General features: G+C 43.4%; 1 protein-coding gene across 1 annotated transcript; it reads right to left on the reverse strand.

Annotated features, from left to right (window-relative positions):
* Window positions 1-3,438: 3,438 nt before the first annotated feature.
* EVA1A (eva-1 homolog A, regulator of programmed cell death) lies at window positions 3,439-49,934 on the reverse strand. Its single transcript, XM_023251793.2, has 4 exons — window positions 49,918-49,934; window positions 26,111-26,233; window positions 19,879-20,049; window positions 3,439-4,733 (listed from the first exon to the last, which is right to left on the reverse strand). The coding sequence occupies exons 3-4, from the start codon at window positions 19,922-19,924 to the stop codon at window positions 4,360-4,362; spliced, it is 420 nt and encodes a 139-aa protein (XP_023107561.1). The 5' UTR covers window positions 19,925-20,049; window positions 26,111-26,233; window positions 49,918-49,934; the 3' UTR covers window positions 3,439-4,359.
* Between the last annotated feature and the right edge of the window lie 22,155 nt (window positions 49,935-72,089).

A 72,089-nucleotide genomic window follows, 5' to 3' on the forward strand; every position in this document is an offset into this window, starting at 1 on the left:
ACTTTAAAAAAGCCTTATATGACAAGTCCAAAGCTAATATCATACTCAACAGTGAAAAGTTAAAAACTTTTCTTCTAATGGGGCACCTGGGTGGCTCAGTCAGTTAAGCGGCTGACTCTTGATTTCAGCTCAGCTTATGATCTCACTGTTTGTGAGTTTGAGCCCCAAGTAGGGTTCCCCAATGACAGCACAGAGCCTGCTTGGGAATCTCTCTCTCCCTCTCTCTCTGCCCCTCCCCTGTGCTCTCTCTCTCTCTCTGTCTCAAAATAAACAAATAAACTTAAAAATAAACTTTTCCTCTAAGATCAGGAATAAGATAAGGGTGCCCACTTCCAGCTCTCCTATTCAACAAAGTACTAGAAGTCCTAGCCAGAGAAATTAGGAAATAAAAAGGAAAAAAAAAAAGACATCCAAATAAGAACAGAAGAGGTATAATTGTTTCTGTTTGCAGGTCACATATTGAAAACCTAGAAGACTTCACCAAAAAACTCTTAGAACTAATAAACAAATTCAGTAAAGTTGCAAGATATAATATCAAAGTACAAAAATCCCAGCTGTGTTTCTCTACACTAACAATGAACCATCTGAAAAAGAAATAAAGGAAATAATGCCATTTACAATAGCATCAAACACATTAAAAACTTCGGAATAAATTTAACTAAGTAGTGAGATATTTGTACCTGGAAAACTATAAGAGTTTAATGAAAGAGATTAAAGAAGACACAAATAAATGGAATGATATCCCATGTTCGTGGATTGGAAAAATTAATATTATTAAAATGTCTATACTACCCAAAGCCATGTATAGATTCAATGCATCCAATCAAAATTCCAGAGGCACTTTTTACAGAAATAGAAAAAAAAATCCTAAAATTCATATGGAACCACCAAAGACCCCAAATAGCTAAATCAAGCTTGAGCAAGAAATGCAAGCAGGAAGTGTCACACTTCCTGGTTTCGAATCATATTACAAATCTAGATAGTATGATACAGGCACAAAAACAGACACATAGACCAATGGAACAGAATCAAGAGTCTAAAAAAAGCCCACACATAGGTAGCTAAGTAATATTTGTCAAGGGAGCCAAGAATACTCAATAGGAAAAAGATAGCTTCTTCAATAAATTATGCTGGGAAAATTGGATATTTACATGCAAAAGAATGAAATTGGGCCCTATTATATACCACTCACAAAAATTAACTCAAAATGGATTAAAGACTTAAGTGTGTTTTTTAATTATTATATTTATTTTTTTTATTTTGAGAGAGAGCGCGAGCTTACATAAGGGGGGGAAGGGCAGAGGGAGAGAGAGAATCTTAAGCAGACTCCATGATCAGCTCAGAACCTGATGTGGGGCTCAATCTCATGACCATGAGAAAATCACTTTTTTTTTTTTTTTTAAGAGAGAGAGTGTGTGTGAAAACCAGAGAGAGGGGCAGAAAGAGAAAGGAACAAAGAGAATCCTAAGAAGGCTCCACACTCAGTGCGGAGACTGACATGGGGCTTGATCCCATGACCCTGGAATCACAACCTGGGCCAAAATCAAGAGTCAGACACTCAACTGACTGAGCCACCCAGGCATCCCTAACGACTTAAATATAATACCTGTAATGGTAAAACTCCTAGAATGGCACACTACACAAGCCAGGCCAAGTAGTCCTTCCCTGTGATTTTAATCTTGAACCTTGAAGCAAGATGTTTCTGTCCTCTTGTGTCCTTGTATTGGGATGATGTTAAATCCAAAAGCGCCTGGAGTGTACTCCCTGCCATTAGTGAAGGTTCAGCTGAGGGGGCTGAGATGTGCCATGAGTTGATAGTGACTACCTGTGCCTCACAGTGTAGGAAGAGACTCTTAAAGGAAGTTGGTGGGAGTTTCCTAGGGTGACTATGCTTCCTAATATGTCAGATGTTTAACTGTCAGCTGGTGTTTCTCTGAGGAAACATGGAAGACCAGGGAAGCTGCATCAGAAGCATCCTTGCCATGCTGTCTCCTGAGCTTAGTAAACTGTGAAACTGCCTACACACACACACACACACACACACACACACACACCCCACTTGTGGCTGTATGGACGCTTGGTCAGTAGCAATTAATCCAATACACTACGTTGGTCTACATATGTCACAGTTTCTTCTGAAGGAGAAGAAAATGAGACCAGCAACAGAGAGAAACAGAGGTGAGAGCTGAGAAAGAACAAACTTTTGTTTCAGCAGCTGGACCCCATCATCCATGAAGCCGGATCCAACCTCACCTTTCCCAGTTGTATGAACCAATAAATGCTCTTAAGTTGGGTATCATTCTATTGCAAATGAATGTGGCCTCCTGCAGAAACTGGAACCAGGAGTGGCAGACCTAAATGTAGAACTGCTTGGGTCAAGATAAGGAATGTAAGGTCTCCCTATCTTTGACTGAAAGCTGGAATCCTGGGTATATGAAAGTGAAGCAGTGGGTTAAACTGTTATCTAGTATTTTGTGCCTTAGGCAAAGCCCCCACCGCCCTCAAAATGGGAACTTGTATGGACTTGCCAGAAAGGCATCAGGATATTGGACTAAGAAAACCAGATGACCCAGAACCTTCCCAAACACCTTTACCACTGCCCCCTTAGCCCCTGCCTAATGAGGGTCATATCTTTCCCTGTTATCAGCTTTGGATGAATCCTGGGGATGAAGACACCTCAATGTTTCACTTTTCTAAAAGACAGACGGAGATGGATGAGGTTAACCTAAAGCCCAGGCAATTATTGCCTAGGTACTGAAAGCACAAGGGTGGGAACCCAGACTCAAAGACATTGATTTAACAAGATTTTTGGCAGTTGTTACTAGCCAATGAGGCAACCCAAAATGGTATAATCAGACCAGCCACCAAGGTTTCAAGCTAACTATATTGTCCCCTGGGCAAACAGAGCTTTGTGATCATTCACTTCTTAAGACAGCCCACCAAGTCCCTATCATAGACAGTGGGTTGCTAAAGCAATAGAGACCCCAGCAGAGGAAGTCTCAGGACCATTCTTTCAGACGTACTGATGACACGAATGGTTGCCAATGGAGATACTCTCAGTAGGAAGGGTCAGGAGCGCTGGGACAGACTAAGGAACACACTGCATGTCAAGAGAAGGGAGCCAACAGATCTATAACTCACAGTGCAGAGGTGCTTGGGAATCTCTCCCTCTCTCTCTCTCTCTCTCTCTCTCTCTCTCTGCCCCTCCCCTGCTTGTGCATATGCTTTCTCTCTCTCAAAATAAATAAATAAACTTTAAAAAATGTTAAAAAAAAAGTCCCTAGTTAGTCACACACAAAGGCCATTTCTTTATTCTCCAGTTTCTCCATTCCTCCTAATTCCCCAATTATTAAAAGAGCCTGGCAAAAGACCATAGCCACCTATGAAATGACTGCCATTTAAGGTAAATATAACCACAGAGATGGACATGAAACAAAAAAGATTTTATGTAATATTTATTTTTTTTTAATCTCATCCTAATTTTGGCTTTATTCCTCATCTCCCATTCCCATTCTTTTCTTGGAAATTCAAACTTGTTTTTTTTAACAAAATGTTTAAAATCATGAGTATCTAGATTTATAACAAAATTTCTTTCCTCCAAAGGGGCGGGAGGCAGGGGGAGACACATCGTTTATTCGTATGCAGCATCTTCAAATATGCATGTTAATATATATTTTATAAACTATTTAAAATAAAACCCTTCATCCTTTGAGGTTATTGATATTTTCTAGTTCACTGACACATCTCCCATAATACATTAATTCTATCCATCTTCATGAATGAGGTGGGAACTATACTAAAAAATAGGATTTTAATCCCTGAGGTGCCAGTTAAAATGGACAAGGTTGCCATTGCAACACAAGATTTTTAAAAATCAGCCTTAAATAATAAGCATAAATCATGCTATCTGGATGAGAATCACCTCCATAGCATGGGGTCATTTAGAAAATTGCATTTACTGGGTTAAGTTCACCCTGCTATTCCTAGCCTTCGTGCCATGAAAATCTTCCTTTTGTAAAGGAATAACACAAAGCAATGAAGTCTGCAGAAACTTCTGAGATCCTCAGAAATCAAGAGAAACCACAGTCCCGTTTCTCTAATCTCCACCCACATTGTTGGAGAGGGTTTTCAGCACCGTTCCAAGACCTGGAAAGGTTGATGAACTGACTTGGGTTTTCTACTTCTCCATGAATTTAATCGAAAAGGAAAGATGAGTCCTCCTGTCTGGGAAATGGGCGTGTCCTGCTTATCTCTGCCCCCAGGGCTTAAGCAGAACTGCATTCAGCCCTGTGCCCACCCTGCCGGCGGACCCTGGCCCTCCCCGGCGGCTTCCTGAGACGCGGGCATCCGTTCCCGCCCCTAGTAGTAGCGGTTCAGGCTCCTGGTCCCGGGCACCTCGGGCTGGCCGTTCATCCAGATCTCCCTGATGATGCGTTCCCGCTCCTCCAGTCGCTGGGCGCGCTCCAGCTCCTCGGCCGAGGTGAACACGTTCTTGTTCAAAGTCCTCTCGAAGCGGCGGTGTCTCCTGACGGAGATGTCAGACGCTGTGTCCGAGCTGCCGTCGTCGCTGTCGCTGCTGTCGCTGCTGCTGTCTCGGTCCTGCAGGAACTTCTTCCGGGGACGCTGCCGGCAGTCTGTGTGGCAAGAGATCCTCATCACCAAGGCGGCCAGAGTGAGCACCAGCCCGATGCACACGCCGGAGACAAAGTACAGAGCTGCGCGCTCGGGGTTTTCTGCGGCAGGAAACAGAGGCATTAGTGATGACTCCAGATGCGCAGAGGAAACAGAGCTCCCGCCCACCTTGCACACGTCTCAGCACACCTCAAAGTTCCGATGGTTACACATATTGCCTTCCTATGTGACAAACTGCATACTGTATTCAGAACATAATTATCAACAAGTACTGAATCTGGGTATAGGGTGTATGGGATTCTTTTCCTATATCCTTGCAACTTTAAATTTGAAATAATTTTGAAAAAAAGATGAAAGAAAAGTATTATTTAGCACCTATTGTAAGCACAAGTGTACTTAGATGTCATTTGCTTAAGAGATGTATGTGTCTAAGGGCACCTGGGTGGCTCAGTCGGTTAAGCCCATCTGGCTCTTGATTTTCAGCTCAGGTCATGGTCTTACAGTCCTGATATCCAGCAGGCTCTGTGCTAGGCATGGAGCCTGCTTAAGATTCTCTCTCTCTCTCTCTCTCTCTCTCTCTCTGTCCCTCTGACCCTCTCCCCCACTCGTGTGCATGCTCAATTTCTCTGTTTCTTCTCTCTCTCTCTCATAGATGTATTGTGCTTAAAGCCCATTTTTGCCTATATGGGAAAATTCTTGGCTTCTGAATATGCTCCTGCAACCCCTGAATAACCTTTTAATCACAGCTATAAGCAGCAGCAGTTGCTCCTGCTTCTTCCTCTTCTTCTTCTTGACAACAAATTTATAAATAAAACCAAGGATAGCTGCCTCCCTTATTCTAACTATACCATTACAGGTCTAGTCAACAAATGTAGTTAGCTTCCAAGATGCTCCCCACACCCCCCCCCCCACCTCTTAGTATTCAGACTCTTGCACAAGCCCTTCCCTTTGAGGGATGGACCTAATGGGCTGGACCCAGTCAAGGATTTCTAACAAATAGAATATGGCAAAAGTGATGGATGAGTCTAAGATTAGGTTATATAAGACTGACTTCCAATTTGCTTATGCTCTCTCTCTCTCTCTCTCTCTCTCTCTCTCTCTCTCTCTGGCTTTTCTCACTCACTTGTTCTGATGGAGTCAGCTGCGTGTTGTGAGCTGCTCTATAGAGCGGCCCACATGGCAAGGAACTAAGTGTAGCCTCTGGCTAACTGCCTGTAAGGAACTGAATCATGCCGACAGCCATGCGAGTGAACGTGGAAGTGAACCATGCCCTCCTGGTGCAGCCCTGGCCTTGCAGCTAAGCCAGTCTCAGATTCCTGACCCACAGAAATGACAAGATAATAAATGTGTATTGTTTTAAGTTTTAAGTTTTGAGGTATTTTGCTTTGCAGCAATAGATAGCTTATACAATCACAGATTGAAAGGCCAGAGTAGGTAGTTTATAATAACCTCATCAGGTAATTTGTGGGGGAGAAATTTGAACTTTTCCTTGGTGAGAAAAGAAAATAATCATTCTGTTGATGTGCAATATGCTTAGTGAGCCCAATGATGATCCCTGTATGATGTGCTCAACAGGATGAGAGACTTGGGGTGAATAACCTTCCCTTTCTAGGCAAGTATGAGAACATAGGGGCAGGCCTGGCCTTGAGTCACAGGGCATAATCAATGTGATATGACCCAAGATTGCCATCAACAAATTAGCTTTCCATAATCTGTATTCACTTGTAAGTATGAATCAAAATACACATTGTTTTGTAGATTTTTAAAGAATGTAAGTGGTATCATATATATATTTTTTAATTTAAGAATATTTTTTAGAGAACTTTCCAGATATGTCAACAGAATTCTTTCTGACTGCTGCACCGTGTTCTGTAGCATGGACATATCAAAGTTTATTTAACCATTTCCTTAATACTATCAATATAAGTGGTTTACAATTTTTTTACTATTTTGAGCAATGCTAGAGTCAACATGCTTGTGTTCTTGTACACATCTCTTTATACACATGCAGAATTATTTCTACGGGTTAGTTACCTAGAAATAGAATAACTGCATCTAAGGGCATAGGCATTTTGAAGTTTTATGCATCCTAAATTGTACCCCAAAAAAGGGCTCTATCAGTCTAAACACAGCATATTGAACACATGTGTTTATGATACCTCCTTCTCTCCAAAACTCCTGCCAAAAAGACAGTTATGTGAATAAAATAGATATAAATTAGAGGTATGAAGAGGAGTGAAGGAAACAGAGGACACTAATAGTAGATGCAAGAGTAGTCAACAACGTAAATGTGGTGAAAGGGAATTGACATCAATATCATAGCAGTGTAACATATCCCTACTTTTTGTGCCTCTTGTTTTTAACAGCTAATTAAGCATCCATCCACAAACAAAAGTGTCTCTGTGGGAGTCTTGTGATCCAACAACATAGCCCAAGAAACCCGGGAGGAGTCTCGCCCACCTGATCATCCCATAATAGACCACAGACAGACTTCAGTTTGGGCTGTGGAACTAGCAACCCCAACCCAATCCTTCCCAGCTGTGTTTGGGGAAAATTTTGAAAAGTGCTGACTTGGATGAAACAATTCCAGAACATCGCTTAAGGAAACAAACAAACAAACAAACAATAAAGGGGTTTGAAGGAAATTTTCCGGCATTGCCCCTCCCCTCCAAGTTGACAGCACAGAATTGAACTATCTGCTGGCACCACTCTGTGGGGGGGAGTGAGAGCTGTGTGTGAGTGCCTGGTTACCCCAGCTACACTGGATGCAGCAGGGAAAAACCCATTTCCCTCCAGGAACATCCAGAGTCTAAAGTGGGACCCCCATGACTGAGGGGAGGGAAGAAATCGGGAAAGAGACAGATAAGACTATCAAAGGGCATTAAAGAGACATGGTTCATGCTGACTGCACTCAGGATGTCTGGAGAAAGTCCACCCACAATCCACTGGGAGAACCTCAGCCAAGGATCTCTCCACCAGCTGACAGACACCCCTCATGCCCCAAGTGCTAAACCTACACTTTCCCTTGCTCTAAGGTGGCTCCTTACTCAGGCTCCAAGATTGGCAGCAAAAGAAAGCTGGGTAAACTAGAGTGCTATCAGAAAAATAGACTAGGATCTGTGGGCAAGAGAGAAACCACAAACTTGAGCTGTAGCACCACCTTCTGGAAAACAAAAGGGAGGTTTCTAGTAGCCAGCCAGGTGAGCTGTAAGAAGATCCAGAAAAGACATAAAAGCTTTAAAAATTTTGCCACAAGAGGGAGTAAGAAGTGTGGAACAGGTGTATAAATGCAAGTCCAGATAAAACAGGATCAATGAACAATATACTCCATCTGAAGGCAACTAGTGAAGATTTGAGGAAGTGTCTTTTACTTTAAAGACAAAGCAGCAACACAAAGCTATAAGGAACATGAAGAATCAAGAAACTTACCACCACCAAAAGATAATAATCCTTCAATAAAGATTTCAAAGACATGAAATCTTATGATCTAGCAGGTAAAGAATTCAAAATAACAACGAGCTATAAAGAAACACAGATGAAAATTCGATGAAATCAGGGAAAAAATACATGAAAAAAATGAAAAATTTAGCAATGAGATAGAAACCTTAAAAAAGAACCAGACAAAATTCTGGAGCTGAAGAATTCAATGATTGAAATGAAAAATGCAATAGAGAGAATCTGCAGCAGAGTAGATCAGATGGAAGACAAAAATAAGTGACCTAGAAGCCAGTTGTTTTCAAATAACCCAATCAAAGGCAAACAGAGGGAAAAAAAAAATGACAGAGTGAAGAAAGCCTATGTGACCTGACCATTCAGTCAGATGTACAAATATTAGCATAATCAGAGTTCCAGAAGGAGAAGAGAGGAAGAAGAGGCCAGAAAGATTATTTTTAAAATAATAGCTGAGGGCTGCCTGGGTGGCTCAGTCGGTTGGGTGTCCAATTCAAGTTTGGCTCACCTCATGATCCCAGGGTCATGGGATCAAGCCCCACATTAGGCTCCATGCCGAGCATGCAGTCTACTTGGTAGTTCCTCTCTCTTTCCCTCTCTCTCTCTCTCTGTCCCTCCCCCCCTGCTCATGTGTTCTCTCTCTCTCTCTGTATAAATTAAAAAAAAAAATAGCTGAGAACTTCCAAAAACCGAGAAGAGGCTTTGGCATCCAAGTTCATGAAGCTATTAGATCACCCTATTATCTTAAAGCAAAAACACCTCCAAGACACATTATAATGAAATTAAGAAAAAGAATCTTAAGCACATCTAGAGTAAAAAAGAGTGTAACTTATAAAGGAACACCCATTAGGCTATCAGTGGATTTCTCAGCAGAAACTCCACAGGCCAGGGGAGAGTAGAATGACATACCTAAAGTGTTGAAAGAAAAAATTGCCAGCCAAGAATACTCTATATGGCAAAGTTATCCTTCATATATGAAGGAGAAATAAAGACTTTCTTATAGAAACTAAAGCTGAGGCTATCCTACCTTACAAGAAATGCTGAAAGGAGTTCATCAAGTTGAAGTGAAAAAATGCTAATTAGTGACATGAGAACATTTGAAAGTATACCACACACCGGTAAAGGTAAATATGCAGTCTGATTTTAAAAACTCTAATTCTGTAACAGAATCACGTATTAGCCACTAAATGATAGTATAAGGTTAAAGGAAAATAGTATTAAAAATAACTATAACTATTACAATCTATTAATGGACACACAATGTAAAAAGAGGTAAATGGTGACATCAAAACTATAAAGAATAAAATGGTGGATCTTTTGTATGCAGTTGAGAAGCTTTCAATATTTTACTAGTGACCATGATGTTAGCTTTGGGTTTGTCATATATGGCCTTTATCATATTTAATTATGTTCCTTTTATACCCAATTTGTTGAGGATTTTATCATGGAAGAATGTTGTATTTTGCCAATGCATTTTCTACATCGATTGAAATGAACAGGGAAACAGAAGGAAGTGAAATCACTATCTTTAAGAGATGTCTGCATTCCCATGTTTGCAGCAGCATTATTCATAATAACCAAGACGTGGAAACAATCTAAGTGTCCATCAACAGATGAATGGATAAAGAAAATGTGTTGTGACCATAAGTACATTATTGCTAATTGAGATAAGTCAGACAAAGTAAGACAAATACTGTATGTTATCACTAATATATGGAATCTACAGAGGCCCTCCTCACAGAAACAGAGGGTATAGTGATGGAACAAGGGCTAGAGAATGAGAGAATCGTAGCTGTGTTGTTTAAGGCTATAAATTTGTAACCACTAGACGAATAAGTCCTGGGGATTTAATGCACAGCATAGTGAATTACAGGAAACAATACTGTATTACAGGCTTCAAAGTTGCTAAGAGAACTTAATTGTTCTCACCACAAAAAAAAAAAAAGAAAAAGATAATAATTAGGGGACGTGAGACACATGGTAGCTAATGTTATGATGGTAATCACACTGCGATATATGAATATGGCAAGTCAACACCTTGTCACCTTAAATCTATACAATGTTATGTCAATTATATCTAATAAGAATTAATTGCTTGATATAAATAAATACATGTTCAGTGAAGGGGGCTGAAACTTAATTCTGTCTGGTTGATATCCAGCAGAAACTGAGAGAACTGAGGCAGCTCTTGCCTTAAGGAGCAGACCAGCAGGGAAGCAGATCCAATCATTCCAGGACCAAAGGGAAGAGCTATTACGAAGCATAAAGAGGGATCTCTGGAAACATAAAGGTAAGTGGAAAAGCTAAAGTTCAGATATGGGGCTCTGAGGAGGCTTTCTAGAAAAGATACCCAAATCCATGCTTTTACCAAGATGGAAAACCATTGGGCAGAACTGCATCAGTTTGAAGCCTCATCTAAGTCATTTCTGAAACACCAACTTACCTACCCCACTGAATTGTGGTAAGGGTTAAAGGTATTACAGATGACCAGCATAAAGGGATTATCCATGATCTTGACAAAGATAGGCATTCAATAAATAATAACTCACTCTATTTATTTTCTTTCTCCCTCTCTCCCTCTCTTCCTTCCTTCTGAGTTCTCTCCCTCCCTCCCATCCATCCCTCCATCCATCTAATCTATCTGTTTTCCTCCCTCTTTCCCTTTCTCCCTTACCTTCCTTCCTTTTCTCATCCCACCCTTTCTTCCCTGGGAATGTATTTCTCCATGTTTTTCACACCCTGCCCTCACAGCCTCCCATTACATAGGTTAACTTGGAAGATGGTTATTGAACTTTATCTTGGGAACCACTATTCTCCCCTCTCCCCAGCTTAACTAGTCCATCCTGTCCTGCTACTCCAACCAGAAAACATACTTTTTTGCCTAGAGCAGTCTCAGACAAGGATTCCTAGAGAAGCCCAGCAAAAGCAATGAGAGAGAGCAAGGGAGTTTACTGGGCCTCACTGGATTCTGAGGAGGTGACTCAGGGTTGATTTTCACAGCTGATATAATTTGTTTTGGTTTTCTTCATCATGCTTCTGCAAAAATCGAAACTGTAGCTCTGTCGTGGTTGTTTTTTCTCATCTCTGCTCCAGGTCACTTCCTCTTGGCCAATGATCCACCCTGGTCTTGGCCAGATCCAGACAGCTGTTAATTGCCCAGGAAGTAGAGTGGGGAGGGCTATTGCCGGTTGTTTTCTCTCAGTAAATAAAAATAAATGTATTGCTGTATCTTGCTTCCTGCAGGGTCATTGTTTTCATGAGCAGGAAAAGGCTCTATGTGGAGGTCCTGGGACTAATTTCATTTGCACCTTCAGAGGTCAGACCATGCCCAGCAAACTCTGCAAAAGAGCAGAAGCAGCCCAGGCCAGATCAGCTGGTCTCCGTGCAAGTGTAATTGGTTCTCCTGCCTAGACTTTTCTTGTTGGCCTCAAAGCTTGCAATCCCTTGACTGCAAAGAAAAAAAGTTTTACAAATAGGTTTTAAAGAGAGTAACAGGGCTTTTGTAGTATCAGGGAGTATTCAGCATCATTTCTTCTCTGAACTCTTCAGGCATTGCAAGGATTCCTCTTTATGAGATTCTGTCCCTCACCATAAAGAAGCGAAGACTCCTACTAACACTTCTGCCCTTTCTGAAATGCTGGAGAAAGCTTCCCTCCTTCTTCCATCCCTGACTTGTTCTTCCTCAGGAAGAGGGAATATTGGAGAATCCCTGCCCCACTGGGCTGGCTCTGGAGTATACTCCCTTGCTTTCACCTCTTTTGAGGCCATCCTCACCTTTTTGAGGCCATCCAGGCCCTAAGCACTCCCCGAAAGAGGCCTTCTGTTCCCTTACCCATCATCCTAATCCACCCTGCTCACCTTTCTTCACCTGCAGCAGGGAAGACCTGCCATCGTATCACCCCAGGACTAAGGGGAGCTAGGTAGAAGGCCCAGAACATTCTCTGTTGTGGCTTAACCACTGCTATAGTCAGTACCCTCTTCTGATGCGTTTCTGGCTTCTTGAGTCTGGAAGGAAGAGTGTGATTAATTAGCCCCTCCAATCTAGGCAGCACTTTATGTAGTTGTATTACAATTAGTTATATAACTACTATTTTTTCCCATATAACAGAGAAAATTGAGGGCAGAATCCACATGATTCACTTTGAATTTTCAGAGCATCTAGCATATTGCCTTGCTCATTATGTGTATCTCACAAATATTTATTGAATTAAATCATGAATACACAGTTTCTAAAAGTCCACTTAATAAACTTATTGTATGTTGATTAACATGTATATAGATGTACGTAGGTGTATATATGTGTGCATACATATAAATGTACATGTATGTGTGTATATAGCATTAAAAGAGTAGGGAATGACAAAAATTTGTAAAACAACCATAAGCTCACAACCTGAATATAACTACATACTGTGTAGTGTAGTGAATGTTCTTCTGTTCTTTTTTCCTGTCATAAGAATATGTACATATTTATTTATATTTACTTCATTATATTTATATAGTTTATATATTTTTATCTGCATGGGTTTTTTGTTTGTTTGTTTGCTTTTAAGACTTTTTACAGCAGTTTTAGGTTCACAACAAAATTAAGAAGAAAAGACAGAGATTTCCCACATACTCCCCACCCCCACACACCCATAGCCTCTCCCATTATTAACATCCCCTACCAGAGCGGTACCTTTGTTACAGTTGATGAACCAACACTGACACATCATAATCACACAAGGTCCATAGTTTACATTCGGGCTCTAGGTGTTGTACATTCTGTGAGTTTGGACAAATGTATAGTCAGAGTACTTCTGTGTGTAACACTACTTCCTTTTCTGCTTGTTTGTTTCATGTGTTGCCTTAGAATGCATTCTCAGAAAAGGAATCATTCTTTTTAAAGTACGCTTTTTTTTTATGTTTATTTACTTTTGAGAGAGAGAGAGAGAGAGAGACAGAGACAGAGTATGAGCGAGGGAGGGACATAGAGAGAGGGAGACACAGATTCTGAAGTGGCTCCAGGCTCTGAGCTGTCAGCACGGAGCCCAATGCAGGGCTTGAACTCACGAACCCCAAGACCATGACCTGAGCCAAAGTCAGATAGATGCTTAACTGACTGAGCCACCTAGGCGCCCCCTCAGAAAAGAAATCTTTGTGTTAGAAGGGATACATATTTTTATACCTCTTGATACATATCACCAAGTGGCTTTTCAAAAGTAGTACATTAAATTTTCTTGCCATTGGCTGTGAATGAAAGTACTGCTTTTACCAAGCCCTCTCCAGGAGAGTATATTCCAATTGTTAAAATTTGTTCAAATATTATAGGTCAATAAAAGGTTACTTTATTCCACAAAAATTTACTGTTAGTTTACAGTGCCTTCTGGGCTAAAGACACAAAGGTTCTCAACTCCCACAGGATTTCCAGAAGAGGGATTACACAGAGCAGAAACTATGGTACTTTCTCCAAGCTCCAAATTTGTGACTATTAATTGAGTTATGGTGGGTTAGGTCCCCTCACTGTTAAGAGACAATCTTTCTCAAGCCAGTCTCATAGGAAAAATGATTCAAATTCTAGCGAACTACACATAGTCCACACCACTGTACTTATAATTACATATTCAGAGAATATTAGTTAAATGAAAAAATGATCCCCAAAACTTCTGCATTGAAAAAAATTATTGTAAACAAAGTTAAAAGACAAATGCCAAAATTATGAAAAATGTTTGAAATATGTAACAGAGACAAAGAGCTAGTGCATAAAGAGCATTCTAGAAAGAGCATTAAGAAAAAAGACCAACCAATAAAGAAAATGGACAAAAGATACGAACAGTTCACAGAAAAAGAAACACAAATGGCCCTTCAATATATGAAAGGATGCTCACCTAGAGCAGGAATTGGCACACTATGGCTCATAAGCCAAACCTGACCACCATCTGTTTTATCATTGGCACACAGCCAGCCGCTTCATCTATGTTTTATCTATGTCTGCTTTCATGCTATCAACACAGGAGTTGAACAGTTAGAACAGAGAGACTGTTCTCTGTTTATATGACCTTTTACAGAAAAGGTTTCCTGACCTATGACCGAGAGAAACAGAAATTAAATGATATTTATGTATATTTTTCATTTATCAGATTGTCAAAAACCCAACAGTTGGGAAATACTGTTGCAGGACCTTCTTAGGCATCTTAAAAAGAGTAAATTGGTAAAATTCCTTCTTAAGTGGCGCTTTGATAATATTTAACTTAATTACTAATTTATACATACTTTGATCCAACAATTCCACTTTGGGGAACTTATTCTACAAATACACTTGAACATGTGTATATGCCATGGTTTGTTTTATTTATTGCAACTCTGTTGCCCATTTGAAAAGATTTGAATCACTCTCACCGGCCATCAGCAGGGGACTGGTTAAATTATGGTTCATCTGTACATAAGAACAGGATATAGTTGTCTAAAAGAATAAGGAAGCTCTCTATACACTGCTATAACACATCTTTATGATACGTTGGTTGCTCGCTGAAAAAGGCAAAGTACAAAACAGTATGTATGAAATGCTACCTGTGTATAAAAGGGGAGAGAATGAGACTGTATGTTCATATTTCCTTACCTGTGCACAAAGGACCCTGGAAGGATGCAGAGAAGCCTGATGATAGGTCAAACTTGGGGACTGGATGGAGGGGCAGTTAAAACTTCTCACTATGTATCTTTTTATATTGTTTGATCATGGAGCCATGTTGATTCACTGATTTGTTGAGCATCTAATAGGTGCCAGACACTATTCTAGAGGCTGAGGAAAGAAACAAAAACCCCAGTGTTCCTGGGAGCCTGTAGTCTATTCAGAGAGATATTAAATAAAATAAACAAATAAAATAGTTGTATGTTAGATGGTAATAAGGTGATAAGGAGAAGAAAACAGTAAAAATAGGAAGGAGGGTAGGAAGTGTCAGACGTGTGCAGGAGGGGAGCAGGCGGGTGGAGTCACCTGAGGGAATTTAACTGAGAAGGTGACTTTAAGGAAGAAACTAAAGGAAATGGAAGAGTGAGCAGGAGAATGTATTATCAATTCAAAACATTAAATTAAAGAGCAATCATTCCATTTAATCTTTCTAACCCTATTAGAAGTTATTCATGAGGCTATTACTATTAATGAGATTATTATCCTCATCATAAATTATTATATTATGATCCCAAGGGGTTGGCTGCACAGAGTTGAAACAAGAAATGTTAACTCCTCCAATCCAAGTGCTGAGATCAAGGGAAACAAAACATGTGTGAGGAGCACACGGATGAGCACCTAAGCCAGGGTGGGGGAGCAAAGAGAGTAAATAGCAGACCCTGAAGACTGCGAGGGAGCTAGCCAGTCGAGGACTGAAGGGAAGAATTCTTGGGAAAGGAAATGACTGCCAAAGGCAAAGAGGTCAGAAAAGGCCTAGCAAGTGGTTTAGAATAATTGGAGTGAGGTGTTGGTCAGGGAGGTCTACAACTAAATGACAGCACAGAGAAGTCAAGTTCAGGCACTAAAAGCCCTGGTAAGCCACATAAGAAACTGCAGGTTGCAGAACTTACACTATCCCCAAATCCCTTCTCCCTTACTTGCCTCTGGAGCATGTCTTCTCAACCTCAGCACTATTGACCTCTTGGACCAGTTAATTCTTTGTTGTGGGGGTTGTCTTGTGCATCATAGGACGTTTCTCCACTGATAGATGCTAATAGTAGCCCCACCCCACCCCATTTGTGACAACCAAAAGTATTTCCAGACATTTCCTGAAATCCCCTGTAGGGCAAAATCACACCTGGTTATGAGTCACTGGTCTAAAAGTTGAAAAAGCTTTGTCATTTTTTTCAGCTAAATGGTCATGTAACAAAGTTTTGGCCAATGAAATATGAGAAGAGATCTACTGGAACATCCTTCCTTTTCTTAACCATCTTGAATGAGGGCAAGAGTGACAGCAGCCACTGTGCAGCCATAATAGAAAGAACATGAAAATCACAGAGATGCTGGTCCCTACATCTTTGAGCCAATGGACCACCTACCTCCAAACTTCTTATGAAGGTAAGATAACTCTTATATGTTTAGGCCACCAAGTTGAGATTTTCTATTATTTGCAGCTTAAAACAATCCTAATTATTAAAACATACAAAAGTGCTTGAACTTCATCCCAGAGATAATAAGTATTCTAAAGTACTCTAAAAAATAAAAAGAATTACATCATCATCACAGCTACAGTTCAGAAAGATCATTTTGCTATAAAACACAGTCTATGAAGCAAGACTGAAGGCAGGCAGACCATGGAAAATATCATTATGATAAGATAAGCAAAAACTCAGTGGGGCTTGGATCAATTTAATGATGGTGGGAATAAAAAGGAGGGGACCCATATGAGAAACATTCAGAGGCAAAATAGATCAACCCTAACCAATTGTATATGGGCAGTGAATAAGACTAGAAATCGTATTTCTGGTAAAACTGATGCCCTAGATGGTACACCAAAGAAAGAACAATTTAAAAAGAAGGACAATATTCCATTGCAGGCCCGGTTGAATTTGAAATGCTTATGGCACACCCAAGTAGTAATGTTCAGGGCATTTAGATACTTAGGTCTAGAAGTCAGAAAAGAATAAGGGAGTAGTAATTTTTAAAATATATGTATGATATAATTCTAAATCTTAAATTCCAATAAAATAACATTATTTATTACAAAAGTGATATCAATGAAGTATAGAATACTTAAGCATACAGCTAAGCAAAAGAAAATTAAAAATGCACAAATGCACTCATAAAATCCCAACATCCAGATATAATTTGCAGTAAAATGTGGTTACATATACATGTGAATATACAAATATAAATGGGATTATATTGTGTATACTATATAATAACAGGCTTTATTCACGCAACAGCACATCTTTCTGCTTCAATTAATATTCACCCATTTTTCTGATTTTTTACTATTATAAACAATTCTGAGATCAATTGTTCTCATAGTAAAATGTTTGCCCATGTCCCTAGTTAGGTCCTTAGGATAAATTCCTAGATGTGGAACTGCTGGCTAAATGACACACAAGTTTCTAAGGCTTTTGACAGATGTTCCCAAATCATTCTCTAGAGAGGTTGTAGCAATTTACAATTCCATAACACTGTGAGTACTCACTTCCCCACACTGTCTCCAAAATTGAAATTATATACATAATCACTCAAATCTTTGAGAATTTTATAAAAAATATGAACTCATTGCTTTTATTTTGCATTTGTTCAATTGCTAGAACTCAAGCTGTGTGTGTCTTATCAGCAATTTGCATTGTTTCTTTGGCAAACTGCTGATTCTTGTTCTTTGCTACTATTCTTTGAGAGACCGATCTTTTATGGATTTGTAAAAACTCTTTATATATTATAAACTTGAACCTTTCTTCATTAATGCTGCATTTTTTTCTCTTTGTTTGCATTTGCCATTTAATCGTAGGTTACATTTTGATAAATAGGTATTTAAATTACTAGAACTTCCAGGGTTTGAAATGGCTTTGTGATGCATGGGAACAAGATAGTGCTTTAGTCGCAGCTGAGGTTTGATACCATGGACTTCCAATGGCTTCCATCTGCAAAGTTGTAGCAGATTTGGTTACTTCAGCGCAGAGGGAGAAAGGGGAGAAAGTAGGGTTTGCTTAGAGTTAGTGTTTTGCCTGTTGTTTTAATCAGAAGCTGGACAAAGAATAAGGGAGTTGTGTGCATCAGCAAATATGTTGCTGAAATGATGGACCACATGGACAAAATAAGAGTCAAGTGATGCTCTGGAAGAAATTAGAAGGGATCAGGGGCCCCTGTGTAGTTGAAGACCAGATTCAGCTGAATGAGAACATGAGACAGCTACAAGATTAGGACATGTTTTACAATTTTCTTCTAACATACTTTTCATTATTGCCTCCTATCCATTTGTTCTGTTTTCTTCTTTTAAAACAATTATTTTTGTATCTGTTATATTCACCTTCATATTTTAAATTTTCTTAATTCATTTTCTTTACAAGGATTGTTCCCCCATCACACTCAGAATTAATTTTCAGCCATCAAGTCTATTTACTAGATCGAACACATTTTATTTTGGCCACTTTACTTTCCATTTCCTTGCATTCTCTTTTTATTTCAGCCCATATTTACTTAAAAGAAGCATTATCTTCCTGTCTCTCAATCAATATTTAATTCCAGAATATGCGGTTGGAAGGAGGAAGGTGGGAGGGGAGAGAAAAACAGGGCCATGTACTCCTTCAGCTCTAGCAAGATCACAAGACCCACAGTAAACACCAGACCATTCAATGAGTTACCACATTCAATGGTCACAACTCAGGGTCATGCTGGCTGAAATGGAAAACTGCCAGGAACCTCCTGTGCCAACTCCGAAGTCCAGTAGCCTGTATGTTCTCACCCGAGATACTTTCTTGCAACAGCTGATGTGCAAGTGCCTTTGAGGCCTTGGAACCTCCAGGCCCTCCCTGCCACCACCCACTTCATTTTGGGTTTGTCTTCACTACAGAGTTGAGAGGATCATCATTCAATTGCTTATGAAACATGATACCAGAGTTTCAAATATCTCTTTTCCAACTCCAGTGCCCTTGCTCCCCAGTACAGCCTTGAAGAAAGAGCAAAGCTGAGATTCCTCTGGGGTTTGGTGCCTGGGGAAGGAGGCCGCAGGCACCAGACTTCCTTAGGGAGGTGAGGGGCTGACTGATGACCCAGGCCTTTACTGACCCAGGATGGGAGAACCCTGGCTTTGAGGCATGTGCAGGCCATGTGCTGCATCTTGCCACCCTGAGAAGTCCTCCTTTCTAAAATTAGGTTGCATATCATCCAAGATCCTCTCTCAAAGAGAAGCCATGAGCTTCCTCTATCCTCAACCCTGGCTCAGATTTGCCACTGTAAATAGAAATGTCAGGTTTTACCTCTGAACTCTGAGGTCACCACACATCAACCCTGGCTAGAGAAGCAGAAAGCAAAATTGGCCCTCTGATTGGAGGAATTCGAATCAGGGCCTCAGCCCCTTCCTTTTTATACAACGTCCTGAGACAAGAGGCAAAACAAAACAAAGCCAAAGCAAACTACCAAAAAATAAAATTCACTCAAGCAGCAGAAAATTCGTCTGGTCACTCAAACCATTGAGCATTTTCATGTATTTTTTTTTTAATTTCAGCTTGATTGAGGTATATTTTCATGTATTTTTAAATGGCTTCTCTTATATGAACAGCGTCTATTCTCAAGCATCTTGAGGAGACAGTGAGCTATATTCTTAAGAGTACAACTCTGAATCAAGGAAGGGGCAAGTAACAGACTCTCTCAGACTTACATGCTTCATGTCTTCAGGTCTCCCAGGAGATTATCAGATACCTCATACGGCCCCACAAACACATGCGCCCCACACAAACACACTCACACACACACGCCTGGGTGGGGCTGAGAACCACGGCACAGAAATAAGCAGGCTGAGGATACTCCATGAGCCTCTCTCACCTGGAGTCAAGTGCACAATGACAAGTAATAATAGCCTCAGGCTACTTTACTCACTCACTTGAGCCCCAAGGAAACCAAATATTTTTAGCAAGATAAAACTTTGAGAGCCCACCCCCCCCCCCGAAATCATCTGCCGAATTAGAGAATACCAAGCTTAACTGTCAAACCAGAAGATCTTTCATCTCAAAATTCAGCACAGCAGGATTCCTCCACTTTGTGTAGCATTTCTCTTCTGAGTATAAGGCCATTGATAGCCACTCAGGAGATACCCTTAGCCCTCAACCCTGGCCCAGCCGAGACTGGACAACTACCTGAGACAAAGGAATAGGCCGCTAAGATGTTGCTGAGCAAAGCCATGTCCGCACACTCGGCAATCACCAGCTCTGTGCTACGGCAGAAGGGCAGCCTCGACGTGGCATCCAGAGAGAAGCTTCCTGGAAATGCTTCAGCTGGATCAAGGTGGCACCTCCCTCGCTTCTCTTCTGTTTGGAAACACAAAGTAAGTGATGAGAACACATTCTGCTCTTCTGAGGCCATGTTCCAGGTAGCCTGGGCTCAACAACAAAGACCCAGTCCCCTAAATGCCGACCAGCCTTCCCAGCCAGGGATCTGGGGTCTTGTCCTCCTTTGCTCTGCAAGCTTCATGGCTTTCAAGGAAGCAGCAGCTCTGTACATTTCTGTTTTTCCTGGACTTTCCCCTCTCTCTTCCCCACCTCCTCCCCAGTTCCCTTTTTAACACTTCTCCCTCACCTTCCCTGCAACTTTCTATTGCATTCTGTCTGGCTCGCCTTGGAAGCACAGCCCATCATTACTTCAATTGCTCATTGTAACCCCAAGCAGCAGCCCACTCCTTGCCTGGCTCTGCTTTCTCCTGCACTAACAGTCCTTGTGTACTTTGATCCGTTTGCCTCATCCTACAGGTCACCAAATGTGTGTCTTTGGCAATGGGTCAGAGCTGACTATCCCAGAACTGCCAGAGTGGTTCCCGTTCTAAAATGCCCACAAGAACTTGGGAGCTTGAGCCCTCTCCCTGCCCGCAGTTCCATGACTCCACCTGTGACCAGGAATGGGCCAACCAAACGCACATGCTGCCAACCAGCAGAATGGTCCCACCAGGGTTCAGAACAAGGACTTGGGATCTCCGTGTTAAGTGGCTCAGCCTCCGGCTGCTGGAGCACATCGTCTCTGCAGCTGCTGCTGCTGCAGCTCAGACCTGGCATTCTTATCACCCAGTTCACTCAGCAAAACCCTCGCTGAGATAAAGGGAGAAAGAAGTAGCAAAGACCCTGACAACTCCTATTCAATGCTGCTCTAGGCTGAGGGTGGGGAACTGAGTCACAGTGCATGGAGGGATGTCAGGTTGGGGAAAGCTAAAGAAGCAGAGGACTCCAGTCCTTGGAGAAGAAGCAGGTTCTCAGGTGGGTCATGGCCTCAGTAACATGGACCACACAAGGGGGCCCGGGGAGCTGCAGTTCCACAGGTGGATGGAATGGGTCACAACAGAGAAGACAACTCACGTTCTGGCGGATTCCCGTGGGCTCAGGGAAAACCAAAGCAAGGAAAGAAAGACCAGTGCACAGGTAAGACAGAAATAACCACAAGGTCGTTGGAGAAGCCAGAGGCCCAGGAGTGGCAGGATGAGGAGTTGGAGCTTCAGGGGCTGTGAGAGGGGCCGGGTACTGCTGAGGGACCCTGCACCTCTGAGCCAGAGCCCTGGGCCGTAGTCAACAGCCACTGGAGTTCTTAAAAGGTCACAACTATATGATACAAGTGAATAGTTGGAACCACCGCTCTGAGTTCAGAGACTGTTCTGCAGATCTGAGGACTTCAGGACCCAGGAAGAGAGTGAAGTCACTGGCAAATGTCTGAGCATGTAGTGGTGCAAAACTATTTCAGATCCATTCCCTCCTATCTTTCCCCACTAATTCTACCATAGCACAAGTCTCGCCAGTTCATTTCTGGGAGTTTTGCTTCACCTAATCCTTCTGCTAACAAATTCTTCCTGCCCAATCTAATGCACACTCTCACCAACTGGGCCATCTTGATAAAGTACAAACATAATCACTTCACTCCACAGCCCAGCCCTTCAACTAATCCCCATTAAACTTCTTCGCACAATACACAGACACTTCCACAATATCTGACTCCTACCTTAGCTCCTAATTCATCTCCTCGAGTCTACACCCACACGCATATACACAGAAATGTCAACATGCCTAATGCTCCAACATTACCAGCTTACTTTTAGTTCCCCAAACATATCAAGCTATTTTATCTTTTCATGCATTTGATCATGCTTTTCCTGTTGTCTAAAATGCCCCCTGCTCCCCTTATCTGTCTGGCAAATGTTTCCTTTAAAAGAATTCAAAAGTCCTATGGCAGTCTCAGAATCCCAATGACTTTCTTTTCCAGAAATAGAAAAATCCATACTAAAGTTCATATGGAATCTCAAGGAATCTCAAGTAGCCAAAAGAATCTGGAAAAAGAACTGCGTTGGAAGTCTCATACTTTCTGATTTCAAAATTTATTACAAAGCTACAATAATCAAAACAATGTAGTACTGAAATAAAGACAGACATATGGACCAATTGGAATAGAACAGAGAGCTCAGAAATAAACCTTTACATATATGGTCAGATGATTTTCAACAGCAATGCCAAGACCATTCAATGAGGAAAAACAGTCCTTTCAACAAATGGTGTTGAGAAAACTGAGTATCCACATGCAAAAGAATGAGGTTCAACCCTTACCTTATACCATATTAAAAATTTAACTAGAAATGGGTCAAAGACTTAAATGGAAGAACTAAAATTATACAATTTTTAAGAGAATGCATATGAGAAAAGTTTTATGACACTGGATTTGACAACAATTTCTTAGATGCTGAAAGCACAGGAAACAAAAGTTAAAATAGATAAACTGGGCTACATCAGAACTTAAAACTTCTGTGCATCAAAGGGCGCAATCAGCAAAGTGCAAAGGCAACCCACAAAATGGAAGAAAATATTTGCAAGTAATATATCTGATTGGGGGATAATATGCAGATAATATAAAGAACTCCTAGAAAATCAACAACAAAAAATCAAACAACCTGATTAAAAAATAGGCAAATGACCTGAATAGATATTTCTCCAAAGAAGATATACAAATGATCAATAAACTAATGAAAAGATCCCCAACATCACTAATCACTAGGGAAATGCAAATCAAAACTACAATGAGATACCACCTCACACCCATTAGGATGGCTAGTATAGAAGGAAGGAAGGAAGGAAGGAAGGAAGGAAGGAAGGAAGGAAGGAAGGGAGAGAGGAAGGGAGGGAGGAAGGAAGATGAATGGATAAACAAAATATGGTATATACATACAATGGAATATTACAGACTTAAAAGGATGAAAATTCTTTTTTTTAAGGTCTTATTTATTTATTTATTTAATATGAAATTTATTGTCAAATGGTTTCCATACAACACCCAGTGCTCATTCCAACAGGTGCCCTCCTCAATGCCATCACCCACTTTCCCCTCCCTCCCACCCACCATCAACCCTCAGTTTATTCTCAGTTTTTAAGAGTCTCTTATGGTTTGCCTCCTTTCCTCTCTGTAACTTTTTTCCCCCTTAAAAGGAAGGAAATTCTGACCCGTACTACAACATGGATGAACCCCGAGGACATTCTGATAAGTGAAATAAATCAGTCACAAAAGAACTGTAATGAACCAAAATACTATAGGATTCAACATTTATGAAGTAACTAGAGTAGTCATATTCACAGAGACAGAAAGTAGAATGGTGGCTGCCAGTGGTTAGGGTAAGGGAAGAATTGGAAGTTACTGTTTAGTGGGTACAAGGTACAAAGTTTCAGTTTTGCAAGATGAAAAGTATTCTGGAAATGGATGCTTGCACAACAGTGTAAATGCACTTAATGCCATTGAACTGTAAGTTTAAAATGGTTAAGATGGTAAATTTTGTTTTATATATATTTTACCACAATTTCAAAATAATAGTAATAAGGTGTTAATGAGGTACAACGGTGAATTTTGAAGATTAATCCATTTAAAAAATCCTGCAATCAAATTTTGGTTTCAAGTTAACAGGAATGGTAGAATTATTTTATGCTGATATTAAAATTGAAGTCAGTTAAATTCTAATTTATACCACATTATGAATATAGTTTAATTACAAGTAAAAGAAGTAATTTCACTTATTAAAAAATTGGATAGTAAATAATCTATCATATTAAGAGATTCAGAGGAAAACTATATCACATCATTACAGGCAAGAATATGTTTGTGTAAAATTCAATAAATATTCATGATTGAGGGGGCAAAAAAAAACAAGGTCCACTGCAGTAAAGCTCCAAATCACTCAAACCCTTTTTTTGGCTATCAAAGTCTTCAAGTATTCTTCTAATATTGCATCTATGATAGTGTAATTGGAGTGATCAGTTTACAGGTTTTCTTCTAGACTGAAAAGGCATCTGATGTATCCTTGTTACCTAAGCATCTAACACGGTGCCTGATGAAAGGAGACTCACAGTAAATGCTGGCTACCCGAAAGCCAAAAAGAGCACTTAGGCATGAGTTTTGTATGCATAAGTCTCTGAGGGTGTTTCTAAGCCACCTAGAACACCAAATGATACCAGGGCTGTGACTGGCTCTGAGTGGGCTGACTTATCACTAAAATTCTTCTGTATCTCCTACTGTGATGGTTAATTTTATGAGTCAACCTGACTGGCTATGGGGTGCCCAGATTAATCATTATTTCTGGGTGTGTGTGTGAGGGTTTTTCCAGATGAGGTTAACATTTGAACCTGTGGACTCACAAAAGTAGACCTCTGTCCCCAATGTGGGTAGGCATTATTCAGTCTGTTTAGGACCTAATGGAATGAAAGGCGGAGGGAGGACAAATCTGACCCTTTTTTCCTGTCTTACTGTTTGGGTGGAGACATCTCATTTCATCTTCTCCAGCTTCAGATTGGATTTTCACCATTGGTTCTCAGGCCTCCATACTTTAACTGAATGATACCACAGGCTCTCTTGGGTCTCCAACTAGCAGATGGCAGATCCTGGGACTTCTCAGTCTCCATAATCATATATATATATATATATATATATATATATATATATATATATATCCTATATATATCCTATATATATCCTATGAATAGGATATATATACCCTACTGGTTCTGTTTCTCTGGGGAACCCTGATCGATACACCTACCAATATGAAGGTGAGGGGCATGAAGCATTCATCCACCCCCAAGTACAATTTGTGGTCTGTTCCTCAAGGAAGTCCCTTACCACTGGTTAGCTCCTAGAATCAATGATTCTCAACTTTGGGTAGTTTGCCCCCCAAGGGCAAATGCAATATGTGGAATTTTGGCAATATGTGGAAACATTTTTGGTTGTCACAATTGCAGTGGGAGGTTGATATTGGCATCTGGTAGGTAGGAGGGAAGGATATGCTAAACATCCTACAATGCACAGGATAGTTCCCCACGACAAAGAACTAAATGGCTCAAAATGGGAATGTATCGAGTTTGAGAAACCCTGTTCTGAAATAAACATCATTCCTTCATTGACCAGTCTAAGTGACTCTCAGTGTTTGTGAACCTCGTGCTCATCACCAGTACTGTCAGGAAGGTGTCAGAGAGAGGGGTTGCTTGGCAGGCCTTGATCAGGACATGAGTGCAAGGTCTGGGCCAACAACTCAATATTCATAGTGACCAGAAGTGAATGGGTTCTTGAAGAATAGCTCACATTAACCAAGCCCTCAAGAGAACACATCAACCAATAGCAGTTTATTAATTCGTAACTGGAGAGTCAACTGGCACAAGAGCTAAATCAGATCCTCTTCTAGACGTGGATCCTGGTGATTATCATGGCAAGGGCAAAACTGCAACCAAGGAGCTGCATATTTTCAAAGACAAGGCTTTCTCCTGGTGATAACCCATCAGATTAATCCCACACTATTCTGGGGAAAATCATGTGTAGAGAGGACACTCCAGGACCCGTCAACCAGAATCACAGCACATTCTCTTTAGGCAGAATCCACCAGTTCTTACAATTCTTACTCTCTGACAGCTTTCTTTCATCCCTGACCCAAAGCTCCTTCTCCTGATTACCGACTAACTGCAACACAATTGAACAACCACAGCTTCTGTCCATCACTTACATCTCATAATTTTGTCTCCCTAAACACATGCTAGTCTCTTGATGAAGACGACAGCCTGTCTATGAGCACCATCTCGTAGACTGAATGGCTAATTATATGTATCATATGCTATTTTCACTGGCTTCCATTCTAGAGGCAACCTCATTTCCAGTGGTACAAAATCATATTCTCTGGAACCTTGAGTCCACTCATTTATATTGAGTGTAATCACTGAATGTATAAAATGGAATGTGCCAGGTGATGATACGTTTCATCTTATACTTTAGTAGCAGCAATGAGTAGGCTCTGGTGTGTTAGCCCCCATGCAGGTTACTATCTCATTACATAGCGTGCAGAGGGTAGTAAAAACTCGTTATCCCCTTAGCTACCTGGGGAGAGATGTGCTGTCAGGAACAGAGGATTATCTGGCAAAAACAGTTCATCCCTGCTGATGCTGGTGTGAGGCAGTAAAGGTTCTGAAACTTGGTTGGCCTCAGTTGGCTTCTCAAGTTCTGAAAGAAAAGAGAAATGGCACAGAAAACATCAGAAAGCCATCACATGCTCAGGAGACCACATCATGCCTTAGACCTAGTGTCGTCACGCACCTCACAGAGAAGCCCAGATGATGTTTACCTGGACCTCTGAAAAGATGGAATAGCATCTCTGGAGAGGATAAAGCCCACTGCCAGACTTTAATGTGGAATTTGAACCAGACAGCCAAAGAAGCTAAACTCCCAAGTTCATAGAAAGGGAAGCAAGGGGTAAAAGATCAGAGATGCTTGCTTCCTCTTTCCTCCAGTCAGCCAAAGCCCACCAAACAGCCAGAATGGGATGTGTCCACGTGGCCCCTCACCACTGAAATTTTCAGGCCAGCATCTCCCTGGAACAGGAAGGGAAGAAATTCGGTTCCCAGATAGCAGTGCCCATATGGGCATGAAATGAAGCCTCATGCAGCTCTATGTAGGCACAAAAAACCTGGAAATGCTGATGTGTGACTTCGCACAGCCAGAAGTCTCAAGGCCTCAAGCTATGTTCAGCCCAGCTAGGGAGGCCAGCGGGAGTCCCTGAAACAACTGAATCCCACACAGCTTCTTTATGTTGCCAGCTTCACTGAAAAGTGTGCAGAAGGACTGGAGTCCATCCCGGAGTCCCTCTGCTCCACGCCTACACACCGTACCCACGCATTCGGTTGTCCGCACCACTTCCTGCCGACTCCTGCCGCATGTGACTTCTGCTGGTTTATTTATGTCTCACAGATACTTATCCCAGCTGCCTCAGCCTCACAGAGAATTTGTGGCACCTTCCTATCTCCATTTGCCTCGTGAAGAAATTAAGGGCAAGAACAAAAAGGAAACTTGAAGCACAGAACTGATAGCTCTTTAGAGACTCAGGTACCAAAGGGTGGAAGCAGGTCTTTGATGCCCACTCACCCTCCCCTCTACACTAGTGAAAGCCACGCAAGAGCTGACGCCAACTTGGCCACATGGAGTCTGAGATGCAAAGGCTTGAATGGAAAAAGAGCTCCTACACCACAGGATGGGAAGAGGATACACATGGTCCCGGAGAAATTATTGCACAGAGAGAAACCTGCTTTTCTCTGCAGGACTGATAAACACCGTGACACATCCAACATGCTAGCCTACCAGCCACTTGGCTTCCTTTGCTCCATCAAACTTCCCCTCCAACCCACTGCAGCAAACCATTTCCAGGGGCACATCTGGAAAGGCGCCACCTCTGAAATCTGGGCTGCGAGCTCCTTAAGAGCAGGGACCATGTCTTCATTCTGCTCTTTGTTCCTAGGCCCTCCCATAGTGACTATGGGTGACTGACTCACACTCAGAAATCCCACTCTCCAACCAGAACCAGAACCTTATATCTTCCTACTTCTTTCACCACTGGAATCAAGGATGAGGCAGAGAATTCTTAGGCTTGACACCAAAATTACATTCCAAAACAGGGAAAATTGATAACTTGGACACCATCAAAATTAAACACATTTCCTCTGTGTTAAGAGGATGAAAAGACAAACTATAGGGTTGGGGGTGGGGGGGGGGGATTTGCAAATTATTTATCTGCCAAAAGGAATAGTATGTAGAATATATAAAGAATCTTCAAAAATAGTGACAACATCAAATGTTGATAAGGATGTAGAAAAATGGATCACTCATACATTGTTCATGGAAATGTAAAATGAAACAGCCACTACGGAAAACAATTTGGCAGTTTCTTAAAAAAACATACAAACATACAACCAGCAACTGCATTGCTCCTTGGCATTTATCTCAGAGACATGAAGACTTAGGTTCACACAAAATCCACATAGGTATTTATAGCAGCTGTATTTGTAATAGCTCCAAACTGGAAACAACCCAAATTTCCTACAATGAGTGAATATTTAAACAAAATGTGGTACATCCATGACATAGGATACTACTCAGAAAAACAAAACAAAACAAAACAAAACCTTAACTCATGCAACAACCTGGATGAATCTCCAAAAAATTATGCTGAGTGAAAAAATTCAATTTCAGAAGGTTGCGTATTGTATGGTTTCACTTATATAAGATTCTTGTAGTGTCAGATTATAGAAATGGGGAACGAATTAGTGGTTTCAGGGGCTAAGGAGGGGGTGGGGTCAGAAGAGTGGTGAGCACAGCTATAAGAGAGAAACAGGGGGAGGCTTGTGATGATGGGAATGTTCTGCATCTTGACTGTATCAGTGACAACATCCTGGCTGTGGTCATTGTACTACAGTCTTGCAAATTTTTATCATTAGGGAAACCGGTTCAATGGAACATAGGCTCCCTGTATTATTTCTTACAATTGCATGTAAATCTGAAACCGTCTCCAGGGTCATCCTGAATCATAATTTTCACATTAAAGTTTAAAAAGCATGAATCCAAAAGACTCAACCAAGATATCAGGGGAAATTCAAAATTCTTTCTTATAAGCAACAGTTGAAGGGAAGAGAATTTCATCTGGGGAAATCTTGGAGAATGAGGTGGTGAGAGTTTCCTTCTTCTAGAATATGAAGGGATTATGCAGAAGAAATTAGACTTGGTTCATGCAGCACCAATGAACAGAACACAGGCTAATGTAGGGAAAACCTCATAAGCTTCAGGATCAGGCCTGAATTTAAACCTCAGCTCCACCATCCCCTATCTTTAGGACTGAGACAAGTTAGTTGACCTTATCATTAAAATGAGGCTGATTCCTATCTCAACCCATCAGTCAGCATGGAAGCAGAGAAACAGAAACTGTTTCAAGTATTTTCAACAGAAAGAATTTAATGCAGGGAACTGATTACAATGATAAAGATAGAAATGCAGGTGAAAGGTGAGAGAGAGGCTGAAATGTGAAGCCTCACATAAGAAATGACAAATTCGAGGGTTAAAGTACTTCTGAAATTGACATGACTTTTAAATCTTATTTATTTTGAGACAGAGAGCAGTGGAAAGGCAGAGAGAGAAGAAGAGAGAGAATCCTAAGCAGGCTCCTCACTATCAGCAAGGAGCCCGATGTGGGGCTTGAACTCATGAACTGTGAGATCATGACCTAAGCTGAAATCAAGAGTTGGACACTTAATCAACTAAGCCACCCAGGCACCCCTCAAACTGACATGAGTTTTAAAAGATGAAATTAGTTGGAGTAAGGTTGTATGGGGTGGGACCATGAGGCAATCGAGAGAGCAGCAAAATTGGACAGCAGACAGTTGAAGGGACAAAGGGAGGACGCAGTGTTGCCCAAGAGCCGGGTCACCAGGAAGAATCTGGAATCACAGAGATGTGGCCACTACTAGAGGAGATGCTTGAGGAAGAGACGGAGGGAGAAAACACTGGCTTCCTCCTTTCCTCTACCCTCTAATGTCCCAGTGGTGCCTCCATGGGTCAAACCCAGCAGGAAACCGGAGCACCCTTGAGGCTGAGCAAGGCAGCCTGCAGGTTGGCTCCTGCTGTCCAAGATAGAACAGGGATCAGAAGGCAAATAGGCCCAGTCTGGTGCGCTTCTGGGTGTTTGTGAGGATACAGAGTATGTAAATGCCTGGCACATAGTAGGTGCTCAATAAATAGTAATTCCAACTTTTATGTGCCGGTGTTATATGATAAGCATTTAGAAGCACATTTTCTCATCACTTTATATCTAAATATATAGTAACACAAGCTGGGATATCTGGCTCATGCCACATGGACTCTGCCAAGAGTGCTTTTTTTTTTTTTTTTTTCCAAATGGGCTACATATCTGAGAAATGTGAAAAGCAGCCCTGTCCTAGAGTTTCATTGTATAAAGCAAATGTTGAATTTCCACAGCTGCTGGCTTCTGCCTACCCAGAGGAATAGTTTCAGTGAAATATTAATCTCATAGAAAGCCACACTGGGGTAAGACTGCACAGTAATTCAAGCAGCATGTGCAAAATTTATTTAGTGTTGGCCAGGGATGGTTTTAATTATGTGAAGTCTTCAGAATGAGAAGAAAGTGACTGAAGATGCTTGACTAAATCAGTCACAGAGGCTCTGGATGCTCCCAGCACCCTCCCCAGTTTCGGTTTATTTCTGCAGGCCCCAAACCACAAACACAAAGGAAGCTTCCATGGAACAGGATTACAGCACCCCCAGCACCCAGGTGCAACCAGCAGCAGAAATGGCCAAGACAGGAAACATCAGCACCAGCGGCGCAGAGACCTCCATGTAACGTGAAGGTCAGGTGTCCAGGTGTGGGAGGATAACCAGGGCGGGACAGAGGGAGGCAGGATGCAAGACGCTTTCATCAAAGGTCCCAGGTGGATGCAGGGTGCAGAGTGTGCTTGCTGTGCACCTGCTGGACACCTCTCATTTCCTGGAAGTCACTTGGGGAGGTATGGTGTTGCACTTGAAGTAGCACTTGGGAGCTGAGAGAGGGCCTGTACCCATCCCTAAGGACCATATGTGCCCTGAGGACTGGACTTTGCAGAGAGCAAAGTGGAGCCAGTCCTGTGGGCCTTAAAAATAGGCACCGGCCAGAAGCCACAAGGTGTCCCCTAAGCTGGTGGGAAAAAAAAAAAACCCGGGAAGGCAGCCTCCAGGGCCCTGCCACCAGCCTGGAGACAGGGGCTTCTGGCCCAGGAAGGCCTAGATGAGTGAGAAATAAGAAAGAGAACACAAATTTGCAAAGGAGATGGATGAGCAAAGGCTGGTCCTGTGAGGGCTTGGAGATGAACAACAAGGTTCTCATCATCAGCCCTAGGTCAGCCCATCAGGGGGTCAGTATTTAGTGCCTCAAGTCAGATAAGGTGCCAAAGCCAGGCTGGTCGTAGCTGCGAGGAGTGACCTGACAGAGGAGTCCAAAACACTGAGGTTGGACAAGGGGGAATGGGAGTCTCCACTTGGATTTGCCAGATATCTCTCCAGCCCATTGTGTCCTGAATTCATTCCTCGCCCACCCGTTTCCTCTTTTCTCTGCAGTGTTCATAATATCCTGAACCTCCCAATCACTCGGGTTCAAACTTGGGGGTTATCATGAGCCTTTCCTCTCCCTTGCCCTGAAAATTCTACCTCCTATCCCTTCTGACTCTCCGTGCTCTCGGCCACTTGCCTAACTCAAAAAAGCCTCCCACCCAACCCTCCGCACCCCCCCGCCAGCATCATACACAGGAGCCAGGCTGAGCACTAGGAAACTGTTCTAATAATGCCACTCCTCTGTCCTAAAATCATCTCCTACACAGTAAAACTCTTTCCAATAACAGCCCAATGTCAAGCAAATAGAATCACTCTCTTCTTTGTATACTTCCCAACCAGTTCCACCTCTGGGTTTTACTCTGCTAAATGTACTTCTCTACATTATTGCATTTCTGAGTCCTACCCATCCTTCAGGATCCACATCACATCACCTCCTGCAAGAACATTCTTTGATCTTCCCCTGCATACATAATTGTTCTCCCTTTTGGACTTCTATAACCCTGTGTGCCAATCTTCTGCATATAGTAAGAGCGTGTGCTTTTTAAAAATATTTCGCACTAGGCTATAGGCTGTTTGAAAAGAGGGGCCTTCCATCATATTCTCCTTCATGGAGGAAGTATAGGAAAACCCTGGACCATAAAGTCTGTCCAGTTTGTAATAAATGTAAAGAAGTGTGGGGGAATACCACTGGAAAGGAAGAAAGCAAGACTGGAGTCATGCTGTGATCCTGGAGTGATAACTGCAGGTACTTGGGAGTCATCAGTTGCTATGTGCCCTGACGAAGCATACCAAATGTAGAGGAAAAGGTCCATGGCTGGACTCTAGAGGGAACCAGCCTGCCAGTGTCAGTTGCAGAAAGAAGAAACTGTCATGTGGACTGGCAGGAAGTGGTCAGACAGAATCACAACATTCCTACCACACTGGGCCTGAAAAGAATTCCAGCCCTGTTGGTCAGCCATACCGACATGTCTTGGATCTCTGACCGAATCCTGTGTGGCTTTCTCTTTAGAACTGCAAGTAAGGAGCACCTGGGTGGCACAGCTGGTTAAGCCTCTGACTTCAGCTCCGGTCACGATCTCACAGTTCATGAGTTTGAGCCCCGTGTCAGGCTCTGTGCTGACAGCTCAGAGCCTGGAGTCTGCTTCAGATTCTGTGACTCCCTCTTTCTCTGTCCCTCCCCCACTCACACTGTCTGTCTGTTTGTCTGCCTGTCTGTCTCTCTCTCTCCAAAATAAGTAAACATTAAAAAAAAAAAAAAAAGAATTGCAAGTAGGGCTGGACATGTGGGCAGACTTGTGGGTCCTTAATCAAGACCATCATTAAAAAAGGCAATCCACTTGCCATGTTATTCCTAACCAGTATTCCTCACACAGAGGCTTTGGTCCACCACCAGAGGCACTTCCCCCAAGTCCAGGCTATCTGAGGCATCTGCAAATGTGGGGAACTCAGAAATAACGCCCCACCGAGGAACATGCAAATGGGAACAAGACACGTTCCTAGTCATCTGATTCTTTTTTGTGTGGGCCTCCTGGTCCCAAGCTGACTTCTCCGTTCACTACAGTTAACATCAGAGGATAGATCAGAAGGGTGGAGCAAAATCCCTGAGTTCAGGGAGTCTGCAAGGCCAGTTTAGTCCCTCGGGGAGATGAAGGAATGAGAAAGTCTAGGTAGGGGGTGTGCCAGCCTTCCTTGGGAGGAACCATGTCAGTCCTTGGAGGCAGGCAGCTTCCCCCTGAGCCCTTCCTGATGGCTATTTGCCAGGGGCAGCTAGTCCCACAGCCACACAGGACCTGCTCTGTGCCACTGCAGTTCAAGTCAACACAAGGCTTGAGCATCTGGAAGGTGAACATTCCCGAGCGGGGCAGACGTCTCTCTGATTCCAATAGGGAGGCCCTCCCAAGCCAGCTCCGGCAGCTTCCCTGAAACCACAGCTGTCTTACACCTTACTCTGATACACTGGAGCCCAACCTACATGTTTCGAAGGTTCTACAAATGTTTGAATCAAATTACATTTTTAAAAATGTTTTTCAAACCAGAAGCAGATACAGTCACATGTGTGATAGGCCAAGCGTGAACAATCGCAGACCCCATGAGCTACAGGTCAACACACTCATGCTCACTTCGGAATAAAGGTTCTCCTGCCAAAACCGTGCATATGTTTGAACACATGTCATCAATTAGGAAGGCTGCAGTTCCAAAAAATGTCTTTTAACAATTCAGACCGCAGCAAGTCTCCTCATGCTGCAAAATCGGATGTGTAGATACTGCCACCCTGGCTCACGTGGGCCATGCTCAGTTAAATGCCAGGCAACCCTCAGGGGAACCATGGAGTGCTTGCTCATATAAAGATCTAAGAGTGAACGGTACAGCAAGGAATGACCACACAACATGCTGCACCGTGTATCACTGGCAGCTTTAGTGCTTGTTTTAGCCTCAGAGTGCTCAGCAAGCTTTTCAGGGGGCACCTGGGTGGCTCAGTCAGTGGAGCATCCGACTTCGGCTCAAGTGATGATCTCGCGGTTCATGAGTTCAAGCCCCACGTCGGGCTCTGTGCTGACAGCTCAGAGCCTGGGGCCTGCTTCAGATTCTGTGTCTCCCTCTCTCTCTGCCCCTCCCCTGCTTGCACTCTGTCTCTCTCTCTCTCAAAACGAAACAAAACAAACAAAAAAACAAAAAACAAATACACATTTAAAAAGTTATTTTTAGAGTTCTCGGCAGGCTTTTAAAATACCAACTCAGCAATGCAGGGCCATGCTGTTACCATCCCCTCCTATAACTGATGAAGTGAAAATGACAACTGAAGTTTGGACTCCACCTGCCAAATTAAATTAATCTTTCCCTTCCCTTCCCTCCCCTCCCCTTCCCTCCCCTCCCCTCCTCTCCCCCCCTTCCTTCCTTCCTTCCTTCCTTCCTTCCTTCCTTCCTTCCTTCCTTCCTTTTGCTGTGTTAAAGGTTTTAAGTGATTACTAGAGAGAAACAGGCATTGGAGTTTCTGAAAATAATTTTAATAACATAAGTAACATTTCATAATGATACACTATGTTTTGAGCAAGTGTTTTCTGCCAAAGATATAAATAGTTTGAAGAACCTGTTCATCTATTCCTTTCAATCACATCCTTTGTAATTAAGGAATGCAAACAGTTTTCACATAGGGTTAGTGAGTCAACATTATAAGCAATTTTTCCTGTATTCCTCTTTCAAAGTTCTGGGTTGTTTTAATCAGAATAACCTGAATCTACAAGGGATCCTGCTTAAAAGTGTTATCACTACCAATGGCTGGTAGTCATAATTTTCACAAGGCCATGGTGCTAATACAAAACATCAGGGACGCATTAATAGTGAGGGTGTCTGGAGGCTGTACCCGTCATTCCAGACCCTCCATTTCAAATTTTCATGTTCTTCATGACAATGTCATTGTTTCCATTATTCACTGTATGTTATAAGCTAGAGTTATCACAGAAAATAACATGCAACAGAATATTGGGCTTTTTTTTTTCCATTTTACTCATCGATATGCCATATAAGATTTAACTTAAAGAGTTTATTTTAATTTTTATTTATTTTGAGAGCGAGAGCATGAGTGGAGGAGGGGCAGAGAGAGAGGGAGAGAGAGAATCCCAAGCAGGTTCCACACTGTGAGCGTGGAGCCTGACTCGGGGCTTGATCCCACGAACTGTGAGATCATGACCTAAGCCAAAATCAGGCTGACTCAGCCAGGCAGGCACCCATCCCTTAAAGAGTTTTAATGCTAAAAAATTTTTTGAATCACTAGATCCTTCAATACATAGAAGAAACCCAATATATTTAGCAGGAAGGGATTAAAGAACAAATCTTCTTGATTAGAAGGGCAGAAAGCAGACGAGAGTTGATGTGCTTCAGCAGAGCCCCAGGTACAAACTTGGGGCTCAAAAAGATAATTGTTGAATTATCAGTGTAGCAGAAATGGCAGTCTGTTGCTCCTAAAATTGGGAAAGGGAGAAGCTTTGGAAACAGAGACACAGAGAAGGCCACGGAGGCAGTTTTGCTTGTCCTAGGAGAACCAGGTTCCTACAGGCAAGGAAGCAGGCCTTTCTTCATGTGAGCAGGGCACCCCAGAGAGATGGCAGTGAATGGGTAGTCACATGTGGCCACTGACCACCAGGGCCAGCATAGCAGTGGTGTCGGCGTAATGGAGAGAATGTCAGGAGCGGTGAGGCCTCTGGGCTTGTGGTAGAAGAAAAGTAATGGTCAAATGATTTAGAGGGAAGAAGTCCAAAGGAAAGTGCAGCTTGAAGTGAGTAGGAGCAAAGCACAGACTAGGAATCATTCATGTATTCATTCACTCACTCATTTATTGACTAAGCACCTATTAACACAAGCATGATACTAGAGGCTGGGGTTACAGAGATAAACAAGCTCCAGTCAGTGTCTCTCTCGAGGAGGCAGGTATTATTCCCAAAGGGGAGCACAGGGAGAAAGAGAGGATGGGGGGACAGAGAAGTGAGTCTCCAAGAAGAAATGGGAATTGCAATCAAGTGGGTAATAGCTGAGGATGGGGCAGGAGGAGCACATTCCAACAGAGACAGTACTCATGTAGAAAGACAAGATTTGATATGGAAATCTGTATAGTTGGGGAATAGCAGGTGGGTCAAAAGGAATGAAGAACAAAGTGAAAGGAAAGGAACAGCAAGAGATGATGCTGTTGAAGGGACCTGGCATACTCTGCTAGGGAGCTTGGACTCTCCCCTGTCGGCACTAGGGAGCCAAAGAGGACACTAAGCTGGGGACAACACAGTATTCATAAGCTGCATGCACACTTCCCTTTGCAATTGTTTCACTCCATTTGCTTGTGTGGCCTCCCATGAAAACTCCCTGAGAGCAGGAACTGTCTTTGTCACCTTTTTCATCTTTACATCCTCAGAACTTAGTGTAGTGGCCGGAATGCAACAGGAACTCAACACTTACATTTTACAAACTGGTAAATGAGTGAGCAAAGTGCCAAGTAGGGAAGGACAGTTTAAGAGGACAAATGCACTCGAGCATGGCTTAGAGAGCACTGCCTAGGGCAGAGGCTGAGAAGTCAGGAAGGGAAACCATCTGAAATATGACAAATCAGGAGCCACTAGAGACAGAATCCACATGTCCCCAGCAGCACATCGAGGAAGTGGACAGAAAGATGACCATCGGTGGAGATACCTTACTTAGAGTAGATACCACTCAGTCACATTGGCCTCGGGAAGCAGTCTGAACTCCTGGGCTGTGTTATGAGCTGAGCTGTGTCCCTCAAACAAACAAACAAACAAACAAACAAACAAACATATGGTGAAGTCTTAACCTCAGTACCTCAGAATATGACCTTATTTGGAAATAGGATCTTTGCAGGTTTGACCAAGTAAAGATCAGGCCATTAGCATGGACCCTCATCCACTGTGGCTGGTGTCCTCATAAAAAGGGGAAATTTGGGCTCAGACACACACACAGGGAAGACGATGTGAAGACACAGGGAGAAGACAAAAATGCTACAGGAAGCTACCTGGCTACTAGAAGCCGGGGAGAAATCTGGATTGGATGCTTCTCTAGTGTCTTCAGAGGGAGCCTTGCCCTACTGATACTTTTTCTAGCATCCAGAACTGTGAGACAATAAATTTGTCTCACGAATTTATTATCTGTTGTTACCTGTAATTATCAGTTGTCCTAATCCATTCGGTCTGTAGTACTTGGTTATAGCAGTCCTAGCGAGGGAGAAGGCTGGTGGTCAGAAGCAGATCAACAGCTGTGGCAGACACCTGTGTTTATCTCCCCAAAAGGCATTTCCCCTTCCTGCTTGCTGCAGGAGCCCTTTTGTTGTGTCCATCTGCCAGGGGCCAAGGCGTGACGGGTCATGCGACTGATCCACGTCAATCATGGCGGTCTCGTTGCCATTCCATTTACCATGTGACCCAGTTCTGCTCACTAGGTCTCACTAAAAGGACTGCTGTATCCATGACATAATTCAGTTGTTCTTGGATATTTCTCAGCCTCTAAAGCCCTGTTTAAAATATTCAGTGCAGACTGTCTCTAGCTGAATGTGGACAGATACTAAATTAATGATCAGTGGGGTTTCTAGACAACCCAGTGGAGATGGTAACTGAATTGATTTCCTTGACCACAACCTGGTCAGGTTTGTCCTTTCGGGGGCTAACCTTGGCCTCTAGAGTTTAAACCTACAAATTTTCCCTCATCTGATACCATTATCTCCATCTGACACTATTACCTCAATCTGACAAACATCTCCTGGGTATCTAAATCAGGCAGTGAATCAGACAATATTCTAATCTCAGCACTTGCATTCAGGGATTTCCTAATCTGTAACCTAATGCCACACTGTCTTCTCCATATTATAACATGCACAGATCATCAGGTTAGAACAGTAAGTCTGGGTCTGAGTTTTGCTGCACGTCCTCTGTCCAGCACAGAAGAGTAAGCTCACACCTGATATTTTCCACAGTTAAAACACATGTCCAGTCCTTGCTGTGCCAGAGGCTAATTGATAACCTTAAAGGGTGGAATGGGTCTTCACAGAGACAGAAAGAAAGGAGAGGAGGGAGCTGGGAGACTTAGGGAGAGGGACTTCATGCCCTGCAAGGAGGGGAGATTACATTTAGGAATGGCACAGGCTTTGACACTAGACCCAGGTTCAATGTCAGCTCCATGATGTACCAGCTATGTGATTGTGGGCAAATGACTTAGTATTTCTACAGTTCAGTTTGGAAATACAACTTGATATTCTTAAGAATTGTGCTTAACAATGGGCCAATCTAAGTAATGCACCCAGCATGGTGTCTTGTGACCAGCAGATGACCTCCCAGGATATGTGTGTGGTTCTGAGTCACACATACAGAATGTCTGAACTTTTATATATTTTTTTCACTGGAAGAATTGGTCCACTGAGCATTGAAGACACAACAAGACATGTTCCCATCAAACTGGTAAGGTAGTCCTGTCACTTTCACCTCATAGTGTGTCACAAACCATTTCTCCCTATGATCTTCCATTTAGTTCCCCTGAATTAAAGTGATGGCTCTTAACTGGCCTCCCTGCCTCCATTCTCTCCCAGTCCTCCAGTCGAACCTCCAGTGAGCCACCAGAATTGTTATTCTAGAGCAGGGACTGGTTAACTACAGTCACAAGCAAATCCAGCCCATTGCCTGCTTTGTACATAAAGTTTTATTGGAACAGAGCCATGCTCATTCATTTATGCCCCATGGCTGCTTTCCCACTGTAGTCGCAGAGCAGAGTAGTTGTAGCAGAGACTGTAAGACCTGCAAAGCTTAAAATATTTACTCTCTGGTCCTTCACAGACAAATTTTTCTGGACTCTTGATAACTTGTTCTAGTAGTACACGCCCCCCAATAACTCACCAGTTCCTCCTTTGACTGGCCTCCAAGAGAAAGTCAGTGCTGTGTGAGTTGGCTCTTGCCTATTTCCTGGCTCACCTCTTGTTACTCCCCTAATCTCCAACCTAATCTCCATCCTCACTGAATGAGTGTCCTCCAAGCACACCAGGCCCCCTTCATCCAGAACACCTCTATTCCCTTTCCATATAGAATACTTCTATCTGTTCTTCACTATTCCTTCTTTTATGAAGCCTTCTAGAATTGCCCCCCTCAGCCCTATCCAAAGACACTCCTTCCTTAGAAGTAATATGCCACCAATAAATGGGACATCATAGACGCTAGATATGGATCTTCATATCTCTCTTCCTTACTAGACACCCCCACGTTAAACTGTCTTCTCTCTTTATCCCTCCTAGAGCACACTGTTCTTTCCCAGCATAGCATTTACCAGAGTTTGTAATTATGCATTTCTTTGTGTTTTATCTCTTTAATGTCTGTCCCCTAACAACTGTGAGCTCTAAGAAGGCAGCAACCAGACTGTTAAGATTCACCACCACATAACCATCGTATAGCCCGGAGCCAGCCACACAGTAGTTGTTCAGTTTGTCCAATGAGCAAATGAGTGGACAGATGAAAAAAAAAAGATTTTACTAATAAATCAAATACAAATGAAAGAACCTAAGGCATCAAAACTGTTACTTCCTGAACATACCAGATATTGCCTCTCAGACCCTTCAGGTACTCCCATGGTCCAGAAGGTCAGAAGGGCATAGGCACCACTGATGGTTCTGCTGTAGATATTTGGAGCACGTATACAAACCCTCATTCTTGGAATCAGTGCGGAACGTATACATGGCCCCTTGCTGTATCAGTAAATTCAGACCCTGAAGAATTGGAATAAAGCCACATGTAGGATTATATCATTGAGTCCACGTCTGCACTGAACTATATAATTTCCTGACCATACCCTCCTGAAGAAGGACATCTTCTATTCCTTGTCTGTTGAGGAAGGATGGGCAAAGCTCCTGCAGTATTTTTCCCCTCTGTCTCTAGGGAGAGTGTCCTGTCTGTCCATCACAGCCATACCCAGCCAAAGGGTGAGAGACCTGGGTAGGACAGAATAGGGAGGGGTTTTAGGCTGAAATGATCCTTCCCTGGATCACTCCTACTCCAGTAGTACCTCCAATAGTACCAAGGGAACCTTCAAGTTTGAAATGTGACTCTTGAAAGACATACTGTTCACTTTTTCTGAAATCCAAGCTCAAGATCAAGCAAATAATTCAGCTGAGTTGCTGTTTCATATGGGGAAAAAAAAATATCCCAAAGCCATTTCCTGTGTAACCTTTCTGATTCTGGACCGTGTCTCTCTGGAAGCCCCATCCATAAAGGCTCTCTGTGAAGGTACGTGCATGTCTCTGAGATGTATCCAAGAAGAGCAAAGATCCATTTCAACCAAGGCAAATTTATGAAGTTGGCAGCCAAACCCTAATTCTAGCCTTGAGCCTCCGGGATGTCAGCACCATGAACTAAGGCAAAGCTGAATTTCTTGTTTAAGTCAAGCTTTTAACCCTCTGTGGTATCTACCTCTGGTCTGAACAACAAAAGAAACCTATGTATTAAAACACAGAGATTGTCTTTGGCTCTAGATAAATGTATCTTCTCAGAGCCTGTTGGACCTGTGTCCTTTAAGCCTGGTAACAAAGCATTTATAAGGAAATGTCAATATTTTCCATTATTAAGAACTTCAATGCAGAAGCCAAATCATCTAGGGTCATTCTAAGTGTAGGGTGACAATCGCTTTATCATGTGCCTTCCATTTCCTGTCAGATCCAAGCAACTCTTTGTCTCCTACAAATTTACTTTCATCCCCAATCTCCTTTCCCTCCACTCAGATCATAGGTCTCATGTCCATTTCAAAGCCAGTGTCCCTCCCTGTCCCCACACTGTGCTGTGAGTCCCTTCCTCTCCAGGCTTTGTGCCATCCACCGTCCTTACCAACCTGGTGTCTCCAGAGCAGACACTAATTCCCCATATGTGATGTGGGGCCCCAGCACACTGTGCTCTCTCAGAGAGTATTTCAAAGACAAATTCAGTAGATGACGTATTGTACGTGATCTGATATGATCTGGATTTAACCACACAGGATGCTTCACACCGGGCATTGTGAAAGAAATTTTCTCTACTCCCCCTAACATCTGAAGCACTTATCAGGGGCTTCTTGAATGATTTCTAACCATCAACACGGAAGTCATCCAGAACATGGGGATAAATATTAAAAATACGTGTGAAAAAGAAAAATGAACATAGAGATACTTCTCCCAGTGTGCACAGTGCATTTGCAGCCCTTCTGTGGGGCCCACTCTGACTCCGTCCCTCCCTTTATATATACTGACAGGTCTTTCCAGATCTGAGACACTCCTACCACCCAAAACCTCTCTCTCACGTTACTTCCAAAGCCAAGCTTCTGGAAAGAATTGCCTATACTTGGTATCAACACCTTCTCATTTCACATTTGTTCTTTAACCCACCTCATCTTCCAAAGTCTCCTCATCAAGTCACCAATAGCTCCCTAATTCCCAAATCCATGGATATTACACTTCTTGTCTTAGTGGATTTCCACATCATTTGATGTTATTGATTCCTCCCTCCTGGATACTCTCCTCTTCCACATTCCAATCTCTCATCTCCTCCTGCCTCTCTACCCAGCCCCTTCCTGTCGTCTTCACTAGGTTCCCCCCTTCCCCTCCCTCAGAGACCACCCACTCTCTGAGGCAGTCTGGTACAGACAGGTAGCACAGGCCTGGATCTGATTGCTTGGGCTAATATCCCAAGTCCATGACTTGCTACTCTATGACCTCTGGCAAATGATTTGCTGCCCCTGTACCTCCATTTATTCATTTATAAAATAGTTACAGTAATAGTTTTCCCTGGCAATGGTTATTGAGAGAATTAACACATAGAAAAGTATTCAGAACATACAGCATACACTCAATAAGCATCATAATTCCTCTTCCCATGCTCTATCTCTCTTTGGGCACTGAGCCATACCATGGCTTCATTAGCTCTTGTCAAAAGTTGGCCCTTGAGCCTTCCTTAAGACTTCTCTCCTGAATGTCAACCTACAAACCAGTTGTCCACTAGACATGTCTTCATGGCCATCCCTAAGATGCCTCAAGTTCAGTTTGTCTACAACTGAGCTCATCATCTTTTCCTGCAAGTTCCTGCAAGCCCCTCCTCCTCCCCCTCCTCCCCCTCCTCCCCATTAAGTCTCCCAATGAATAATAGCCCCACTATCCTTCCTCCTGGTTGCCCAGGCCAAAATACCGGAGTCATCCTAGGACTCCTGCCCTTCCCTTACTCCCCCACGAAATCAGTCACCAAAATGTGTCAACTTTATTGCCAAAGTATTTCTTGAGCTTGTGTCCAGTTCCCTTGCCCTTATGGCCAATGTCTCAGAGCCTCAGCATTTCTCACCTGATGACAATAAATAACAATAATACTAAAAATAATTTTCACCACTATCATCACATACTGATTATGGATCAATCACAGAGTAGTAGACACTTCACATACCTCATCATACATAATACTGAACACCATCCATTCGAGAGGGAGGAATCGGGAGTCCCTGTTTTCAGATGAGAAGACAGAGGCTTAGAGACATTTAATAAATAGCCTGTTACACAAAGGTGATATAGATGGAGGTCTCTCTGCCTCCACACCCCAGGCTCGCTCCACTCTTTAAAGTACAATGGTGTCCCAACTGGTCTTCCTGCCACCTATATTATTCCTCTCCATTATCTACTTTACTGCCAGAGGGGTCTATTTTTACAATGAAACTCTGACCCAGTCTCTCCTCTGTGTGAAATCCTGCAGGAGCTCTCCAGTGCCTACAGAATAAAATCTAAGTTTTTCATCAAGACTCTCCCTGATGTGGTTCCTTTGCCCCTTTACAGATCTGCCTCCCTTGTCTCCATCCATGCCTAGTCCCTTCCTTCCCTGGAGCACACCATGCCTGCTCCCCTGGCCATGTGGTATTCTTCCTGCTTCCTCTGCCTCTGATGTTCTTCTCTTCTCAGTAGCCTGGATGCCTCCACCCCAGCCTCCTACAAGCACGTCCTCTTTGACTCACCTGCTGTCCAAGCTGGGTGTAGGCGCCCCTCCTTTGGATAATTACAACACTCGGTGATAGCCTCTAGCACAGAATTTTAGAGTGGCACCACAGTCACTGGTCGAGCACCTGCTATAAGCCACAGTTCACAGTAGCCTCCAGCAATCTATATCTTGCATTCAGAGAACTTACTTTATTTTTTTAAGTTTATTTACTTATTTATTTGGTGGGGGGGGGGGGAATGGGGAGAACACAAGAAAGGGAGGGGCAGAGAGAGAAGGAGAGAGAGAGATTCCCAAGCAGGCTCCATGCTGTCAGCACAGAGCCCAACACAGGGCTTGATCTCATAAACCATGAGATCATGGCCTGAATTGAAATAAGAGTAGGACACTTAACTGACTGAGCCAGGCGCCCCCAGAGAACTTACTTTAATGAGATGAACAGCAAAATGCTATAGGATATCTCTGAGTGTCCAGTGTCCACACTGGATTGCTGAGGTTCTTGAGCAAGAGTATCTTGTCCTTCTCTGTGTTTCCAGGGCCTAGAACTGTGCCTGCCACAAAGGGTGTCAGTAAACACCGACAGTCTGAGCTGAGCAGACACACCAAAGCCACCAAGCTGCCTCTGTGAGCACACAAGCTTCCATCCCCAGGGATGCTCTTCACTTTCATGCGTGTCTTTTCCAGACTCTAAATGTCCAGGTCATTGCTTTCTGTATTTCCACAAAGCCCTCACAGTGCATCCTACTTTAATGTGCAGCGGAGTATAATGTTGGAGAATTCCAGGCCAACCATCCCTGCCCCATGGAACTGGCCCACTGAGGCATGAAAGGACCAAGTCCTCCCAGCAGGAAAGTGTCAGTGCTGACTCCCCTTGCAGTGCTCATTCTGCCCACCCACAGTTTCCCAGTCACATCTCACCTTAGCAAGGAAGGTTGTTGCTGTCAGAGGGGCTCACCCAAGTGGCACAAAGGATGGGAGCTTCAGGAAAATAATGCATGCGTCTTCCAGCAAGAGGCCCTTCCCACCCTCTCCCATGGGCTGCTGGGGCCTGTCTTGTCCCAACAAAGTGAGGGAGTAAAAGGACAAGTCAGCTGTGTTTGTGGAGGTGCCCAGAGGAAGACAGCTTTAGGCAGCCCTTTTGATCAGGGGTCCCCGTGCAGAAACAAGATCCCCTGACATCTGTTCCCTGCAGCTACTGACCATCTGAATGACACAGGCAGGAGGGCGTAGGGCAAAGGGGAGAGGCTTAAGTTACAGCAGGTGTTTTGTAAAAAGCCTGTTTTTCTTCTGAGTTTACGGCTGCTTCTCTGCTGAGCAGCACTTCCGCCTCATCTCACCTCGGAGGACAAAGTGCAAGCTGCCCGGGTGATCAAAGAGGAGGCGAGAGGAGGAGGACAGAGGTGCTGATCCCCAGAGCAGAGAGCTTCTGACTGCTTCAAACCCCTAAGAAGGCAAGGCCTCAGACATCAGGCAGGGGAGACAGAGAAGGGGGCAAAATGAAAACGAAATGGCCATTCCCACCCCCCAACTCACACCCCACAAAACCCACATGCCTATACTTTCCTTTTTGCAAATTAGATTTCCTAAGAGAATCTTCGATGATAACATGACCATCCTGAAACTGTCTGAGGCCATGGGGAAGGGCTCGGAGTCTGGTGGCCTGATCAGACCCCAGGTCTGCCTATTGGCTGTGGGTGGGATCCTGATTCCTCCTCCAGTACCAACCTCAGAAGGTGGTGGTGAGGAGAAATGCAATGAAAGCAAGCAAAGCCCTTCGCAGGGCTTCTCACACCTACCCCAGGGGCTACGATTATAATTGCCTACCAGCCACCACCCAGGGGGCCGCTTTCCCTGGAGGGATGACATTCCTCAGAAGGGACCACCCTTCCCTCTGCCTCCGTTCCCTGACCATTCCCTGACCGTGGGATTGAGTCTTCCTCTGCACCCACGTCTTCTCTGTCACTGCACTAAGCACAGTGTGCTGCATTGGCTGCTTTTCTTGTCTATGTCTCCATGCAGGCCTTGAGCATCCTGAGGGGATGGGATGTGACTTTCATGCTGCGGCATTCATTCACTCATTTATCACTTACTAAGTGCCTCCTATTCGGCAGGGAGTCACTAAGTGGTAAACAAATGAGGGAAGTCTTGGGATGACCTCCAGAAACACCTATATCAATGGTCTGATCAGCAAGCACATGTATCCATCACCTGTGGTGAGCCTTACGCAAAAGAGGCTGACCTCGGGGTCAAACAGAGGGCTAGGAACGCAAACACAGTTCCCAGCCAAGGTGGCCACCCTGGCAGTAGATCTACCAGAGCCATGTGCTGGATTTCCTGTAAATCAGAGCTGATCAATCTCCCCTCACCACCCTTCTCCTTTCCTCCTTCCTCCCTCTCTACCTCCGTCTGGAGAAACCTAGCAATTGTGTAGCAATTCATACAGACTTTTGGATGCTCTAAAGGTAACGTTCAAAAGCCCAGACTCAGGAGGGGCCATCCACACAGTTCATCAGCCAGGGCTTTGGAAAGAAAACAAAACAATCCACAATCACCATTGCAGCTTTGTTTGTGACTGTGGTTTCTTTGCTCACTGGAGATAGTGTCCCTCCCACGGCCCCTGGGCTCTGGTCCCATTGCCCTGGAGGAAACAGGCCAGTAGAGACAGGAGGGAGAGCCATCATTCAAAGAGCTCAGTACACCTGAGCTTAAAATGTCACTCCATTGTCTCCCAAAAAACAGGAACAGGCTCCTGGAGCACTGAAAAGTTCATCACCACCCCTCCAGGCCCATCACCAGCCCTCATCATCACATACCTTCGCATCTGTCAGGCCCTTTCTTGGCTTTGTACCATGTACATGCAGTTTCCTGTCTGCCACACCCATGCTCACCAATACCCCTCAGACCCAGCAAGCTGCTTTTCCATTAAGACCCTCCAACATCCTCCTCTTTCAGAAACGTCTCCTGACTCCCTAGTGGCTGGTGCCTTTCAGCCCCCAGGTCTCTGCTCGTATCTCTAACTCCACTTAATACACTGTGATGACCTGTTCACGTGTCCTTCACACATCACAGACTATGACCGTGATGATAAAGACCGCGACCTCTTCATGTTCATATCTCTGGCACCCAACACCAACTACTTATCCCATGTGTATTCCAAACCGACCCTGATACTTCAAGGTGCGATCTAGTTTAGTCTAAACCAAATGCCCCTTACAGCGTCAGATTTTCACAAAGAGGCAAACACCAGTGGTAGATTTCACAGGGAACACAGCCCAAGACTAAACAGGTGAGGTGTCTTTCCCTAGAACAAACACACAAGTAGGAACCAGCTTCATTAAGAATCTGCCTGCTGGTCAGTTAAGAGGTAATACTCAAGGTGGCAGCCAAGGTGTGATGTCAGAGACCTGAAAACTTGGCACTGGACCTGACATTCCTGTTTTGGGCTAGTTTACCTACTGGACCAGACCTTAAAAGCCTCAGTAAAAATGCAGGTGATGCCCCCAAAGATCTTGGATCCAACCTTTACTCCAGTCATTAGCACCAGGAGAATCTGTTTCTCAGATCAGCCAGCTAGTAACCCAGGCGAGGGGATAATGCCAGGAGGCAGTTAGAGTGTGGGGTGCAGGGGGACGGCGGTGCCCCAGGGGATGTGAGGGGTTTCGAGCTGAGGGACAAGGAGGTTCTCCCCCTGCTCCATCCTCAAAACCAACCTTACTGGAGTATTTCTGTGACCCCCAACAAAACACAAGGCCTTGCACATACCAGGTAGCCTCATCCCACTGAAGTTGGGGGGTTGACTTGCCAAAACAAGCAAACTCAGGGGGGCCACAGCTATGGAAGAAGCCAGAATACACAAATGTGCAGGTTATTTATTCAAGGCCATCTGGCCCACAGAGCAAGTGACCAAGGGAACAGCAAGGAAGGGGCTCTGCTTTCAAAGGCAGTGCTGCATTCAGGGAAGTAAAAGATTCCAAGTTGGTGAAGTGATCAGCTGTAAACCTCGTATCTGACATCACACATAACTCAAATAGGAGGTCAGGGACTGGTTCCAAACCTGGTTCTCCAAAACCCCATAGGGGGCATTAAATTCTCTTTACAAGTTTACTTTTAATATATAAATGGTCCTTATAACACTTGGAGAGAAAGTGCACTCTGCATTGAATCAAGTGTAAGCTAGGAGACCCAGCTGGTGGCATTCACCCATCCATTGTACCTTCACTGATTGACTTCATCGATATTTATGTGCTAGGTGCACACTGCAAAGGGCACGTGCTTGAAAAGGACAAAGCTGGAGTCAGACGGTTCCTGACCCCAAATCTGCACCTCTCTCCCCAGGCAGGTGTACTGACTCCATGTCCTCCTCCCCAAACAGGAAATGCTGTCTTGACCCTAACCTTAGGGCACACTTAAGGCTCCATTTAGCATCAAGTTCACTGGTGCTGACCCTGCACTGTGACAGAGGACTGACCCAGTGTCCTGTCTCTCTGAGGATGGGTTCCAGGCAAGGAGGAGAGGAAAAGAACAAGAGTTGCAAAAAATAATGGCACAATCTTAGCTCACAGGTGTGGTATGAGTAGAAAAGACAGTGGACTTCTGCTTTTATTAATGCACACAACTAACCCAGCTCATGTTTACTGACTACTTACTATATGTGGAGGACCACATATAAGCCTCCTGCCTGCACAGTGCCAAGAGTCTAGCTGTCTATGTGAATCCTGGCCCTACCACCCATTACTGTGTGACTTGGGGCAAACTACTTAGCCTCTCTCTGCTTCCATTTCTTTGTCTGGCAAACAGGGCAATACCAGTTCTAACTTTAAAGAGACGTTATGAGGATTGAATGAGTAAAAACATAAAATTCTAAATTTGAACCATGTCCCGGCATGGAGGTGGCCATCAGTATTAAGATGAACAATTATTATCTCATTAGTTAGTTGCACCAGTCTGCAGAGAAGATAAGACTGTTTCTTCCTCTTTTACCAATAAGGCTTTGAGAGACTGAGTCAACTTGCTCAAGGTCACAGAGTTAATAAGTGGCAGAGTTGGGATTTGAACACAAGCAGCCTGACTCCCAAACCCACAAGCTTAACCACCACCACGAGTAGAGCACTGTGCTAGTTCTAGGTACGCAGAGACCAGTGTGGGGGTGAACAAAGGATCCCTATATAGTAAACACTACAGGAAAGATATATTGAAAGAAAAAGGCAGAGAAGGGCCAGAGCTGGGGCAGCTGGGAGCAACAGAATTGCTGTAAGAACTGAAGAATGCTCCACACAGCAGAGGACTTGAGCTTTAGTCTCGGGGAATGATGAGGAGTTTGTCGAGGAGGAGGAAGGGCATTCCAAAAAGTCAGGACCTAGAATAGCAAAATAGTAAATTGGGTGGTAAGGCAGGTGCCTCAAGATGTGGAAAAAGGTGAGGCTGGGAAGGTAAGTTGAGGTCTTACTGTGAACAGCCGTGTGAACCAGTGTTGGAGGTAAGATGTTACTCTGCAAGATAGTGATTCTCAAACTTAATATGCACAGGATCTACCTTGGGTGCTTGTAAAACATGTGCAGATTCCCATCCCTTCTGTTAGCACTGGGGAGCCGACAAGGGTACTGAGACAGTGTAGTACCGTGGCCTGCTGTGGTTTTAACAATAGAATTCTGGCACTGAAACACAAGGAGATTTGGGGACAGAGGCTGGTACAATCGGCCAAGCTAGAGCAGATAAGAGGATGAGAGCTGGGAATAATAGCACTCTTCATGAACTGATACATTACACCAGGGTTTCTCAACCTCAGCACTATTGACATTTGGGACTGGGTAATTCTTTGCTATGGGGGGTGTCTGTGCATCACAGGCTATTTAACAGCATCCCTGGCCTCTGCCCACCAGATGAATAGCATCCTCTCCCACTTACCTGTTGACAGCCAAAAATGTTTCCAGACATTGCCAGATGTCACTGGAGAGGCAAAAATGGAAACCCCAGTTGAGAACAACTGCTTTAAACCCTCCCATCCCTACTTTACAGACAGGAGCTCCAGCTGTAGAAAGACACAGGAAGGCCCCAGCCAGGATCCAAACACTCCAGCCACTGATCTTAACTGCCTCTCAGGAAAGAGACTCAAGTCAGCCTTCTGGGGCAGAATTATGTATTTCTGGAGAGACCGGATGATGATTAGAGGTTGAAGGAGTGAGGGTCAAAGATGAAACCTCAGGGCTTGGCACTGAACTTCGAGCATAGTAGGAACTAAATAAATCATTTGGGTTTGAAAAGCATCAAGTTGCATTTGCTCAAAAAAGAAAAAGTCTGATCCTCCATGGTGTGAGCCATTGGGAGGTGATGAGTTCCTGCTCACTCCGGATAGAGGAACCCTGTATAGGGTTGGATATGGGATATGTGGTATAAACCAACTGGTACCCAAATCCTGGCTGGGCCCCTTCCCAGCTGTGTGGCCCTGGACACATTACCTGACCTCTCTGCATCTCATTTTGCCCGTTTGCAAAATAAGGGTAGAGTCCCTACTCAGAGGCTTGATGTGACCACTCAGGCAGTTTAAAAGCAAAATGGCAAGCTAGCACGATGTGGTTGGCCCTCCTCTCCTTCAGAGAGATATCCTCATTACTTCCATGCCTCCTTGCGTCCGGGATCCCGTGCTCCCCTCACTCCTTACAACCGTGGGGAACCCGGACAGAGGACCAAGGAGCCGCCTGCGCCCTTTCCCACCAGCAGAGCCTCCCACTGAGGCTTTAGGGGGCGCCAAGAGCCTTTCCACTCCCCAGTAGGCTCTGATTCCGGTGTCCTGGGGGTCGCCAAAAGCGCACGGCGAACGGGGTGCCTCCGAAAGGGGTGAGATCAGTGAGTTCAACGTGCGCCACAGAGATTTCGGGCAGGTCCGCACCCGGCAGGCCCGGGGTCAAAGCCAGTCGCTGCCGCGGGCGGGCCAGGTCAGCCCGTGCTCCCGGAGGCGGAGGAGGACAGAAGCGCCGAGATTTGGGAAGGAAGGACCCGCTCTCCGAAGCCCGGCTGCAGAGTGAGAGAGCTAAGAGTTTGGGGGTTGAGAAAAAGAAGCTAGGGGCGGGGGAAGCAACAGGAAAAATGGAAGAGGAAGCAAAAAAGAAAGCGCTGGGAAGCAGAGTTCCCTCGGGGACCCAGCCTACAACACCTGGGCAGGGGGTCAGGAACAAAGGAGCGGCTTCAGGTCAGAAGTGCTCTGGGTGCTTCCGAAGAGGGGGCGCTCGGAGGACGCCCAGGCCCGCTGAGGATGCCTGGCGCCCCTGCTCCCGGGGCGCGCTCTCGGGCGCCGCTTACCTTCGCCGGGGCCGCCGGCGCGCACTTCCGGGGGCTGCGCTCGGGGCGCGCGGAGCCGAGCCGGGGGACCCGGAGCCGATCACCGAGGGGGGAAAGCGGCAAAGCGGTGCCCAGGACTTCGGCTAGCACTGACGCCTCGGAAAGAAATCCCAGTGGAGGAGCCGCCAGGGCTGGCACGGGGCGCGGGGTCCTGGCCTCGGCGCTCACGGGCGGCCGCACCGAGCCCCGCAGACGCTGGAGCAACCCGAGTCAGTGGGAGGAAAAGGTTGTCTCATTTCCTTCGGTCTCCCCCCTCCTCCACCCCCCGGCTCCGGACCTGCCCTCCCTCTCCCCCGCCCCCTTCCCCAAGCCAGCGGCCCGTGTGGGCGCTGGAAAGACGGGAAACCTGAACGGCTGCGGCGTGCGGCGCCTCCCTCCACGCCAAGTTAGTTCACGCTCCCCAACTCCTGCCTGCCTCCCCACGCTTCCGACCAACTCCAGGGCCGCGGAAGGTTCCCCATCCGCCGTCCCCACCCTGTCCCAGAGCTCTAGCCTTTCCCCCTGCTGGGATGAGTCGAGATTTGAAAGCAGACCTCCAAGCTCTTGCCAGCATCCATCTCTCATTCCTGTCCCGTCGCCTGCTTTGAGCCCCCTATTAAACCATCCAACCCAGAAGACAGGATATAGGTACTTACTTTGTTAAATTTGATAAACTTCCCCCCCCCCCCACCCCAATCGGGAAGTTTAAAGCCTGATGCATAATCTCGAAGGAATGTTCATTTTGATCAGAAGGAGAGCGCTGAGGTCTTTGTTTGGCCTTGCGTATTCAGAGTTGAGGCTCTGTTTGTTAAATCCAGCAACTATTTATGCAAAGCCTGATAGGCGCTGAGCTGGGCGCTGGCAACGCAGAAATGAATCAGAAGGGCATGTTGTTCGTGGACCATCGTCCTAGGTGACTAGTACAAGCAGAGAGAAGCTCCAGGGATGCTGTGGTCTCTTAAGAGATAGGTCATTAAAAACAGCTTGGGCAGAGGCTAGGAGGAATGAGAAAGCCCCATCAAGAGGCAGTCTAGCAGAGAACATGGCCGGGAGTGCGGAGTGGTGGCGGGGGAGGGGGAAGAGAATGTGGATCCAGTACATCAAGAAAGGATTCGAGCGGAGGAGCCGCAGGGCAGGGTGCAGTGGGGTGGAATTGACAAGAGACGGGGACCAAGAGCTGCTGGGGCAGATGGGGAGAGGATGAAGGAAAGAAGTAACTTCCAGACCTCTGGCTGGAGTAACCAGTGGCCAGTGTATGAAGAGAATCCAGGGTGCCTTCTAGAGCTGCTACCCTAGTGGACTGGCAGTATTAATATCAACTGGGAGCTTGTTCGAAATAGGTACTTTCCAGTCCCACTTGACCTACTGAATCAGAATCTGCATTTTAGCACGATCTCCAGAAAATCACACGTGCGCTACAATTTCGGAAGCACTGCTTTCTAGACCACTGCCTGTATACTAGAGTGACTGCATGTTAGACTGTGAAGCCCCTACTGTATATTAGAAATACCTGGGGACCTTTAAAAACTATGATGAGGCCCCTGTTCCACCCCCTCAAATGCTTATTTAATTGGCTTTGGGGTGGGGCTCCAACGTCAGTATTTTTGAAATGCTTTCCAGATGATCTAATACAGTCAGGATTGAGGACCACTGTTCTAGACTTATTCAAGAGCTACTTCATTTAATCTTGAAATGCACCTCTTCAGAAAAGAAAAGAACACCCATGTCTAAATGAAAACGTAAAGACTATCTCTCTCCCACACAGAGGTGACTGGTCTGCTCAAAAGCACCCTTGTTTCCTAAATTCATCAGGAAAGCAGCTCTAGCCTCAGATGGCTGCTAAATTACTGTCTGAACTTGGGCACCACTCCCCTCTCAGGCCTCAGTCTACTTATCTGTAAAATACACACCTGACTAACTCTAGATTCCACACCCTAGCCTGTAAGGTGCCGCGATCAGAGATCTCCCTAACTCTCCAGCTTTATCAGCAGGCAGATGGAGAGGCCGTATTAAGAAGTGGGTTTTCCTGGTGTAATATGTGTGTCTGCCCTGTGCATGGCCATGCACGAACATGAGGGATCAGAAGACTGTGTGCTGGGCACAGGGCTACACACATAATTGGTGCTCAATAAATGTGTGCTAAATATATGAGTAAATAATTAAACACACTAATGCCAATAGATGGCATAGATTTACCATAATCTGGCCCTAATCCAGAGCCTATTTATTTGCCCCCCTAAACCTGGAGGAAGGACATTTGGAAATACTCTCTGATCCATGAACCTAGCTTTGGGTTTACAACGGCTGTTAAGAACTGCTAACATTTGTTGAATACTTAGGGCGCACAGGCATTGGACTAAATACTCTGCTTAGGATCACCTCATTTCATTATAATGAAGGCCACTGCTGAGCCCCTGCATTCCAGCTGGTTTTAGGAGCCACAGATACAGAGGGATGAGAGCTGCCGTCCAAGGCAGCCCCTGCCTCTGGTTGTACAGCTCGACCTAGGAGGCTCAAGAACCCTCTTGGGAGTCTTAGGCTCACTCTCCAGAACATACATATTTGCACAGAGACCAACTTTGAGGGAATGGCTTTGAAGTGACTGCTCCAGGGTCCTACAGAAACAGATGCTCCCAGAAGCTGTCCCAGACCACCCCATGGGCTACGGCTGAGCCTTAGAAAAGGACTGCTCGAAGCCGCTGGCTTCAGTGAAGCGTGTGGATGTGCACATGTTGTACATGTACTGGCCTCTCCGTTGCCAGGCCCTGCGCCCTTCCTTGTCACATATCTTTCTTTTAATCCTCACAGCATCCTGACAGGTTTGTCCCTGCAGCCAAGCTCCTTAGGCAGTACATTCTACTGCCACCATTGCCCATGTCCACTGCCATCCCCACCCCCGACCCTGCCCCTTCCATGGAAAAGAGTCCTCACTTCAAGTCCCATTCACTTGTACAATTACATATCAAGAAAACTCTCTATGCTCCGTTTTCCCACCCGTAAAATAGTTGTCTGTGATTGCCTTTTTATTCAGGTATTTTGTGTGGCTTGACACCGCATAGCCTTAGAGGTGATGAGGGGACATAACCTGTAGACTAAGAGAAATTGAAAGTAATCAGGGTCTCATCTTATTTATCCCAAGACGAGAAGATCCAGCATTTCCCTAATAGCACAACTATCATAAAAGAGGAAATCTTCTATTTTGCATCATCTATTTTGCATCATCTATTTTGCATGAAGACATCATGAAAGAATAACATTACCCAGCGATTCCGACATTAGGTCAGATGTAAGGGAGGGGCATGAGGCCCTTGTGCCAGACCAGGGCAGATGCTCAGTGGCCGCCTTGCAGAGCTGCTCCCCCCCGGGCCTGTAGGATCTGCTGGACTGGCCTGAAGGGTGGGGGTGGGTGAGCGCACAAGCCGGGCTTGAGATCCACAGGACAAGCTGGACAGGGGCAGAAGCAGGAGGAAGCCCATGTGTGCAGGTGCAGCGTGCAGCTCTAGGTACAGCCAGGGATGGGGAATTAGAGAAAAAAGTTTATCTCAGGAAACCAGGATCTGAAGTAACCACTCCATGGTCCAGGTCCAGGCCTGGGAGCTGGGCTCAAGTGTGAGCAGCCTTACTGGTGTGGCTGCCAGCAGGCCTGCTCCTCCCTGCAGGGTGTGCAGGGCCCCCAGGGCACTGGTGCCCAGAACAGGGCTCCACCATCGCACACTGACGTCTTGGGCCACAGCATATCCAACTTATGGGAAGGTCCCCTCTGTTAGCACAAAGGAGATACGGCAGTTCTAACCACCAGTGAGGGGAGGCTGTGACATTCCTTCAGCCACTTCTTGATGGCAGGATCAGATAGGAGGATCCATAGGTCTGCATCTGGGCCCCATGGATTAGCTGACCGGGATCCCAGACACATCCCTGCTGCTTCCACTTTCAAAACTCCCATCCATGTTTCTATGACAGCAATGTGACCATTTTACAAAAAGCTTGTGGTGGCAAATTTTACTACTGGTTTTTGCCTCAAACAAAAATATGACCTCAGGCTTTGATTAGCCCCATTTTATTGATAAGGAAACCAAGGCACAACACCCAAAGGCAGACAACAAATTAAAGCCAAGCTACCAGGTGAACTAAGGTGAGACTTGCATGTCCTAAGATTCTACCCCGAAATGATGAGCGCAGCAGTGAGGTTTGTCCAGTGTGTCCTCAGTCCAAACCACCCAGCCCTGTGCAGCCCATGTACCTATCGGTGCAGTTCAGTTAACTGTCATTTCCTGCAGACCACTTGCCCTTCACAGGGAATTGTCCAGATACCATAGGGAACCGACACGTGACACTCGGTCCTCACCTGGGGAGTGTTTTGTAAGAACAGGCTGGACATCAGACCAGACCAGTTCAATCAGAATCTCTATGGGTGAGACTTTTTTTTTTTTTTTTAACCTCTACAGGTAATCAAAACATGCAGTCAGGATTGAGAACCATTTCTGTAGGCAATGCAGAAACAAAACCTAGGTCCCAACAGATGAGAAGTTTATAAAACAGTAAGCTCAGTCTAGGAGTGGATGGTTTCCAAAAGTCATCAGGAAAAGGAAAATACTGAAATCACTCCCTTGTCCAAAGCATGTGAAGACAATGCCAAACTGACAAAAATCCCTAGATTTATCTCAACCTTGAGCGAGTGAGGTCATCCCCACATGGTCAAACGTAGGAAATCTGGTTCTGGCCCAAGAAGGTACAAATGATTGAAACCAGAATCCTTGCCCCTTCTCCTATGGCACTGCTATTTACAAGAAGCCTTCAAAAGTCCAGCGCTTATGAATTCCAGAAGTAGTAAATGATCTCCAGGAGCGACAGAGCAGTCATGTAAACCGAATAATGAAAGACAAAGGAAATTGCCTCATGGCCCAATGAGAGGCTAATGGATGTGCAGACAGAGACACCAATGTGTCACCATTAATGATGTCACTTCGGGAAAATCAAGAGGCCGGGATTTTTTTTTTTTTTTTAATGTTCTGCCCTGTGGTCATTTCACATTTATTCATCTTATTCATCTTACAAAAGTGAGCTTGGAAAGAAAATGTGTACTTGTTTAAAATATTAGTTTGGGGCAGCAGGACAATTTCTTTTTCTTTTTTTTTTTTTTTTTTTTTTAACCCACTGTCTCACCTTTAACTCACTGTCTCACAACAGCCTGCTCAAATGAAACTGCTCATCTGATAGTCTTAGCTACTAACACCTCCCAGACAGCAAAGGTCAGAGAATGGAACACACTCTTAAACAGGCCAACTTTTACCAACTTTTTACAAGTGCTAATGGATGCCTTTAATCACCAAATAAATCAATGTTGATGGCTATGCCCTCTCTGAAGTTCTATTTTCCAGATGTAGACAACCAAATTATAATATCCATGTGCCCAAGCTTTCTCTTCCTTTTCTGCAAGTGAAGTTTTACCTGTATGAGGGGTTGCTGAGCACACCAGTCAGTTGTTTCAAAGAAATTTTAATAGACTGAAAAAGCCCAGGGAATATAAGCTGTACAGATGAGTCCCTCCTCTCCCGCAATGTGCTAATCACCTCCCCCACCTTTCTTAAAATGTGGTGTGCCCAAAAGGGACGAGATAATGAGGAGAAAACAGCAATTAAGCATCGTCTCTATTCTGTTTCAAAAGGGAGGCTTATCTCTTATGAAATTATTTCTGTCACAGGCCCCAGTCAGAAGAATTGAAATCTAAATACTCTTGGCTCAACCACTGTGTCTTACTTGGAGTACTAGAGTAGAAATCAAAATATTTCTCTAGCCAGCTGCTGCTACCCAATACATTACCTCTGATTAATGATGGCTCGTGGCCGTCGAAACATATCCACCAGTTAAAGCATAAACATAGCCTAGTATAAACTTTGCATCTTTTTTCCCCCCTCCATTTTCCATAGGGAGATTCTCATGCCCAGGCTGAAACCTCCTTTACTTTCTTCATCTCAGCCAACAAGGGTAAATACACATAAACGGAACTTTAACAAATCATACAAGCAATAGCAAGCCACTCTAACCAACAGCAAGCCACTGTAAAAGCGAGAGTTTGCAGTTATTAAAATATATATATATGAGAAGACTGAACTGTGGAGCATGCCTAGTGAAACTGCTAATAGTTGTCCTTTAAGAAAACGCAAGTTAGATCTTTTAGCCACAATATATATGACCCTAAAAAGTTACCCAGAATATAAATATCTCTTTCTACTTTTATATTGAAAATACCATGGACTCATTATAAAACTGAAATATCTTACTATAATTTTAGTCTCATGACCTATTTAAAAATTATGTTTTGGGGTGCCTGGGTGGCTCAGTTGGTTAAGCGTCCGACTCTTGATTTCTGCTGAAGTCATGATTTCCCAGTTTGTGAGTTGGAGCCCCACATCGGGCTCTATGCTGACAGCCAGGAGCCTGCCTGGGATCCTCTCTCTCCCTCTTTCTCTCTGCCCCTCCTACTCAAAATAAGTAAACATTTTTTTAAAAATTACACTTCAGGAGCACCTGGGTGGCTCTGTTGGTTAAGTATCTGACTTCGGCTCAGGTCATAATCTCACGGTCCATGAGTTTGAGCCCCATGTCGGGCTCCGTGCTGACAGCTCAGAGCTTGGACCCTGCTTTGGATTCTGTGTCTCCCTCGCTCTCTGCCCCTCCCCCACTCACACTCTGCCTCTCTCTCTCTCTCAAAAATAAACATACATTTAAAAAAATTACACTTCATATGTGGCAAATTAAAAGTCACATTTTTAGAGGAATAAGAAATAGTAGAGCTTAAAACAGACTATAAAATTTAAATTAAATTAGCTCAACCTACCAGGGTAACTGAACTGGACATTGTGTCCTCTTTCAGTGTTTCCTTACAAGACTGCCTGCAGTGGTTCCAAATTCCTCCAAGACTCATTTCCTATAAATGTGAAAGGTGTGAGCTTGAGAAAACCATAGACAAATTAGAGCATGTTGGTCTGAAAAGTAAATGGGCAAGCAGGACAGATGACAAAACGTACCAAACTATCCATTTCCTTGAAGAGAGTGCACTAACCCAGTGCTAAAACTAGAGTAATTTCTATTACTCACCTGGTCTGTGCAACCAGCAACCAGTCAGCCTTCTGTGTCTGGGCACAGCTGATGGAGTTTGGGATCTACTTTGAGTGTGAACAAGGAGTCTAAGACCATGGTCCTAACAGAAGAAGAGATGATAAATGAAAGGCTTGATTCATTTGCTTCACCTAAAAGTCCACACTTGGAATTCTTTAAATTAGTGAGTTTGATTAATGTATTTACCATATGGCCCATTTGCTTTATTTCTAATGGTTGAATGCACTTCTCAGAAGCACAGGGTTTATTTGTAATGAGATGTACAGGGTGACAGAGCATCCACGCAGATATGTGAACTAAAGCCACTGGGCATACAGGAAGTTGGTCAGGTTACGGGGTCTTCTCTGCCCTTCAAACCCCTGCTTGCTGGAACTTTCTTCCTTACTCTACTTCCTCTTTCCTTGTCTTTGATCTTCCCACTGTATCCTTCCTGCAACCTTGAACATGCTGGAACCTGCTCCATCGTTTAAAACACATTAATAGGGGCACCTAGGTAGGTCATTTGGTTGAGCATCTGACTCTTGATTTCTGCTCTGGTCGTGATCCCAGGGTTGTGGGATTGAGCCCTACGTTGGGCTCTGTGCTGAGTGTGGATCCTGCTAAATATTTTCTCTCTCACTCTCTCTCTCTCTCCAAAATTAAAAAAAAAAAAAACCCACATTATTGTTAAATAAACCTTCTACATTATGTACCCATTTATTGATGCTTCTCTAAATACAGTAAAACCTTGGATTGCAAGTAACTTGTTCTGCCAGTGTTCTGCAAGACGAACAAACATTTCTAATAAATTTTAACTTGATAAACGAGTGATGTCTTGCAATATGAGTAGTACTTGACACAATGTCACATGATCACAACTGAGCCAATGGTTGTTCTCTCTCTCTCTCTCTTTCTGCAGGATTGTGGGTGACCATCTCTCACCCATGCTCAGAGGCTTGGTCTCAGGCCGCAATGTTTGGCAGAAATCAATGATTTTTCGGAACATTGGGAGGTGCCCACAATTGGCACTAGTGTATTTTTTGTCAAAGCACCTATGAACCATTCTTTGCTTTTCCATCCAAGAGTAAGCTTAGGAATGCTTTGCTTCATTCTAGGTCAGGCCACCTGCAGGTATAGACCCTTTCCTCGGCTGCATTAAATATAGTATATGACAAGAGTTCATTAATACTGTACTGTGCGAGCGTATACAATGTTCCCCATGCAGAAAAAGATTCCATGGAGCCGAGAGATAGCAGTGATTCCATTAGTGATAGTGGAAGTCGTCCTTATTGTAATTATTTTTATATGAATATTTTGGGGTTGTGGAACAAATCATCTGAGTTTCCATTATTTCTTATGGAGAAATTCGCTTTGATGTACAAGTGCTTTGGATTACAAGCATGTTTCCAGAAGGAATTATGCTCACAAACCAAGGTTTTACTGTATTTATTTTCATAAGCAAAAGTCTCGAACAAATGGGTGTGTTTACCATCATTACTTTCGTAACCTCCATTCAGTACTCAACTCACTGTGGTCTGGTCTGTTCCCAGCACTCCCCTGAAACTGCCCTCATTAATTAAAGTCACCAAGAGCCCCCAAATTTCAACATCCAGTTACTGCTCCTGAACTTGTGCTGGTGACCTCCCTGCAGTGTTGGCCACGATTGGTCGCTTCCCTCAGCACACTTTCCCCTTCACGTGTGCACTTCCCCATCTCCTAGATCCCCTGCTACCTTTGTGATCCCTCCTCCTTTGTGACCTTCCTGAGCTGGCTTTGCTTCATAACAAACACATCTGTTCTTGTCACTAAAATCCTTCAGGGGTCTCCTGCCTCTCACAGGATCCAGTCTAGATTCCTTAGCCAAGCCCCTCAGGTCGGCCCCTGCCTGCCTCTCCCACTCATCCAGTAACAACCTGTCGAGCCTTCACCCCATCAGCCTCTTTACAGTCTCCCAAACATGTCAATGCTGTTTCACGCTTCTGTACCTTTTGTACAAAATGTTCTCGACACCACCCCCATCCTCCCCTGAGGAATTCCAGCTCATCTTCTAAGACTCAGAACAAAGGTGAGCAATTCTGACAAGGCTTCCCTGCCCCCAAATTGAGGCAGAGCCTCCTGAGTCTGCAGCATCAGTGACACGTCTACACTGTGAGCTCTGCACCGTGTCGCCTCATCTGAGGCCCGGTGCTGCCAGAGCAGTGGGAGCTGGTTCTGCAGAGTTTGGCGCAGTGCCTGGCACTTAGTAGGTGCTACTACATGATTAGGGTGCAGGGGACATCACACACTTATTTCTTTGAATTGAATTGAATTGGATTTGCTCTGAGCTTCTGACTGTCTCCATAAGGAAATGTAATCTCAGTCATTATTGGGGCATTCCATCTCCCCAGGGTCAGGGGAAGGTCCCTGGTGACGTAATCCATAAAGAGCATGCAGAGAGGGCCCTCTGGACTCTGTCCGCACTTGTTACCACATCTAGGCTTATTGTCCAAATCCTGCTTGGAACCAGGGGGCAGTTTCTGCTGAGGCCTGGGTCTTGGAATTTGTTTGCATAGATGTTCGTAAGGCCACAGCCCTTAATGTTTAGTTATTTCTACATCCTCCCCTCCCCCTCCAGCAGCCCCCAGTGTGGGTGCTGGGTCCAGGTGTTCACACTTCATGAACACCCCAGTGATCCTGTTCTTTCTTTCTTATTCAGGGACTCCCTTAGCCTCAGTCAGGACGCACACCCTCAGAAACTCAAAGCCACCCCTCTCCCCTTACCGCACCCCCATACCCTTCCCCCAACTCTTCACCACCCCACCCACCCCCGCACAGAACAATACAATTCCCCTCAATGGATGTAGGCAGCTAAAAAAAAAAAAAAAAAAAAACAAGAATAAGGATGACTTCTCCTACTAGAAAGTCTGTAAGTCGGTTAGTGCAGCTGCTGTAAATGCCCAAGGGCCCCCCAAAACAAGCACACACCACGGTCTTCCTACCTTCTTGAGGCAGAGGAAAGAAGAATACAGCAAAAAGAACACGATACAAAAGAATATCTCAGTACATTATTGTGCCACATAACCTTCAATGAATTTAATTAATCACGTAATTAAAAGCAGAAATGCCCATGAAAAACAAGAATGAATTTGCTCTCCCAAAGGAAGACACCTCCACCTGGCAGCCCTCCTCACTCAGACTAAGCCTCCTTATTCCTGCCCCAGGGAGGGAGGTCTAAAAATCTCTGGGATCCTCCCGTCTGTGGCCCAGGACGCCACTCACATGGCCAAGTTTATTTGAGCTGCTGACTTGGATTGCTGACATGGGCATTTACAGCAGCTGCACTAACCCACTTTCTCTCATGGATGATTTTAATCTCTTTAATTTTTGCCCAGCCTGTGAGAAAACTGGGAGAGAGCATGGCTGGGAGGGGGCGGGAGGTAGACGGTGCAGGTCAGGAGCTGAGTGGTGGTTAAATCCTGTGGGAGGAAGCAAACGCGTGTGTAATCCTTTCAGGAAAACAAGCATTACTGGGGAGGAGAAAGCTGCCAGTGTAACTTTGTTCCAAGAATAAATAGCACATTTTCCCTCAGTGTTTGCTTTTCTCTCTTTGATCCCCGTGAAACCCTCTGGAAATGCCTGGCCAGCATTTTTTTTCTGCCCTCCGAGCCTGGGGAGAAGGAGCCACAAGCACCCCCTTGAGATTCCTCAAACAGAAGCATAAAGTAGAGGCTCCCAGGTGATGCTGGAGCCAGGGAGCCTGTAGAAGCTGAGGACCCAGGCCTTTTAGCGAGGTTTAGTCACCACAAATATGCCACGGTGTTTCCAAACATGTCATCACGATGCCCAGAAGCTGTTTAGAAGGGAATAATAAAAGAGAGGGTCTATGGCCCTCTGGGAGCCACTGGGAGCCATGACAGTTTGCAAACGGAAAGAAAAAGCAGAGCTGGTGTGGGTTAATGTTTAGCTTTGGTCCCAGGCAGTGGTAAATGCCTGCACGCAGAGAGGCTGACAAGAACATGCCCTGACCATGGGGAGTTTATGGTTCAAATGTTCTAAAAACCACAGTCTGTAGTTGCATAGTTTTCCCCTCTTTTCCCAGATAGCTTAATTTCAGGGAGTTGTAGGCAGGACAATACCAGTGAAAGATAACGGCCTTTGCGTCAAACAGACCTGCACCCAGTTCTGGTTCTTCCACTTACTCGGTGTGAAGCAAGGTTAGTACTCGGTTTCCTCAGCTGTTGGATGGGAATGATAATGCTTACCTTATAGGACAGTCGTGGAAAAGGTAAAGGTGTGTAAACTTAGCATCATGCTTGACTCTAAGCAGTCAATACATGCCAGTTCCTTATCACCACTGTCTCCCCACGACCTATCATTCAAATCAGAAAATGCTAATTAATGGCAAGACCTATACCAGGCTTACAGGGAAAGCCAAGAAGTAGAAAAACCCACTCAGTGGGCAGCTACATATAGCATCAGTCTTCAAGTCTGGAAGTAACAGGTACATGGCTTGTCATAATACTATGCAGGAGGCACTAATCAAAGGCTGATCCTGACAGTCAATTCTAAGGGTCCCCCAGAGGGTAGAGGTATCCAAGGGAAAGCTTTATGGAGAGGTGTGGACTTGCTCTGAACAAAGAGGCAAAGAGCAAGACATATTTTGAAAATGCTAATAGACTTACACTCCTTAGGGTCCCCTTAAGGGAATTTTGGGAGATTTTTGGAAAGGAAATTGGGAAATACAGTTGATTAAAGATGATGGCGTATTCTTTGTCACTATTCCTATGGAGAGGTAGCCTTTACTTCTCCTATTCTTGAATCTGGGCTGGTAGCAGAAACACGCCATGCCAGTTTGGGACTTAGCCTTTAAGAGAATCAGCAGCTTGTCCTTCCTGCTTCTTGGAACTTTTGCTCTTGAGACACTGTCTCTTAGAACCCAGACACCATGCTGTGAGAAGCTCAAGCCATATGTAGAAGCCATGTGTAGGCTCTTTGATCAAATCCCCAACTGAGCTCCTGGCCAACAGACATTATTAAGACTAGCCATGTGAGTGAGCCGTCTTGCATATCCCAACCCAGTCTAGCCCCAGATGACTGCGGTTGATGCCACATGGAGCAGAAGATCCACTCAAGTGATCCCAGCCAACCCACACAAGAGTGAGAAATAATAAAATGTTCCATGCTGCTAGATACGAATGCGGGAGTGGTATGTTATATGGCAGTAGACAATCGAAACAGGAAAGTACTTATGGGAGGTCTTGAACGCCAAACACCAAAGTGTATACTTCATCATCAATGCCATCATCATTATCGAAACTGTTAGTAAATTGTCACTATGTGCCAGACACTATGTTATAAATTTTTAATACGCTCTTAAGATTTAACCTGCTTTTAAACTTGTGTGGTAGGTACTATTATTCATACTTAATAGTTAAGAAAACTAATATTCAGAAAGTTTTAGAAATGTGCTTAAGATTATACAGCCACCAAAAATAGTAAAGACGGGATTCAACCAGTCACACCTGACCAACCTCAAACCTGCCATCTTCTTCCTGCAAAAAGAATAAGCAGTTGGCATGCTGATAATTTTTGGAGATACAAACAACACTTCCAGCTGGAAATTGGCAGCCAGTTTAAAAAACACAAGCTGAGGCGCCTGGCTGGCTCAGTCAGTAGAGCATATAGCTCTTGACCTCAGAGTCGTGAGTTCAAGCTCCCACATTGGGTATGGAGCCTACTTAACACACACACACACACACACACACACACACACACACACACACTCACACCCAGCAAACTGCCTGGGCTTGTCAAATCCAAGCAAAAAAATGGCAACGAGTCTAACTCCATTATTTAGTGACTGTATAGTTATGTAAGACAATATAGGAAAGATAAGAATGAAAAGTTTTTAAATAAGGGATAGGTCAGGAAATTAGAAACTACTTGTATTAGTTATCTCTTTCTGCATAATCACACGCCCCCCCCCAAAAAAAAAACCTTAGTGGCTTATAATAACAATAACCATTTATTATTTTTCATGGTTTCTAGGGGCCAGGAGTTTGGAAGTGGCCCAATTGGGAAATACTAGCTTGGGGTCTCTCAGGAGGTTGACTGGGATTTAAGTCATCTGTGGACTTACCTGGAACAGGAGAGTCCACTCCAAGTCTTCACTCCACTCACACAGCTGGCAGACTGATGCTGATTATTGGTGGGTGTCTCAGTTCCCCATCAGGTAGGCCTTCCAGAGGCCCGAGTGTCCTGGTGACTCGAAAACTGGCTTTCCCCAGAGCAAGACTTCCAAAAGGCCAACGCAGAAGCTGTAACGTCTTTTATGACCTGGTCTCAGAAGTCATATACCATTCCTCCCACCTGACTCTATGTACAGAGCCATCCCTGATTGACACTGGAAAGGACTCCGTGAAGTCGTGAATACCAAGACAAAGCAATCGTGGGGCTATATCAATGTGGCTACCACATCCCTTGATGTACTCTAAGTAATAAAGACTTTAAAGCAGGGCATTTGAGGCTTTCACATGTGTTTGCAGGACAAGGGAGCAAAAGTCAAGGAGTCTATTTGTGATGATCTCAGCCTGCATTACCATCATAAGAGGGTCTGAAGAGCTTACTTGGAAGCTGCTTTAGATATCAGAAAACTTTGAGAAATTCCTTCCATCCATCTTAGCTGGCAACTCTGAAGCAAGAGATTCTCTAGAAGCTACCGTTGTCAATCTCAGCTGACAACTGTACCCGAGAGGTTCTTTCATAGGAGAGGACCCTGCAGCTGCTGAGAACTTCACACCTGCCTTTGATGAGCGTGGACTTTCCCACTCCTCTGCCTTCCAATCTCATGCAAATGCCTCTCAGTGACCAACATGACCCTGGGATCATAAAGAGAAGGGAACTCTGGGAAATGTCATTCCTGGCCTCTCCTTGGGTGATGCAGGGAATCTGTGGGTGGAAATGGGTTGTGGTGATACTGAGCTGACTACAGATAATCCAGCTGAAACTTTGGGGGGTTTTCAGTCAGTGAAACATGCATAATACTATGCAAGTTTGGCTTGAAATTCTCCCTTCTCCAAAGACAGTAAAAACAGTTTTTAAAAAATGTTTTTAATATTCATTTATTTTTTGAGAGAGAGACAGACAGAGCACGAGGGAGGAAGGGGCAACAAAGAGAGGGAGACACAGAATCCAAAGCAGGCTCCAGGCTCTGAGCTGTCAGCACAGATCCTGACATGGGGCTCGAACTCACAAACTGCGAGATCATGACCTGAGCCGAAATGAGATACTTAACCAACTGAGCTACCCAGGTGCCCCTAAATGTTTTTAAGTAAGATAAGGCATGCTCACAAACAAGAATGAGATAGCAACGAACAGGGGCTGAAGCCATAAATCTATGAATCCAGAAATGGACAGAGAGGGTTAGAATCCTAGCCCTTTAGGGATGTGATGGACTGAGTGTTTCCCCTTAAAATTCATGTTAAAACCCTAATCCCCTTGTGATAGTATTAGGCGTGGAAACTTTGAGAGGTGATTAGGTTTAGCTCAGGCCAGGAGGGTAGAGTCCCCATAATAGGATTAGTGTCCTTACGAGAAGAAGAAGAAAAACCAGAGTTGCTCAGTATCTCCAGAAGCACACAAAGAGGTTATGTGAGCATATAGTGAGATGGCAGTCATCTGAAGCCAGAAGGCCAGCCCTCCCCAGGAACTGAAACTGCCGGCATCTTGATCTTGGACTCCAGAACTCTGAGAAATAAATGTCTGTTGGTTAAGCCACCTAGCCTGTGGTGTTTTAGCATAGCAGTCTGAGCTAACTAAGATGAGGAATTTCAACTCCTGAAGCATGATGAGACTTAAAAGCACCCTGTGCCTGCCAAGACACCAGAGCTAGGCTCACCTCATCAGCGATGGCCACTGAAAGCTGAGACCACACTTAGGACTGTGGTTTGTTAACATTTTGGCTTTACATCAAGTGATTGTCACCCATCCACATCTTGAAGAGAAAGGCCTTACATGTATTATCTCCTTATTGAAATTCACAGCTTTCTTACATTAGTTTCATCTTTTTAACTTCCCCAAATTATTTCATTAAATTTACCAATAAATTCTACTCTCTTTGCCTCATTTCTTCCATCCCATGTCATCAGCATGAATGTACATATCTTCTTGCTGAAGTACATCCTTTAGTAACTCTTTCTCCAAGGGTCTATGAAAGGTCAGTACTCATGCTTTTTATATTTCTGAGAATATCTTTATTTTCTCTCCTCATGTACAGGAGTGTACAGTTTGATTGGGTACAGTTTGGGTACAGTTTATGTATCTTTTTCTCTCCTCGTGTACAGTTTGATTGGGTACAGAATTCTAGGTTGGCAGAGATATTCCTTCATAACTTTAAAGTTGTTACTGTCTTCTGGCATCTATTGTTACTAATGTAATGTTTTTTGTCAGTTTAACTGGTTTTTTCTTTTATCTCTATTAATTGGTAACAATTTCTCTTTATCCTTCATGTTCTGGAGTTCCCATTAATATGTCCACTTGTGAGTTTATTTCATCCTACTCAGCACCCTGCATATTCTTACAATCTTAAAACTCATATTTTTCTGTTGTTCTGACATTCTGCTATTATTGCTTCTAATATTGATTTTCTGCCATGTCCCATTTCCTTTATTTTGTACTTCTTTATATCCTCTTTAATTTGTGTTGGAAACTTTTTGCCTGCTTTCCATATCATCACATTCATTTTTTTTTAAATCTCTAGCTCTATAGCTTCTGTGTGATTTCTACCATACCATATGCCAATTCATCAATTACCTCTAAAAAGTTCCCAATCTAGAGCTTATTTTATGTATTGATTTGTATTTTAAATTTCAGAGAAGATACTGACATTTCCAGGATCTCTGATTCTTTTTCTTTCTTTTTTTTTTTTTTTTTTTTTTTTTTTTTTTGCTATGTCAAGATTCTCCTATGTTCAGGATTCATATCGAAATTGTATTTGTTTCACAAATCCTTGTTCTTCATATGGATATTATTCTGTTCCTTAACTCTTAGGATATTGTATTCATTTATTTACTAACCTACATATAGGGCTAGTACATATCATTACAATGTTATAATATATCATTAGAATATATTATACATATATGGCTAGACATATGAATTCCTTGTAACGATTCTTATCACAATTACTCTTGTTAATCCCATATTATATATGGGGAAACTGAGATCTGGAAAAGTAGTTGAGTAAAAGCCTTCCAGAGTAAGACAGTAAGAGAGAAAGGAATTCAAATTTATTGTAATGTTTTACTTATCTTAAAAGGGTGAATTTGTAGGGTGCCTGGGTGGCTCATTCGGTTAAGCATACCACTTTTGGTTTCGGCTTGGGTCATGATCTCACAGTTCATGAGTTCGAGCCCCATGTCGGACTCTGCACTGACAGTGTGGAGCCTGCTTGGGATTCCCTGTCTCCCTCTTTCTATGAGCCTCCCCTGCTTTCTCTCTCTCAAAATAAATAAATAAAACTAAAAAAAAAAATAATGAAAGGGTGAATTTGAAGGAAGAAGTAGAAGATATCTGGTACAATATTCTTATCAAATTAACATATAAATTCTATGCAATTCTAATCAAAATCTCAATAGGCGCTTTCATTGAAATGGACATATTTCTTCTAAACTGCATATGGAAAAACAAAAAGCCAAGATGCAGCCAAAATAATTCTGGAACAAAGAACTTACCTTATAAGCTACATACGCTTACTATAAAATAGGACAGCAAGAATAACAGCCCAGAGATGGACAAACAGATCAGTGGAATAGAATAAAGAGCATAGAAATAGACCCAGTATAAAGTAGATATATTAAAGTCTTTGGTATAGAGTAGATTGAGGCATTATAAATCACTGGGGAAAAGATTATTTAATAAATGGAACCGAGACAACTTGATTTCCATATAGAAATTTTCACAGCTAGAAAATGCCATTGAACCTCCATTTTACACCATTCAAAAAATAATTTCCAGACTGAATGAGAAAATAACAGTATCTATATGACCTTGGAAAGGAAAGGAACTCCTAAACAAAATACAAAAATCATAAAAAAATCATAAATCATAAAGGCCTGATTAATTTGATTAAATCAAAACTATAACTTCAGTACAGTAAAGGTCACTTTATTGAGAGGGATAAGTGTTCCTTCCTGGTATTCACAGAATAACATAAATGGATGATTAGCATATGAAATACTAGTACAAGGAAAATGAAACAAAATAGCACTGAGCTTCCATTTAACATTTCTCAATGGGACAAAAGCTTAAAGTCTGACATATTCCTTTTGGCTAAGGTAAAGAAAAACAGGAACTGTCAAAACTGTAAATGCAAGTTCTATTTGATTCAACCACTTTGGAGAATCATTCCATAAAAATTGGAACATGGAAGGTGACAACCCACTCATTCCAACTTCAACTTAATACCTGAGGTGAAGTCCTAACCCTATGCTCTAGAAGAGAGCTCTGTTTGCAATCATAAAATATTGAAAACATCCCAAACGTCCATCAGAAGGAAAAGAGATAGGGGCATTTGGGTGGCTCAGTCAGTTAATTATCGGACTTTGGCTCAAGTCATGATCTCATGGTTCATGGGTTCCAACCCCTCATCGGGGTCTCTACTGTCAGTACAGAGCCTGCTTCAGATCCTCTGTTCCTCTCCCTTTCTGCCCCTCCCCCACTTACACTCTCTTTCTCTCTCAAAAATAAACATTAAGAAAAAATTTTTTTAAAAAAAGGAAAATGGGTAAGTACTGATATAAGTAATAAAATATAATACAATTAGTGGCTGAATTTTTATTATATATTTTTATATACTTATTCTATATTTTATTTATTTTATACATACTTTTTACATATCAGCATAAATAAATTTCAGTAATATAATGTTGGGTGGGGAAAATTGCATATATGTACCATATGAGACCATTTCTGTACATTTTGTGAAAAAAGGTGATATATTGTTTGTGGATGTATATGTATGTACATTTATACATGACAAATTCATGGTGGTCCTTGCTTCTGGAGAAGGAAGAAGGTGAATGGAACTAGGGAGATGAGCAAAAGGAAGTTCAACTTTATTGTAATGTTTTACCTCTTTAAAAAGAAAAAGAAACAAAAGCAAATTTGACAACCATTTATTGGTTTTTGGAGTTCAGCACATTAATGTTCATTCTCTGTAGTTCTTTTGTATTTTTCCCCCAATTCAAAAATCAAAGACCTGTTGCCCTTTCTATCATAACATGTGAATCCATCAAAATGTTTTAATACTTTCCTATGCTTAAGATGCACTAAGAGTCAAGCAGGATAGCACCAAACATTGGGCTAACCTAGAAGCCCCAGGATTTCTAAGAGAAGACAGCCATAATGGAATTGGTGACCCAGAATTGGTCAGAGGGTTCCATATCCTGCAAGAGCCATGCTGAATGCCACCAATCTGTCAACTTCAGCTGCCTTAAAGCAGTCTTCTTGTCCCCACAACCTATCTACCTCACATGTTGACCATGGCCAGGTCAAGCCCTGGGCAAAACAGGAAAACCTGACCAGGGCTTAATATGGAGAGAGTCAAATGATTCATAAAATTTTTAGCCATACTAACTCTGAAGCTAGAACATGCATTCTCCTGGCAGAATTCCCTCAGAGCTAGGATTAGTAGGGAGGGCTTTTTTTCTTTAGCAAATTCTCAGACCCAAGGGATTTCATTACCTAAACCAGATGGTTCCCAAACTCTTTCTATACTAAATTCAAACCCTAATTGTGCTGGCGGTGGTAAGCTGGTTCTAATTAAGTAAAGTTAATTCTCCAGGCCCAAATCTATACCATGCCAGTTTGCTGAAGGAACACGTAGAATATGATCAAGGAAGTAGTTAATAGTTTCCAAGAAATCAAAGTGAAGATTAATAAAGTAATATTCAAATTTTCAAACAGGGAGAAAAGCGAATCCCAGGAATTATGCCAATTAGATGGAGTCTGGAACATATTAGTGACTATGAAAATAAAAATATGACAATATGAATGCAAGGCAAGTTCACATGGGTTTTGGAATCAGGCAGGCCTTGAAAGCCAGCTTCACCCCTTTATGAGAAATAGAAAGTTGAAAATATGCTTATCTTCCCTGAGCCTCTGTTTCCTTTTCTGTAAAATAAATTATTAATACTTACCTCCACAGGAGTTTTTGTGAAGATTATAAGTGGTGATGAAGGTAAGACATTTATCATTGAACCTACACATACCAGTTGCTCAATAAAAATAGTGATGATGCTGATGGTCATGAAGGTAGTGATGATTTATAAGCATTGAGAGAGAGTGCAATGATCATTAAAGACTGGGAAAGATATATTAATAGTTGTTCCAGACTGATTTCACTTACTATTTAACTTGGGTTGTTAATCTGATAAATGAAGGAAATACCATTAACCCTATTCTGTCTTCATTTTATTACAGCAGAGTCTTTCGTTATGTGTTCAAAATGATACCATGTTATCTATGAGGAGGAATATTTGGTCTGTTAATAATCATACCAAGGTACTAATTTTGCTTATAACCAAGATGCTTCCTTTTAGTAGTTTATTATTTATTGATGGCTTGGGTCAATTCATAATAAAGATTTACATTTAGACCTCCCTAGATATGAAATTAACTTATCAGATTGGGACAATCTGTATTTTGTTGAAGATAACAACTGTATGACTTTCATTATCACCTCTCCTAAGGAAAACATTTTAATGTGGTTTAACCTCTCCATAAAAGAAATTAAATACTAAGGAAAAAGATTTTGTTGGGTAGGGCTGAGATTTGGAGAGCCACAAACCATTGAAATGTAGAGATATTTCCACTAGTCACTCCCACTGAGAAAGCATGGATTAAGATAGAGAAATAACTCATGCATTTTATTTTATTTGAACAGGAAATATTCAAATTCATATGATATCATAAGCATTTCCTCATGTTATCACCAACTTTTGATTTGGTATTCACATTTTATTTGAAGAGACATTCAGTATGAGTCAACAAAGAGATACAGCTGCTAAAGGAGGTATCATAATCATGGGCTGTGTCAAAAAACCATTACTTTCGTGTTGAAGATGGAAGTGGTGGAAATTCTACTATACTTCATGTTGATGAGACCGCTTGAGTTTGGATCCAGTGCCAGACAGCAAACCACCAGTGAGGTTCTGACAAGCTGCAAGCAATCTGAGTTGTGAAGCTTTGCCAATTATTATACAGGGAGCCAGATCATAGGAGGAACCAGTTCACAGGAGGAAAACTCAAGGGGCTCAGAGTGATCAGACGGAAGGAACATGATAATTATATTCAAATACTTAAAGAAGGAAAACAGGCAGGAAACTGTGACTCAAGAATCCCACCCATAAGGCTGGAGTCAGGAAGATATTATTAGCTATGCAAGGACCCAGAAAACACACATCTCATCTCCTTTTCCTGAATGAACTACTATCACCATGTTTGTTTGTTTGTTTGTTTTTAAGTTTATTTATTTATTTTGAGAGAGAGAGAGAGTAGGAGAGAGGCAGAGAGGGAGGGAGGGAGAGAATCCCAGGCAGGCTCTGCACTGTCAGCACAGAGCCCAACTCGGGGCTCAAACTTAGGAACCATGAGATCATGATGTGAGCAGAGATCAAGAGTCAGACACCGGCTGAGCCACCCAGGCGCCCCCTATTACCATGTTTTAAAAGTTGAATCCTAAAAGCTATAGGGTGTCTTGGGTTGCCTCCTAGAACAGAAAAAAAGACATCAGGAAAAAAACTAGGGACATCTAGAAGAAGTCTATACTTTAGTCAATGCATGGCACCTATGTTAGTTTCTTTTGTTATGTACCATGGGTACATAAGAGGTTTTTCAGATTTCCCTGTTATATTTGAACTTCATGCTAGAGAGACTTTCTCTGGAGTTTTGAGTCTAGTCCTAGGCAGCAGACTACCAGCCTAAGAAAATAATTTTTAAAAGCCATATGCACAAAGATGTTCATTACATCATTATATACACCTGTGAAAATTGGGAAACAACAATATAGGAGCTGTTAAATTATGGTACATCTCTATGACTACATGTCTTGAAGCCATATGAAGTTAATATTAACATAAGGAAATATTTATGATGTCATATGAAATTTAAAAGCTGGATACAAATCTAATTTGGAGGCCCAACTACTATGCAACTTAAGTGAATAGAAAAAAAGACACTCAAAATGAATACACGTTTCCTCTGGATACTGGGTTCTTTTTCTGTTTTCTCCAATAGGTATTATATTACTTTCATAATAAAAAAAATCCATACAAAGATTTGAGCTAGTTTCATTGTGTCAAGGGTTTAGAGGCCAACCACTCTCCTCTCTCCCCCAGGCTTTGCCTGACTATAGAATGTTGAAGGGCTGCAAATTAATGTCTGAAGATTGCACAGCATAAAACCACTTATAAGGATTTTTTTTAAGAACATGAACTATGGCGTAATCCATTAGAACTGAAGAAAAAAAAACTGCATGCTTCTAAGTCACAAATGGCTTAGAGGAAAGAGGGCCAGCAAGATAGAAAAGTATGCCAAAGATATCTCCACTGGAGATGAGTGTCCTGTATATAAAGATGGAAAACAAAGCCAGGGTGGGGGAAGTGAGGGGGATTAGAATCTGTCACAGATCTTGGACAAAAATCTAAAATTACATTTTAGTGCGGACAAATGTTTGTAAAATAAGTGTGGCAATAGTCCAAGCTGAAAAACATATATTTAAGGATGGCATTTATCCAGAACAAAGATTTAAGTGTTATTACCAAAAATGCATCATGCAACAATCATCATGCAAAAAAAGACCAAGGAAAATCCAAGTCAGGGAGCTGAAACGCCACAGGCAAAAAAACAGAGCATAAAGCATGCAGGGATTGCATTGTATCATGGACAGCCTTTGCTTGAATGAGTCTGTCATTCCCCCTGATGAGGGCTCCTTACAGAAAGCTGATGAAAACAGAAACTTAAGCACAAAGATGAAAGAGAGCATCATCCCATTTACATGGGGGAAAATTTGGCCAAAT

Source organism: Felis catus, chromosome A3, assembly GCF_018350175.1.
Source record: "Felis catus isolate Fca126 chromosome A3, F.catus_Fca126_mat1.0, whole genome shotgun sequence".
Classification (NCBI taxonomy): Eukaryota; Metazoa; Chordata; class Mammalia; order Carnivora; family Felidae; genus Felis; species Felis catus.

Coding starts and splice junctions, on each gene's coding strand:
- EVA1A (XM_023251793.2), bottom strand. CDS start 19,924: ATGGCTTTGCTCAGCAACATCTTAGCGGCCTATTCCTTTGTCTCAG. Junction 4,734..19,878: donor GGCCTATTCCTTTGTCTCAG/GTAGTTGTCCAG, acceptor TTCCTGCCGCAG/AAAACCCCGAGCGCGCAGCT.